The sequence below is a fragment of the Cyanistes caeruleus genome, chromosome 12 (genome assembly GCF_971803275.1).
Source record: "Cyanistes caeruleus chromosome 12, bCyaCae1.hap1.1, whole genome shotgun sequence".
NCBI lineage: Eukaryota > Metazoa > Chordata > Aves > Passeriformes > Paridae > Cyanistes > Cyanistes caeruleus.
This window is the reverse complement of record NC_141712.1, coordinates 16,557,547-16,629,635: the sequence shown is the minus strand read 5'-3', so window position 1 is coordinate 16,629,635 and position 72,089 is coordinate 16,557,547. Positions and strand designations below refer to the sequence as shown.

The window sequence follows — 72,089 nt, the reverse complement described above, 5'->3', positions numbered from 1 at the left end:
GATAGCAGCTGTGAATGCTCGTGCAGGAATGGATTTCTTCATGTCAAAGTCTGGGGTTTATGTGCATCTTTATTTCTCATCTGAATGTGGTAAAGTTGGCACTAATAAAACATAATGGCTGGTTTAATTAAAACAATTTAGTGGAGACTCCAAGATATAAAAGATACAATTTAAACAACACATAAGAAGCTGGTCATTACTATTTCAGCTTAAATTTAGAAGAGTTTGTGGATATTCAGTGGATCTAAGCTCAGCAAGTACACAGTGGAAATTTCCATTCCAAGCCTTTATTAATTTTGTTTATACAATTTACTTTCATTATCCATATTTTTGACATCAGATTCTTTCACTTATTTGTACTGTATATTTTTATTGTGGGTTGTTGGCACGGTAATTCCATATATTATCTGACTCTATAATTTTGGCTTGAATTAGCATTTTATATACTGTATTTTAATGGCAAAACTTAATCACAAATCCACAGTGGACAGAACTGGCACTCTCAGCTTGCTTCTATCTTCATCTCTGTACTTTGCATTAGGCACAGCAGCCAAAAGCTCAATGGCACAGGATTGTAGCCTGTGTGAGAGGCTGTGGTGGGATTAAGAGACCTGGTTATTAGTCCCTGTTGCTGGCCTGTGGATTTGGGAGCTGCCAAACCCAACGAGTAGGAGAACAGCAGGAAAATGGTCACTGAGGATGCAGGGATGGGGCATCCTCTGGCTGGAACCTACCACACCTACCCCTGAAAGACAGGATGGAAAACAGTGCTGGGATTTGCTGTATGGGCCCTGTAATTGTGGAGACTTCTTTGTGCACAGAACAACAAAGAGAAGAGAGAACAAAAAAATAAATTAGTCTTTTTCTTTTTCCCCTGCCCTGGGGTGAGTACACAATCAATCCCATACAAATTTGATTTTTCTCCCAGTTTGATTTGCAGTTGCTGTTTTGGTGTTGGCTTTCATAGTGCTGATTGATGTTGATGTAAAGGAAGGATTAGGTCCATGATGGGTTAAATTTAAGGGTCTGAAGGACCTGTAGGAGTTACTGATGGACAGCAGCAGTGCAGACAGTCCTGCTCCTTATTCTGACACAGCAGTTTGGACTGGGCAAGGAACTCTGCTCTGCATGCTCACCCTTTGACCTCTTGGAGAAGCCTTAATTCCTTTAGGCTTCTTAATTTGCAGTGATTAAGTTATCTCACATATTTTTGATGAAATCCTCTTTGACAGACACATCTGTTTCGGCAAAACCACTCAGATTTTCCTTGTATCATTTGGTCTGAGGGAGTCAGTACAGCTATTTGAGTAAGAAAAGGAGGCTTGGAAGCTTTGTAGTCCCCAAAGTATTTGAATAAGCAATATATTCTGGCTGAAATACTGTTCTGCAACCTGTTTAGGATGATGTATTTGCAATTAACCCCTGGTTGATAGCTCCTGATGCAAAGCAACCCTATTTTAAATAAGGCTCTGTGTAGCTTCTTTATATTAACAAAAAAATGTTTTCTTGTGGAAGCAGAGTTACTTGAATATTGGAAACAAGCTGCTGGTCCCTGATAACCCACCACCTCTCAGAATCTTAACAAAATAGTAAAAACAACTTTGTCTGGATGATTGCCCTGGCTGTACTGAGAATCCTCCCCGGAGCTTGTTGCTGCACTATCAATGTATCAGATGAATCGATGCTGTCGGTGCAATAATTTTAGGCAGAAGACAAAACCACTTCAAAGAGTATAATGACTTGAGAGTTTGTCAATAAGATGTCTTAATGTTTTTGACAACACCCATTTTGTTGACACAGTGGGTGAGGAAGCCTGACATCATTTATTGTGTCAAGTGAACAGATTTAGCTGCTGGTGAGCCACATGGTAAATTACACTTTTCCCCCCTTCCTGTTTGAGCTATCAATCCTTTTTTCCTTTTGGAAGCTGATGATTACTTTTTTTCCCCCCATCAACTAAAAGACAATGTCATTATTTCTCAGGGAAGGAAAGTAGTATAATTTCTGAATCCCTCTGGAAGGAATCTCTGAAGTGCTATTAATTCATATTTAGCAAACTAGTTGGATAAGATATCCCACCCCATTGCTAAAAGAAAAAGTGAGAAGCTTTATTTATTAAAAAAAAAAGCTTTATTTATAAACAAGGATCTTTTATAAGTGAAAATCTGTTTTACCATGCATGGCAAGTTCCCAGCTAATTTAAAACATTTAAAGTTATGCAAAACCACTTAGAGAGTTGAAAAATATGTAAAGATATGTAAAGACACTAAGTATCTTGTTCAGTACTATAATAACAGAAAAATCAAGACCTTGTTTTGACTTGGGATTTTATCTTTAGAGCTCCTTGCAGGGAGGCTTTTTTCTATACCTGTGTGTGGGTTTAGTTTCTTCTGATGCTTTCCTTTCTTGTCTACTTAATCCTTACTAACTTTGATAGTCTTTCATAAGGATGAATATTATTCATAGAGGGAAGTCCGTAAAGATTGTTGTTCATCAGTATTTGTCTCCAAACTTTGAAGTCTCCTAATTGCACAAGGATAGATACATTAAACAATTACCTAAATGCTCAAAAGGGAAAGAACAAAGGAAATAAGGAATGATGTAATCCCTGAGGGAATCATGTTTCTCTCTCCGGGAGGAAGCTGTTCTCTTAAAGTTGGCACAACTCTTGGGATGCTCAGCTGTCACTTTCTTCTCACATTTATTCTGAATGAACACAATCCATCCATCAGTGCTTAAGGAGTTTTCTAACAGTACATTGACCTTGAATGCGGCACATTGATTTTCAGTAACGCATCGCAAATAGGGTCGTTACTGAGTCATCCAGCAGTGGATGTGATTGGGAGCAGATTTCTGAAATTCCAATACTGTGCCACCTGCCTCTGGTGATGGATCATTCTGCTGCTCCCCATCAATCCTCACCTCCCGCTAAAAAATGTGACACCTGTATGAAATTTATCATTATATACAACACGAGGCACAAACAAACTGTTACAGTGGGGGCTTTTCAGCAGCCTCCTCTGGTGAGGATGGTTTGCAGTGGAATTTATTTAGAGAGGTGCCTCTTGTAAAAGGGCTGGGTGGTGATGGTGACAGATGTGAGCACTATAGGGAATTAATGCTGCAACTGGGACCCAGTGATAGATAAAAACAGTCTGGATCTTAAGCTGTTAGAGGTTAACACCAGATCAATTAGGGTGATTGTTCTGTAGATTGTAATGGACAAATATACGTATACAAAAAGGGCATTAATGAAATTGGGGAAGAAGAACAAATAGAAATTAACTGATGTTAAAGTAAAAATCAAACTGGGAAAGATTTTGTGTTCTAAAATGCCTGGCAGTCTGACTGCAGCTGGGAAACAGATCTTTCAAAATGATTCTGGAAAAGTACAATTGAAACAAAGGTATTTGTGTTTCTGTGGGAGTTTGGAAGGGTCAGGTAAATTAATGAGCCTTTTCCCCCCATTGTGCATATAAATGAAAGCGTGAAAACAAAAGCCTGGATCCTCAGAAGTTTTTAGGTCTCCAATGTCCACTGAGATCAAGGATTTGGTCACCCTTTAGATTTCAGGTTTGTGACTTCTGAAACAGTAAAGGAGGAATAATTCTTTTCTTGCAACTTCCATTGGTTTGGAGTACAATGGTTCAATAACCAAGCTAATACATTTATGTTTATTCATCAAAAATGGCCAAGAATTAACTACTGCACTGAGCCAGCTGAGAGAATAAATAAAGTGGCAAACTTTACATTCCTCCCTATTTCACTCAGCTGCAGCGGATGCTAAGAATCTTGAAAAGAACTCAATTAAGTAGCCTGTTAATTTATACTCTCTGCCTGTGGATAATTTTGCAATGGCTTCAATAAAAGTATGTATAATATGTACTCCATGAGCAGAATAAAACCTAAAAGCAGAATAGGAAATGATTAATATAGGAATGATTAGAGAGGTCCTCCTTTATCAAAGGAGGCTTTTTTGACATTGCTAAAAGTTCCAATGATTTTGAAAGGAAGTATGAATATCTAAAATCTTTGTAAGAGCATCTTTGCTTCTTCCATCCTATTTATATTGCCCTCTTCAAGCTTTCTTCTTCAAAACAAACAAAAAATAGGTAGTTATTTGGCAGACAGCTACCTACTCTAATTAAGTATAGGCAATCCCTCCAGCATCTTTAGGTGTCCTGTGACATATAGCTCTAAGGTATGTGTGCACCTTCTAAAAACTCTGCAGTCTCTTAAACTTCAGTTCTGGACCTACCAAACCTCTTGTGCAAACAGCCACGTTCTGTTGGGTGGCTGCTGGAACCTCACCTGCTTGGGTAGAGCAAGACTGCAGAGGGGGAGAGGTCACCAGCAGGATTCAGATCTAAAAGGACTCCAAAATGGAATTTTTCACAGCAAAAGGGTTCTGGATGCTTATTCCTGGTTTTGAGCCACATCTGGTTCCAGATAGGTCAAAGTGGGCATACTTCTCTGTAGCAATTACCTTTGATTTCTACCAAATACATTATTATCTAAGTCTAATTATACATTAATTGCCTGACTGAACTCACTTTGACTGATCTGAGTATTAAAATTTTTGGTTATTGAAATAAAACCCCAAAGTATGTGCTGATGTCAGGTTCAGCTGTCTGTGCATTCAGCTGGAGGATGATAACTTGGTGAGAATTAAGAAACCATCTATATCATACTGGTGAACAGGGAGAGGACAGAGCTAGATTGTGTACATTTATTTTGAACTACATATTTAATCTCTCTGTGTCTAGCTACTAGATTTTTATAATGCTTCCTATTTATCTGGGGTGCTGCTGGTTTCAGTTTTTTTGTGTTAGACTACTCTGACCTCCTTCCATAAAAGTTGCTATGAATTTTAAGGATACGGATCATCAAAATACCTGCTGTAAGATGTCTTATTTGACATGGTTTGAATATATTTCTTCATGTACTTTAGAAAGACCTGTATTTGTTTTAACTTCAGATATCAGAATTATGTGAAAGCAAATGCTGTTAATTGGACTACTAACAGTAAAATATTAAAATAATAAAAATTGTACAATACTAGTTGATGTACTTCCAGATACCTAATTTATTTTTCAGAAAGCTGTTTGTTGTTTGTATATTTTCCCTAGGTATATTTTGTATATATCTCTGGTCACTCTGAACAAACAGCAGAATTTTCTCCCAGTGAAAATAAAAACTATTAATGTTGGAACAATTAAGTTAGTATTTGAATAATGTCTTATTTTTCAGGGCTATATAAGTCAAACAGTCGAATTCCCTCAAGTCTGAAAGACTATGTCAACACATGAAAATGGAAAAGTTTTAAATTCAAATTTTATTTGATTTTGATTTTCAGTTCTGCAAGTTACCTTGTTACCTCAGTGATATCAAAGGGATGGTGCTCACAGTTTATTTTTCGGTCTCCAAGTGGGTGTTTCATGTGCTGTAAATGTGTCTTAATATTCTAATATAGTTAAATGTATATTAATACCCCAAATATTAGAGGTTGCAATGTAATTTCCTCCTTTTCCTTGGGAGTGGAAACAGAACATAATGCTGAATGTCAGTGGGCTGTGAGTGTGAAGGGGATAAATGCCCTTAGAAAGCCCTGGCCACCAACTCTCCTCTCTGGGGCAAGACAAAGTACTGTTCATTTTCACAGAAATGTCAGTGCTACTGTGGGAGCAAAGCTGTTTTTAAACATTTGTTTCCTGAGTTGGACTGTTCTAAGCCCAGTGCATCTTCCCTGCTGTGCCTCCCCACTCAGAATAAATCCTTGCTGCAATGCCACTGCTATAAATGAAGTTACTCCTCATTTATATTATTGTGAAAGGGCAACCCAGCCTGTGGTTTCTGGCCAGGAAAGGGTCTGATTTAGATTTATGTCTGCTTTGGGGAGTTAAAATTAATCCACTGTACAGGTTGCTTGTGTGCTACTCTGAGGCATCTGGAGCTGATGCTGCTGGAGACAGGAGGCTTCAGCCCCCAAGCTGCTGATGTGTCAGTGCTTGCTGTGCCCCTGCAATCACAGAGAATGGCTCTTGGGCTCTGATTCACTGCCTGGACCTGGTTTCCCCTTCCTCTCTTTGTGTGTGTATTCAATAAATGTCAGCTTGTTTGTTCCTGGAGTAAACTCTTCTTTTAAATCAAGCTCATATTTGGAAATATCAGTTAAAAGTTGTCATTTCAGTGTTAGTAAGGTGGTGCTGACTGGTGAGCAGCCAGAGATCTCACTGTATGCCTTACCTTGGCCACGTTGGCAATTAGGCCATCAATCCAGAGAATTAACTCCAGCAAGACATTAGTCATTCTTGGAAATTGCAGTGCTCATTTCTCTCTCTCTCTTTCATATTTAAATGGTAGGGTTTTCAAGCATATTTTTATGGACCTAATTAATGCGTGTGACAGGCTTCTGATGTAAGGTGGAAGAAATGACAATTAAACATCTTGGAATAAGCACATTCCAGAGTGTGCACAAGCAAGTCTTTATGCAGAGCACTGTGGGAGAAAGTGCTCAGCAACAAAGCAGTGATGTGTTTTCATTTGAAACAACAGGATTGGAGTGAAAAAAGAAAACAATTCATTAGCATTTGTGAGGGAAGTTTGCAATAACCATCGACGTTTTGTAATCCTGCGGTTTTGTAGTCTTCTACAGAGGAACTTTGTGCTATAAAAAGCCTTATTTTAAGTTCTTACTTTGGACCCTGGAGATGAGGATGAGGTTAATGGTAGTGACACTGGTTAGCCACCAGCTTTTGTTTTGTTTCTGAAGAGATGCTGCGCTGCTGACACATGAAATTCAAGATAGACTTGAGTTTTTTCACTAGTTTTTTTTCCATCTCCCACTGATACATGAGCCATGTTCTCTCTAGCTCTCATGGTGCAACCAGTGTACCTTGCTGAGTAGGACTCAAAAAGGAAAATGTAAATGAAACCAGAGCTAACATTAGTGGCAGCATTCATATCTCTGGACATGTGATCTCTGGGGGCTAAGGCTAGCAAAAACACTGTATCATGGTGCATAAGAACCTATGGCAGATTATGCCTGCTCAGACCCAGATTGTTCTCCAGCCACAAAGGAATAAATGGGAACAGTATGCAGTGTTTAAATGAAGCAGGCACCTGAGTTACAGAACTCTGGTGTTGCATATCATGTCATAAAGAAGTATCTGGGTGTTCTTTTATCTTTTTGACTATCCTGTTCAGGTATTTCAGTCTGTTCAGGGCTTTTGCTTTCTCAACTCTTGACAAGAGGATGCCGCAGTGGGGCTGCTAGGAACAAGATAACAATTTTGGTTTCATGGCCTGTGTTAGGAAAACAAGTGCAAAGGTCAGGCTCTCTTGAGGCGATGTCCTTGCTCCCCTGAAGGCAGAGGGAGCATCACCATTGACTCAGCCCAGGGGATATGCATGGTTTAACTTATTCCAGCAGAGGAGAAGGATCATCTCCAGCTGCTCTGGGCCGATAGGAGCCAAATCCAGGAAATGTGTTTGTTGTCTCCCCGTCTCACTCAGGTATTTCTGCAAACTTCCCTGTGCCTGCTGGGTGATGGAGTTAGAGCAGAGAGTGGTTAAACTGCATTATCTCCCCGTGAGCAGGCAACCACAGTGCTCTCCCACTGTTTACACTGGGAGATAATTAATGGATTTAAACACAGGGAGCTCTGTGATGCACGTGCCTGCTGGCCAGGGCCCAGCAGCAGGGCTGGCTCTTGTCTGGGCTCCACATACCCACCCTGCACAGGAGAGCAGGGCTTGGGCATCCTGTGGACATGGTCTGGGCTCCCCAGGGTGCTGGTGGGGACTGGGGAACTGCTGGTGCTCATCTCCTTCCCCCTTAGCTGGTGGCATGGGAGGAGTCTTTGGTCCTCATGCAGAGGATTCCACATCAGCCAAGGTACATCTAATTCTGCCCATAAAGAGCTCTGGCTAAGGGATTTTTGGGTTCCTGTATTTAAACTTGTATCAGCAAGCAGACTGCACAGAAAACAAAAGTAGATTTTCATGCAGCTCTAAGACAAATCTAAATCTTGGTTAATGTCTGTGTGGAGATGTAACAGTAACTTTAACCTCTGGTACATGTATATACACCAAGTTGTCACTTTCTTGGGATAAGATTGTGCCTATAAAATGATTAGTGTTCTACTGATTGTTTTAAAATAACTCAAGCAGCATCTGAATTTATTTACATACATGATACTGCCTTTCATAAACACAGCTGTACGCAGAATGCCAATTCAAGGATATTTTTGGAAGTTCATCCAACAGTTCAGCTGGGATAAGAGCAGCTCACTAGCATAATCTTGTTTTCTCCCCCAAGGGCTCTGGACCTAGCGTAGGTAGCCACCATCTCTTTGTTTCTGTGCCCTGAACTCCCAGAGATACAAAGAGGCTTGGGATGAGTGACTGAGCCTGTAGGGCTGCTGCTGCAAGGATGTTGGAGGACCTGACTGCCCCAGCTTGGAGAGGCCAATCCCCACTGAGGGATGGAGCCACCATCCAGCACCTTCACCTCTTCACTAAAGGGCAGCCACAGCAGCCATTCCAGGTGTCCAGGCTCATGGAAACAGGGTCATGCTTGTGCTCCCTGCAGGAGGCTCTGCTCCCTGCTTCCTTCACACCCTGCTCCTCTGCGGTCTCTGTGCTGTGAGACTTGGCGCTGAGTGACAGAAAAATTATGGATATAGGTCAAATTCCATTAAGACCACACCTTTAGCAGCACACATTCACCCTCTGGAATTTAATGTTGCTCTTCGTTTAGCGATTTCCTTCTCCCCAGTTGTTTGCTTTTGAATTTAGGATAATATAAGTCATTATTTGAAGTAGGCTATTTAGAAAGCCCTGCACTGTTATTATTTAGTGAGCCAGAGTTACATTATCACTGGCTTCAATCTATGTTTGATGAAAAGATTTTTCCTATTTAAGAGGCAAAAAAAAAAGAGGAAAAGTCTTTAATGGTTTTTTGTACCTATTCCAAGATCATCAACATGCAGTATAATTAGAAAGTTCTTGTCTCGTTTAAAATCTTTTTTCTGTCTCATGGGACTTTGACATTAAAAATGCAAGATTTATGTATATTATATAATTATTTATTTGTAGTACAGCAGCACTTAGAGGTATCATTCAATCTTGGGGCCCCATTTATGTGAAACTCGGTACTAGCAATACCATTATTGAGTCAGACTAAGAAATCCCAAGCTGAAAATGTGCTAAGCATTGTACAAATATATTGCAGTGGTCACAGGCTGGAAGAATTTGTATCATAAGTAGGTAAGATGGACAAATAGTTAAGACAGGAGAGAGGAAGGGTTACTCACCCAAGTGTGTCAGAGGAGGAATTGAAGCATATCACAATCCAAGACCAGACTTAGGGATGTAGAAGGTTAAATTAGAAACTTGGTCTTTGTCGAGCTGGTCCTTGTGAGGATTTACCTGCCTTGTTTGGAGCCTTGGAGCCTACAGCAGCACTTCCAACCAGAAACCCATGGATGTGGTTTTTGTTGCCTGCTTTTGTTTACTGTGAATTTTGTAGGTCTGTAGTCTGGCTCTCTAGAAAAAGACAATGAATTCCTGGCTAATCCAACCTGTATTAAACCGAGAAGGAATCCATGTCACCAGGCAGCCATCCAGACAGTTTTGAAAGCTAAATACTAACAAGATTTATTATGCCCCTGTGCTCCATTCTCTTTCTTGGAGTACTGAGTGTAGCATGCGATTTTGTTTGATTATTCAGGCTATTTGCTCTTCATATTTTACATTTCTGAGTCAGGGTAAGTCTGGAAACTCCCACCATTTTTGTAAGGGCTGCTTTTTGAATGATTGGTAGGAATTCACAGCAATAGGTAACTAGGGGGGTTTATTTTTTGGCTGATTGACAAAATTAGAAGTAGATGCTCAGGGACAGATTGCCCCAAGATGTATCTTCTTGTGATGTTCCCAAAGAGTGAGTAACTGACCCAGAGTCAAGAGACAGCTGCCTTCAGTTAAGTGCAAGATTTGGCTTGGTGGGTCCATGCACACAACTGAGCAATTTTAACTGGTTAGCTGGGAAAGGGAAACTCTCACTGGCTTGCTTGAAAATCTCTGGAGCTCCATAAAGTCTGTATCCATATGAAAGTAAGTCCTCCTTCATGAAAAAGCAACTAGAAAGGGGGACAGGGGTGGGAATCTAACCAAATGTAGCTTACAAAGCTCATTTAAGGGTTGTTGGACTGAGCTTATCGCCTGCATGCTTTATTTTAGCAAAGTTAAGTCCCAAAAGCTATCGGAGGGAATAGCAAATTGGGTCATTTTTTTTTCTGATTTGCGTAGGGTTTTTGGAATTCAGCAGCAGATGTCTAAATTAAAATACGTATATGTTCCTTGTATTAACAATCCCATTAAACTGTGCTGCCCTTCCCACCCACCCCCCTCTCCAGAAATATATCCTATCATTAGCTGCTATCTGGAATCGACAGCGGAGTAATTTGAACTCTGGCTCCCAGGGGCCTCCTCCTTTACTTCCTGCTCTAGGAATAAGGTGTGTATTGATTAGATATCAGGCTGTAATTGGGCTCCAATCTCTCTGCCTCAAGATATATGATGGAGATGACAGGAAACAGATACCCTGTTGCTACTTGTAAATAGTCTGGTTGAACAAAATGGTTTGTAACCACTTCAGTGCCATAGTCTTTTATTACCAGAATGGGGTTGCTTTATCACTTAGTTTGATGGCTTTTTGAAGGGAAATAATATCTTTCTTTCTGAAGGAGCTAAAATAATTTTAAACAAATTGAATTCCTCTTTTGAGGACCAAAAATAATTATCTAATAGTGTGCAGCTTGGTATAATTATACAGTAAGCATGTCACAGACATAAAATTAATTAAGTCCATAACCCCAATCTGGCATCCATTGACTATAAAAAAAAAAAAAGAAGAAAAAAAGAAAAAAAAAAAAGATGGTGTTGAGAATGAGGATGTCAAAAGAAGGTGTTTGTGGTAGTTGAAGATCTGGAATTATTCATGGTTTTTTTTGTTCCAAGATGTTCTCTCCTATCTATCAACAGTACCAGGCTAAATATGAGTCTATTGGAAACAAAAGTGCAGAGTAGTGCAGATGTCTTGCTTCAGTAGGTCACAAAAGCAAGTTATTAAATATTGGTTTGAGGGAAGATATACACAGTCCATCAAAACTTCAATCGAAACACAAGCTTGCAATCTTAAAAGTATATTCTTTTCATAGGGCAGTTGTCCTACAACTTGAGAAAAATGCAGCTTTTACCATTTGTACAGAGGACTTGGAAAGAAATCCAAAATGCACAGACTGAAGGTGAAAACCCATGGCCTTTTGAGATGTAACAGACTTGGGTTTGTTTTCAGAACTTATCTTTTGGGCTTTTTTAAAATCCTACAGAATAGAATCCAGAACAGACAATCAGTTTATTCTGATCAGTGATTTATCTGTGAGATTCTTAGAGCCTTGTTTCAGAGCTGTGGACCAAAGTAACTAGTGTTGCAATAATATATTTAGCACATGATAAGGCACAGAGAAAATAGAGGGAAAGGGAAAAAAAAAAGAAAAAAAAAAGAAAAAAAAAAAAGCAGACATTCCCTGGCTGAGAAGTTATTGAATGTTTAAAGCCTGGGAACAGATAGTTTAGGGAGAAGCAGATTTCAATGACTTCCACTCTGTAAATAAATTGTGAAATCTAAAGCACTAGTACTTCATTTCTCTCTTTCAAGCATATTTTGGATGGCACTTGTATCACATTTATGCCCCAAATGTTGTTTGATTTTTGCATACAAGACGTTTACATTCTGCTACTCCTCAGAGTGACCTGAATGTGATTTATTGATAAAAGGGGATATTTTTTGAGCAATAGCAGAAGGCAAAAGAAAAAAATATTTGCAGTTTTTAATAAGCTCTACCATGCATACATATATTATCTGTGCTGCAAATTGCATGCAGTTCTGTTGTTATAAGAGCTGTAATTTTGTTTCCTTTTCTGTAGCCTGATTTTCTTGTTTGCCCCAATATTGCAGCAATGTAACTCCACAAGCCTCATGACCTTATTAACTTATTCTCTTATTAACTTCAACTGTCCAGAGTGATGTGTTCTTTTTGTCCCTTCCCTCTCCTGTGTATCAAATCTTTGCTTTTGGACACCACATTACATTTAAATCACATAATATGCCTCCTAACCAAACCTCTCAAAGTCCAAATTCTTTGGCTTTCAGTCAAAAACAAAACAAAAAAAAAAGTAGCAAGAAAAAATGACTTCCACAGTGATTGATCTGTAGCAGTGTTAGCCCTGTTTATGAAAAGAGTCGGAAAGTAGTGCTGTGAGTTCAGTGCTCTGCTTTTAGATCTGAGGAGTTAGAGTAAGAAAAATCGATAGGAGCAACACTGGAGGAGGAAGAAATGAACGGAAGGAAAAGCTTTTAGCAGCCATGTGCTCGGATCCCAGAACAAGGTGTCTGACCACGGTGGGGAAGGAGTGTGCAGAGTGGGGATGGGCTGAGCAGATGCTCCCACCTCCCAGCTTTTAATGTCCCTCTGCTGTGCCTCAGGTGAACATCTCTGAGTGGAAATGCAGTGAGGGCGTGTTAGACTGTACTTTTAAAGGAGTTCAGAGTCCTGGCCCATATTTGCAGGTGAGCTGGAGATGCCTGATGGAGCTGTTCTTGCCCTCTGTGTCACTGGGTACCCTGATGCACTGCTGGGTGTCACTGCTTAAATACCTGTGACAGACCAAATCACTTCTTAGCTTCAGCCATCAGGGTTTGACTTGTGCACTTCAGCCCTGCAGCTGTGCCCCAGCCTCCCTCCCTCTGATGCTCCCTGCAATAATTCCAACAGAAATTCATCAGAAAAGGTTTGGCTGGGGCACTGCTTTAATTTCATACGTTTCTAGCACTGTCAAACAAATATGAAGCAAGACAAGACCCACTTCATCCCATAGCTGACCATAAAAGGTTAATATTTTGTGCTCACTCATGCAGGACTTGGGTGCCTGAAAGAAGCACCAGGAAGTGAGCCACTGTATGGGCTTGGTATCCATCCTCTCACCAATTTTTCAGGATTGCTTTGGGAAAATCAGGGTTTTTTTCACTGGGACCAAGTGGAAGAGTCAGTTGCAACCATGCAACACACACACATGCATGCAAACACACCCAGGCGAGCAGTGATGGCTGTATTCCTCAGAGACAGCAGAAATCAGTCACTGTGCTTCATCAAACTGCTGGTATCAGCACAGAGCCTTCAGAAATCCTGCCTGGACCACAGAAAGGGTAGGGCAGAAATCTGTGGAAAGAATATATAAGGAAACTTGGAACATGAGAGTCTATGGATGTCAAGGGTAATTTCCAGGGTTATAAATTATGGAAATCATGGCAAATGCAAGTCTGGTTTAAAAAAGAACAAGTCCTTAATTTCTGGTTTGAGTTGTGGAATTTGAGATTCTCACTTGCTCCTCTGCCTGACACCAACAGAATTTCTAGATGATAGACAACACTGCATTCCATTTTATTAATATAATTACTCTTAAAGCAATTTGTCTCTTTCCATTTCTTCCTCTCAGGGCAGTTTCAGGCAGTCAGCAGGCCAGTCAATGAGAGACCAGTAGAATACACATTTTATTATGAAGGATCCACTGAATGCTGTCAATATAGGATGTACTCACAGAATGTCTACAGAGCCTGGTGCTGTCACAGGTTATCTCCAAGCCACTGGGGCACGAGCCAGCTGTGCTCAGGAAGCTACTTAGACACATTAGGTGTGAATGTGTCTGAAGTAAAAAATTTTGTCTCTCAAGGTGGTTTTATCAGCATCTTTGTAGTCTTATGCTAACATGGCTCTGTGCCTTCAGACTGGAGCTGACTGGAGCTCTGGTGATTTGGAGTCTGGACAGTTCTTAATGTGCTCCTGTCTGTGTCTGGGTGCAGGCACAGCTGCAATTCTTCTCTTGCAAACTCAGGTCTCTGCAAGTAGGTCCCTTGGCTTGATCTCCTCTTGCCTTGCAAATCAAGCTGAAATCAGCAGAATTAGACAAATGCAGATCAGATTAATAAACCAACACTCCTCATCCATTAGGACTGCTTACTTGAGGTGAGATGGTAGATATGGGAAAGGGTTTGCAAGATATGGTGTTTAATCACAGGAAACCCACACAGAAAAATCTGCTTAATCCAAAACCAGGGAACTGGCTGAGGAGACAATGATTCTAAGTAGCTTTGATTCTTAATGGGGACGATAATTCTCTTTAATGGGAGTATCTTCAGATGATTTAATGTTGCTTTGGGCCTCTTTATGTATCTTGGTCTTATGCTGCTCTTGTTTGCTTTTCTACCAGGAGCATTTGATGGGTTTAATGCTGTGATAGATGAAGGAGGGGCATGTATTGGGGCAGCCCTCCCAGTTCCTGCCTGTTGACTTGTTCCTTCCTTATCAATCTCACATGTCAGGTTGCCTTGCTAAGTGCTGCAAAGCTGCTGTTGGCCTTGGGCTGCAGAGGGCTGTGCAGAAAGTGTCTTTACCGAGCTGCATCAGCCTAAGGAGCATCCCCAGAGCATCACTGGAGAAAGCATTGTGAAATGGGTGTTTTCTTGTCGTGGGGAGATACCCAGCCCTGTGTGAGCTGTACTCCATTCCATCAGGTGGGGTGTTGATAAATCAATGAATGGGTGGTGGCACAAAGTTTAGATGAGGACAAGTTGTGTACCCCCAGAGAAAGGGAAATAGCAAATCACAGAACAGAATGCAGAATGTTTGCCTTCTTTTTCCCTTCATACTCCCAAGTATTCCTCATGTGATGAACATTTTGTGTGTCTGTGAAAAGCCAGCTGTGCTGGAATAGAAGAAAATAAAATGGTGCAAAGAGGAGCAAACATTGCAGGTAAATAAAAAACTGAGTAGACTTACTGTCTTGGAAGAAAATCACATTGAGTGCACGTTGCCATAACTTTGTAGATGTGCTTTCTGGCTTTGAAATTTGGCTGTGAATCTGCAGAATCTACAGCTTTTCTTAAATACTGGCTAAGGCAAAAATCCCAGAGATACTTCAATTTTGCAGATGCTTCAAGCCCATCTCGAGCCCAAAGCTCAACTTCCCTCTCTGTTACCAAATTTCCTCAGTTTATCTTCTGGTGCAATGTTGGCTAATTGGCTAATGAAAACACAACATGATTAAAGGAATAAGTTTCTTGCCATTCATCCTTCCCTTGCTGTCAGTTCCTTAATTTATGAACTAATCCTTGTGTCCATTATTGTATTTTATTTCTTCAGGACTTAATGGTCGGAGGGAGGAGTCCAAAGACTAGAACACATTGATGAAGTTCCTCTTTCAGATGCCAGGTTTTGGCTGGATTCTTGGAAAATTTTGCACTTTCTATTAATTGATGTGCAATTCAGAGTAGAGAGATATTGTGTGCTGGTCTCTGACCTTTGCAAATGCTAAATCATGAAAATATCTGATTTATTGAATTTCTCCTCCCTCACCATAATCTTGCCAAAGTGGTCACGACCACAATAAGTGAACTGAAATGACTTTGGTATTTCTATCATATATATAATGTTTATTTTGGGATGTAGTTTGTGAAAATATTAATGTAAGATAGTTTTGGCCAGAATGAAGATTATAAAGAAGTAACATTTAATCATCAGAGACTGAACTGCACTCAGGCTGAACAGTGGTGTTCAAGATGACTTCTTGAATCAATTTATTCTATTTCTGGTATTAAACTTCAACCTGGCAGGGCCTAGGGTTGTCCATAATTCTGTAGCTAGTACTGTGTCAGTGTGCTCTAAAATGCTGTCTGTAGCATTCTGCACTGGATTTATTAGAAAGTTACCATCCTTAAAGCAGGATTTTTTTTTTTGTTCTTACTTGGCTTGAATAAGCACTGGCATATTTTGGGAGAATGATATAGGTCTTTCTGTTCTGCACCAGACCATTACCAAGCTTCTTTAATATCAGATAGTTTGAAAGAGGTAGAAACTTGAATTAGAGTATTATGAATTTTGAATAGGTATATTATGAATGAACATCTCCATGGGGTGAAGTCCATCTGGGTCTCCACCATATATTTTTTGATCTTGTAAGATATTAACCATTCTGGTCACAAGTAGGCCTATATATGAGATGTGCTTGGTTTTAAACACATGTACAATTCTACTTGCAGGTCTCTTGTGCCAGAGACTAGCATATAAACTGAATGCAGAAATGGAATCTTTCTCTGCAAAAGAAAGAATTTAGTGAAATTGTCATCTGTTGGTTTTGGTTTTTTTTTTCCCATCCTTTAGTCACATATTTAGAAAGACATAAAATGTACAATGTCTACACTGCTACCTGATAAATGGGGTGTTAACACCATTCAGACATTATTCTCTTCCCTTTTGCTACCAAATGAATTCCAAAGATAAATTTAGGATGGTTTGTTTGGGTTTTGACTAAATTTTAAAAGTTTTGCTTTTAAGGTTGCTGTGTTTTTGTAGTCCCTGTTAGCACCTGCATCTTCCCCAAGGCATGGTTCCGTATTTCCTTATCAGGAGCAGCACTTTTGCTGGGCAGGAGTGGACCAGAGCAGGTAATCAGTGTCTGCTGCTGCAGGCTGGCACCAGCCCTGGCAGGGACCTTGGCAGGATGTTTTGGGTTCCATGGAATAGAAATGGGAATCTTCTGGGTTTGGGGGAATGCTGGAGTTGGTAAATGGGGATTGAAACTGGAGAGGAGAGGTGGTAACTGGGTCAGGTAAGGTTATGCATTGCCTGGAGTGACTTTCCTTTGCACAAGCATTGGATCATCCCTGTTCTGAGGCTTAGCTCTTCTTTTTACCCTAAAAAACCTCCCTCCTTGGCCTTTTGGAAAATGATAATGTTAGTGAGGTCATTGTGGAATTGGATGTTAGGCAAACCACTGGATATTTTGTTAAATAAGAAGGTCCTTGCCAGTATTTTGCAATCAGTCCTTTAAGTTTAAACCACATCTTAAAGCTAAAATGTGTCTTTGTCTATGGATAGATAAACTTGTGTGTGTATACAGCATGGCCTAATCCCCTCATTAATTATAGTTCCTTTTTCATTGCAGGGATCTTTAAAATAGATAAACAGCAGTTCTGAAATCACAACATGCAGAGTGAAAACCTTAATGTGTTTTGAAGTTACTTAGAGGGAGGCCTATACAAGGGGCCAACTATTTCTTATCAAGAAAAATACTTTTGAAAATCTTTCCATAGTTCAGGTATTTTCTTCAAAACCACATCTGATAGGGGTTTAGTTTCTATGTTCAATAACATCATCATGAAACATTAACACATTACAAACAACAACCTTTTTTATCATTTTAGCATTACTTGCCAGGATTAAGTTTAAATTATGGTAAATAATGGTCCCTAAAAGCTGTGTAAGTCCTGTTATTTCTGTCTTCCTTTTTTATTTTTTTTCTAAGACAGTTGATTTACTTTCTATAAAATGAGTGTGTAATATCAGGTGAAAAGATGAATTGTAAATGGTCTTTGTTGATTTTAAGACTTGGTGGTCATGACATGGCTAGGAGAAAAAAGCTGCATGATGAAGGCACAAACAGAAAAAGATGCAGGGACTTGACAGTAATCTGAACTTAACTTCAGAGGAACTTTTACTTACTGAGGGGGGAGAAAGGGCTTTGCTTCCCAAATGCCCTGCAGGTGACAGTGGGAAGCTCTGTGTGCTGTTGTGCAGCTCTGGCTGCACATCCCCTGTGCCAGGACCCTTTCTGTGTGTGAGGTGATGCTCAGCTCCGTGGTGCCTCTCCTGGGGCAGCTGAAGGGCATTTCCATGTTTTCCATGAGGAGTGGCAGAGCTGTGCTGCTGCTGCTGGGGTGTGCAGTCAACCCTCTCTGCAGTAATACCTCCCTCTCAGTACCATGGCTCACAGTGAAAAGAAGCTCAAGAACATATCTTCCTCCTTTTCCAACAGGCAATATTAAACCTTGTGTGCAAGCAGGATGGAATGTGTACAAGTTCTGGGACTTTCTCAACTCTCAAACTTAGCAGTGAGAGCTGTAGATTGCCAGAAAATAATAAAAATAACCCCTCCTAGCTCAGCAAGAGATTTTTAAAGCACTTTTGAGAAAGTCTTGAAATGTAATTCTTTGTCTTGCTGATTTTTTTTTTTTTTCCCCAGTAATTAGAAGTTTTCAGGTAATTTTTGAGTCTGTCAGCTCAGCTGCTCCCTGTAACACAGACATCTTGTCTGACACCCCAAAGGCAGGGCTGCAGAGCCCTGAGCGTTTTCATCTCCTCCTTCTCGGGCTGTGTGTTGGTTATGTTGTGGATTGCAAAGGCCAGCACAAAACTTTGCAGTTTTCCCAGGTGTGAAACACTCTGAACTCATCTGTAGAAGGGGACATAAATGCAGAGCTGTACAGGGTGCAGCAAGGGAGGTGGGTTTGGATCCATTGCACACACAAGTTCTCAGGCAGATTTGAGATGGTTTCAAGGCTCTTGTTTTGTCTGAAAGACCTAAACATCCTTCTCTAAGTACCAGACCTTAAAACATGTTTCAAATTGATGCTTCAGAATTCATATTTCAGGCAATTCTGGTCACATATTTCTCCATTTGGAGAAAGGAAACCTTTCTGAAGAAGGTCTGAGGACCATCAAGGTCTGGGCAAGTGAGATCTTGTCAAGCATTTACAGACAAATGTTCTTAATATTGAATACCTTGTTTAGTAGCATGAACCATTATTTCCTTATCTCTGGTTGTTCCTTTCTTTCTTTACTAAGATATTGCTTTCCTGTGTCCTGTTAAATTCCTCATCCTGTTAGAATAAGGGAGGGAAAAGGGAGAGAAATATTGCACTGAGCTGCACAGACACATTGTCATTGTGGCTTCCTATTAACTTTCTGCTGATTTCTGCTCACTTATCACGTGCTTTAATGTTGTGTTACACTTTCCAGCAGCAGTGTGTCTCTAGTGCTTTGTCTCTGAAGCACTAAAACTTACTGTTCCCTACTTTGCTTTTGTTGTCTTCCTCATGGAAAATAGCCTCCTTAGGATCACAAGAACAACAGGGCCAGTTATTTTAATCAAATGATGTTTTTCAGGATCTTGAAAGGTTGCTATATCAGCCTCTGCTCTGACCTCTAAAACAAAATCACTTCCATTCATGTTATTATCTTCAGCGTGTGGGAAACAGATGGAATCTGAATATTCTATTTTTCCTCCCTCCATTTTTATTTTTTTTTGTGTTTGCTTGATTCCTTTTGAAAATGCAACCAACCTATAAGCAAACAGCCTCCTCTGTGTTCATTCCCCAGCATTCTCCAAATATTCACATTCTTAAAATACCATCATCTTCCTTATTTTCTCAATTCTGTATTTGTTTACACTCAAAAGCTTCTTTGTAGCTGCCTACACTGAGCTGGGAAAACATATAGTCTAGTCCTGCTTTATGTAAATGTACAATAGATTGTTAATGTCTTTGTTACCAGATACTAGCAAGCTTTATTGAGGACAAATCCATATGCCAGTGAAATTGTACAACATGAATGTTCCCAAATGTATGCAGTGCTCTTCAGATTAATTAGATTCTATGGAACATATTCCCATCACAATGTGCAGGGGTTTTAAACATATAACTCTCATTAATGTTAATGGGAGTCACATGCCTAAATCCCAGCACTTCTAGATAGGAATAGCATCGCTTTAAATGAAGCTGGGGTCCACCTTACTGTGAACCATTACAAGTGATGATTGCAGTTTTCTCCTATGGATGAGAAGGGAACAAGTGCTACCAAATCATCTCTCTGAAGCATTTAATATTTCTAATGTTGCTCAGAAAAAATCCCTGTGCTGAACTGAAGAAACAGCTCAGTACTGGAAGTTTTGCTGTTGTGTTAAAAAGTGAAGTATACCTGTTCAACACTCAGCCTTAAAATAACAGAAAGGAGCAGGAAATAGCTTTTGTATTTTTTAGAAGAAGGAAAGAACAATCCTCTTTCTTGGTAGCACTCATCACATTTTTGTGAATTTTAAATGATACGTAACCAAAATGTACATTAATTAATAAGAATTCTATTAATATTTCAATGTGGACTGTTTAATTACATTTTTCCTAAACCGAGCCAATAGTTTTGGTGGCAATTTTTTTTCCAAATATTATTTCATGTTAGTTCATAATACAGTTCTTTCACAGTGCTAGAAATGAAGCAGGAATGGGAATGCTGGAACCTAAGGCAATTCTTGAGCAAAGTTGGTGTTTTTGGACCGTAAATAGAGAAGTGGAGAAATTGGACTGTGAGGTGGTTAAGGAAATTTTAGATTACTTTAGGTCAGTCTACAAAACTCAATAGTTAATGTCTTTATCAGTTAATTAGCTGTCATCAGCCACAGGCATCACACTAGCCACTTGGAACAAGTGACAATCTCTTCAGAGATACTAGTGGGTAGAAATAGGTGGGCTTGTGTTTTAGGTGAACGTTTCTGTGTCATCCTGAAGCCAGTGTGAAATTGGTTTTTATGTGTCTTGTGCCCATGAGGAGCTGTGCCTCGGAAATCCTGCTCTGGAGTAAGGAGAGCAGATTTCTGACGTCCCATAGATTCCCATGGAGGCTGATTTTGCAGTCTCAGGGGTGGGATTAGGTTCTGCTTGCAATGGGATGCAGTGGCCTGGGAAGAGGACACCATTTCCATGGCAGGAGCAGATGTCATTGGCAGCATGGTTCTCTACTCCTTGCTTGCTCCTGAAGGTAGTAGTATTATGTAAACTTAGAAAGGTTTTATATTCCTAAAACAACCAGGCCACAAACAGAAGAGACAGAAAAGGACTAATTCTGTGTGGCATGATTGAATATGGCAATAGGCCAGACTGTTTTAGTCTACTGGAAAAATCCCAAATACTGTGTATGGAAGCTGACTGTGGGACGGAGAAGCTACATCATTGCTTGGTTTATGTGGCATACGTGTTGGGCAGGCTGAAGAGAAGGACACAAAATGCATCTGGTCATCTTCAAGAGGTCCTTGATATTTGTCTCAGAAGAAATGCTCTACATCAAGACTCTTTTTCAGTAAAATATGTAGGGAAAAATGGTCTATCTAATACAGCTGTGAGCTGGGGTGGTTCCTCAGCCTAAGGGAGGAAACCTTTAATCCCTAAAAATATTGTGGATGGTTGTCCAAATTTGAGTGTCTTCTGCTACCATTTCATCCTCCAACCCTGTTGTTTGGTCCATTTTTCTGTTCCTCAGAACAAAGATAAGCAGGAGATCTGGTTTGCACAATCACACCTATGGAGAAGCACGCAGAGGTTGGGAGATGGTTATCACCGACCACGTGTCAACATCTTCAAAACTCATCTCGATGTGAGTAAACTGTTGCTCAAATAAAGCTCAATTCCTTCCTGCTTATTCGGTGCTTTGCTTATTACACTAAATTGCAAGCTTTCTGTCTGTGATGTCATCTTTCTTGTGATGGCTTCTCTATAATCTTCTGATTCATTTACGACTCAAAGCAACCATCTCTGTTCCTGAGAAACTAACTGAACATCAAGTTCCAACTCTTGTGGAAACTGGAGGTACTATGTAGTCTTTGCTTTTCCCCTTTACTTCCTTTTCCACTGTCACATTTTTTACTCATTTCTGCTTCTACCATGTCCATTCTTGGAAAGGGCAGAATTTTCTTTTCTTTTCCTGCCACATCTTTCCTCACGACATCTCTGAATGATTGCTGATTGATTTGGAAGTGTGAGTCATGGCTAAAATGGAGTGCCTCATCTCCCCCACCAACCACCTCCACCCCCATTTTTGTGTCCTCTCTCAGCCCTGCCATGCGAGTGCCACTGGTGACTCATCTCTCTTTGTGTTACTTCATCTCACAAGTGGCCAGTTTTGTTGGAATGTTTATGCCAGCTCAGGATAAAGTTGGTAGATTGAGGGTTCACTGGTGCTTTCCATCATGTTGGACTGTTCCAAGAGCTAAAAAATTCCTTCCTCAGCATCTTTTTCCGTCAGATAGTCCATCTAGCTGGTGTTAAGCTGGGAAGAGATTAATTGAGGTGGTTTGGATGATTTGTCTGGTGGCCAGGAAGGACGCTGCACAGGGCCAGAATGTGACAGAGCATTGTTTGAGTGGAAGGAAAGGCACCAAATTCTTCCCTTCACTGGTTTGGCATGCAGTGACCCAGAATGAGTTTGTCCTTGTAGCCCAGCCAGATGCAGAAACTGCTTCCTCTGACCATCCTTGCACAGACTGTAAGAAAAGACATCAGGAAAAGCAGAGGTGGACTTGTAGCTGCCCAGTGTCAGTGGTGATTCCATAGATGCAGTTCTCAGCAGTGGATTTAGTGTTTCTGGGTATTTTAGGAAATGTATTAACGTAATTTCTCACCTGCATATGTAGCTGGGAGTCTGAAATGAGAGATGGGAACATTGGTTGACCTTCAGCAAGAAAAACCTGATAAAAAGACTTATTTCTTGGCCAAAGCTTGCTAAAGAATTTCATTCATATTCTGATTGGCACTGACCAACACTCCTACAATTCTAGTTTAAAAAGCATAAAAAGTGCACTTCCAGCTTAGTGGAATTCAGTAGACTGAGAGAAATGATTTCTCTCAATCAAAAGCAGAGAACTGGTTGTGTTGCAAAAGCTTTGTAAAACACTATGTTTGCTTGACTAAAGTGGGCTGGAACACTCATGCTGGGGGATGCAAAGTAGCATTTTCTTTTCTGATTTACTCAAGATAGACAAGTCAGTGAAAAGCACTTGAGAGGAGAGAGCAGGTGTATTTCCTTCCCCTGGCCTACTGTTTGCTCAAAGCCTATCCTTATTTGATACCTCTGTTGATAAAAACATTTTGAATACAACATAAATACAAAATTATCCAGGCAAGTAGTGAAACACCCATATAAGATGTTCAGCCTGGAGCAGCCCTTTGGATCATGGCAAATTCTAGCATGATGGTGGTCCAAAGATGAGAATGGATGCTATTTATTTGTCTACTTGGCACAGATCTTTAACACTTCCTTTAGACTTTCACAATCCCTTGGCTAATATTGCTGGCAAAAATTTGTGGAGAGACATCAACCATCATACTGAAGGATGCCTCATCCTTAGTATTTCTGTTTCCTGAGTGCCTTCCACTGTACCACCGCTCTCATTGCTAGGTATTATACTTGGGAAAAGTGCTTTCTTGATTAAAAAAAAAAAATAAAAGGTGGGGAAGAAAGAGAAAAGGGAGAAAAAGGGCTTGTGAGCCTATGGTGAACTTAATTAACATCGCTGGAGGGACAGCAATAAAGTCTTAACGGGGCCACAGTGATACGTCGCGAGACATGAACGACTCAAAATATTTTTGACATATTCAATTATTTGCAGTTGTGGGGGTCTTGTATTCTCTGACGACTCCTGAAAATAATAAAGCACTTAAAAGTTCCGCTCTCACTTGGCTGACCCAGCGCTCTCGCAGCAGCACAGTGTGTTACCCCGGGAGGGAGCTGAGCCGCAGCCAGCGCTGGGCGAGGAGCGCTGAGAAAGCAGTACACACAGTCCCTCTGGAGGGGAGCAGCTCACATTCATCTCTAGGGGCTCTTCCTGCCTGGCCTGTATTATTTATTTTACTATTATTAGCATTTCTGAGACACCAATCACTATGGTAACTGTGTGCCCATAATAACTTTGCATCTCTGTGATTCTCTCCACCAGCGGTTTCTCTGTGCTTCGCAGTTGCTAATTGCTTTCACCCCGCACGCGTAGCCCGATGCACTCTCTGAGTTACTGAACCTGAGGACCTGCTACAGATGGGAAAGCTGAGGTGCAGAGGGTTTAAGGTATGAGCCTTTACAGGTCTACTCACTCCTGGACCTGCCTCTCCAGGATAAATCTGCATTTCAGCTCCTTTCCTTGGCTTCCTAGAGGTGCACTGCAATAGGGACTTAAGCCATCGAGCCCTTCGAGGCTTCATCTTTCTCTTTAAATTGTTCCTATCACTTTTTCTCTGCCTGCTGAGCCCTTGAGACGTAGTGCTGGGAGCCAGGGCAGGCTCTAGCTGAATGATCTTGATGAAAATATTTCTCACAGCTCGTCGAGAGCGCATTTTGCCCCAGCCTTTCATAGACAGACAGAGTAGGCATCGTGACCCCACGGCAAGTATGAAGAAGGACTTAGAGGAGGACCTCAGTGTCTGTGCAGCTCAGCTGTGCCCCCTGCCAGCCTCAGAGACACAGCCCCATGGTATTCAGCACCAGAGATGTTCACTGGGGGACCAGTGCAGTTATCCCCACAAACCTGCTGGTTAGGAACACCTCAGAGGAGAAACCTCCCCCCACATCCAGATCACAGGGCAGCAAACTCATCCCCGCATTTCGCTCCAGTTTTCAGCAGCAGCCAGGACTCTGTGGCTGCAGTCACCCACTGGCACAATGGTGTCATTTTTAATCCTTTTAATATCTCTCTTTTTAAGAGCATCTTAGCTCGGGGGCCACATGGAGGCTGAATGGCAGGAAGCCTGTGAGCTCTGGGGTTGTGAGGGGAAAGACACAGTCTGCAGCAGTGCCAGCATGCACATCACAGGAAGAATTATGGTTGATTTTCACATATATCTATAACATCTGTGCGGCTAATAAAATTGATGGAGTTTGTCATAATCAGCCTGTACTCTCCAGTGAGAGAATTATGTCTGAGCATTTGGAAATCTCATGCACAGGCAGTTACTGAGGGAATGCTGTGAAGATTAAGTTGTTTCTGCGTGGCAATGAATGCCCACGCTGAAATGTGCTGCCTGCTTCTGTGCTGCACTGGGGTCCTCAGGAAGAGTATGCTGTTAAGTGGGACACTTGTATTAACTAGAAAAACACGTTTTTATGTGCTACCTGCTGTCACAAGTGTGCATTTACGTTCGTGCTGTAGCACTAAAATAGTGGATTTCTAAAGCAAACGAAAACTAATCCCAGAAATATTGCATGGAACAGCCCTGGTCCCTGCTCTGTGTGGAAAAGGGGAAGTCTCCCCCAGAAAAACATAAAGGCACCGCTTGGTCTCCCACAAAACCACCGCCCACCAGTGCTCCTGGCATTGCCTGTGCCTTGGGACTGGCTTTTGGAACTCCTGGGCTGGCTCTGGCACAGGGCATCATGTCCTGCCCATCACTGCCACCCGCTGCCTTGGGAGCCCAAAACCCAAAATCCATGGGGGTGGAATGGACTGAACTTAAGGCATGCTCGTCCCCCAGGGGCTGAAATGTGAGGAATGGGTGTTTTGTAAAGTTATGCTTTTCTAGAGAACATACAGTAACCTTTTGTAATAACATTACTTAGTGTGCCACATCCTGGAGTTTTTTTTCTGCTGTGCTGAAGAGCTGGTATAATCCATGTTCTTTTGCTGGATCAAATGTAATCAGCTGATAGTTGTCAGGTTCCCCAGGAAAAAAATGGACAAATAATGCTGTGATGACAAATTCTGATCACATTCGTTTTATAAGCAGAGATAGTTGCAATTTCATATGTGATTGATTGAAAAACAGTACTCAAGAGGGATTCATACATTCTGTATTTATTTACTGCATTTTGTTGGCTATGGGCTTAAACAAAATTGGTTTTGCATCCAAAATGTAATCTGAATGCCTGTGAACACAGGAAGGCAGATGAACACAAGTCATTTGGGCATCCAATTCCTTTGCATGTGCATGTAAACACTTCTTTTTGAAATATCAGAGTGGGCAACATTTAGCAGTTTGTTAAAAATACAGACTCTGATTTTTCAAGGTGGTGTCTTGATTTGCCATAAATCTGGAATATGTGTAACTCTGACTGTGGCAGTTCTGTACCTTCTGCCTCTTCATTTCCCTGTCAGCTCTGAGGCTTAGGAAAACTCCTGGAGCAGTGTGTGATACTGTTGTTTGAGATCAGAAGAAATCCAAACCAAATTAAACTCTTTGGTAACTCCTCTGTCTTTCTGGGGTGGATATAGCCATTCCTGCTCCACCTTTTTAAAGAGTTTTGAGGCCTGACCCAAAACACATAAATTTCTGAGGGTTTCAGCTCAAACCCATGTTGCTATAAGATGTTAGTACTGTACTGCCATTTAAAAGTGAGTTCAAGTCTTTTATTGTTTTAGATCCAATGATAATAAAGACAAATGCATTGGATTAATAACTCCTACCTTGAAATTTAATTTAAAATCTCTTGTAATGTAATCACATTTGGGTGTGCCATTACCCAGATGGAGAGAAATTTGTTTTGTTGAGAAATTGCTTTAGCATAAGAATGACTTGAGTTTATTAACAGGGAAAAAAACATGACTCCCCTCCCCAGCCACTCCCCATGCATTCCAAAAATAAGAAACTCATTTCAACATGGACATTACTGGTTAAAAAATAATTACACATAATGAAATGTCATATTTCACACATACTCCCTGCAAACCATGCTTCTTAGTCTTCCCCAAAACACTGCAGGGTGTAACTCTTTCTTCCTCCTTCATGAAAAGAATATTTCACAATGGAATTGTGTGATGACAAAAAGTGGTGCTGGAAAAGCATCACTACCCAGAGAGACATAAGGAATTGCCACAGGCCACTGCTTATAATCCCACACAGTATTAAGTAGTCATTGTATCTTTTTCCAGGGCCTCATTCTTCTTTTGTGACCTACAGCCTCAACGAGAGTTTTTACAGAAATGGAACACCACGGAACAGCAAATTTGGGACCCCTGTCACTTGACAAAAGAAATGTTTGGCTCAGAATGCTATTTTTCTTAAATGTATCTTTCAGCCACTGTCATTAAAATTGTTGAATAGCTTTAGGAACCTGTTTTGTCAACTACCTTGGGGACAAGTATGAAATACTGGGCTGTTAAACGTGCGCCACAGAAAATGAACTGCGCCGTGCATGAGCCGCGGGAGGAACACACCTCGGCTCCTCGTGGACCCTCCCCACTGCTGCAGCAGCTCTAATTAGCTGGGATTAGGTATTCCCAACTCAGGGAGATGCTCTTCATAAATATTTGTTTGCACTTAAAAGCAGATTTCTGCAAAGGTTCTGGTGCTGGCAGTTTCCCTGCAGGAGCCAAAGTGGGGATGCAATGCCCAGAGGTGCACGATGTGCGCAGCCCATGTTGTGCACTGAGGACACTTCATCAGCCAAGTTTTGGGTTATTTCTTCAAGTAGGGCATTGGTGGGGCTGATTCTTACATTTTTAGATATATTTAGTATGTAAAAAAATGTGTACACCACTGTGCATTAAACTGAACTGCACAAATGAATTTTGTGCCTGAGAGCAAGAATATTCATTGTATACATTAATGCTTCCTCATTTCTAATTATTTATTTCTAAATATGGGTGAAGCTGCCTGTCTCTGGAGGGGGGTATTGCAATTGTGTGAGGTTATGTTTGGATGGATAGAAGTGTTTTACTCCCACAATATTCCTTTTTAAATAAATATGTAGTGATAAGCCAGTGACATTGCTAAAAAAAGACACTGCTAGAAATTATGATTATCATAACTGTAGTGGACTGGGGTAATGGTGCTGAGTTAAAGTTCCTGTGGTAAAGTTTTTGCACATTCCAGGGACTTTTTGAGAGAGTAAGAGGGAAGCCAAAGATGTTTGTGGGTTTTTTACTCCTTAAAACTCCCTCCAGAAACAAAATAGGTAAAAATGAAAGGAACAAGCAATGCTGGAAAGGAACAAAATAGGAAGGTAAGTAACTGATTGGAAATCCCAGGAACAGAATAGAAAGACAAGGAAGGCTGACAAAATATTTTAATTATTCTCCTTGAACGAAAGAGTTATGTGGGGGGAAAAGAATGCTCATTTTAATTTTATGAAATTGAATTTTATAAATTCTCTCTGTTTAATGCAACTGTCTACTCTTGCTTGTAATTAAAAGTATTCAATGGTAGCACTTATTAACCTCAGTAACACTTTGTTTAAAACAATATTTTGCAAAATTGCAGTCTGTTTTTCACTGCTGTGCATTGCTGCATGTCTGGGAGAGGTTCTACAGCCACCCATAACCCACTTCATCCTCAAATCCAGGCATACTTTGCATTCAGAGCTTTGAAAACCAGCTAAATTTACACCCAGCTTGCTCTGGAAATAAATCTGCTCATTTAGATGAGGTCTCATTTAAAATGGCTTAGCCCAATAATTAATCATTTCATTCTCTTTATATATTTGTGGGTATTTGAAAGAAGTTTGATTAGTTACCAGTGATTACACTTCCCAACACCCTGCAAAGGAAATAATAAAATAAAACCCGTCAGGCTTTTGTAAGGATTGCTTGGGCTGAATTTGGGCCGAATTTAATAGTGACTTACTAACTGGCAATTATTTGTCTGCCTTTAACAGGAACTCCATAATGAAAGAGGTTATCATCCAGGAGTTATACCCAGCTTGTTTTTAAACCTGCAAAGGGAAGATAATGTGAACAAAGCAGTGATGGCTCTCAGGTTCCTCCCCAGGTACCAGGAGAGCAGTGGGGCTGTTTTGGATCACCTGAGCACAGGTACCACCCTTTGGCACCCCCTGGGACACTCCTGCTCCTCCTGCCCATCATTCAGGCTCCTCCACTAAGTGCAAACAGACAGAAAAGCTTCCAGTCACTGATCTTTTGTTTCTAAATGCCCTATATTATTTTAAGGAGTCCTGAGGTTCAAGATATTTTTCTAATCTGAGGTTTTTGGCTTGTAAGGAGATGGAGAGGGTAAAAGATCGTGTTGGTCTGAGTAGATATTACACCTCTAAAGCTGCCCGTGGTTTCTTATCTGTATTGTGGGCAAAGTGGATGGATGTCAGAGTTCAACACACCCATGCTGTTTAACCTGGCGCTATTATCACAATGACCTTAACCAGCTAGGCAGTTCACAGAGCAGGCACTAAACAGAGCATGAGATGAATTTAATGGATTACTAGGGAGTATGTTATTGCAAGGAGAAGCACCTGTGGAGCAACATATTTACCTCAGTTCCACTGAATGAGCATGTTGAAAGTGAATTGGCACAGCCTTCTGCTTTATGAAAGGAAGTATTTTGTCATTCTTCATGCTTTCATTAAGAGGATTTAAGGCAGAGGATGCTGAAATGGTTCTGTGTTAGCACCAAAAAAAAATCACAGATTAATAGTGGAGCTTGAAAATAGTAAAGCATCTGATTTTTGCTTTTTCATCAACAAGCCTAATAAACCAGGATGAAACTATTAACATACAAATAGACAACCTTCTGATTAAAACAGCAGCAGCCAGCCCAGCCTGAAAAAGACCTCTTCACATAGAAAGCAATTATGATGGCGAGTGTTGTCCGATTCACTTCTATTTGCAACAAACCTAGAAAATCAGAATGTAACCAATCATAATTTTGCAGAAAACCTGGTGTTATTTAAAAAAAAAGATGCTCTTGATTTTTCTTATAATGATTAACATTTCAGAAGCCCCCAAATGTACTGCAAGGTTGTACTCCTTTGAATTTCTACTCTAGGCATATACTGTAAATAAGAAGTAAGCCCTGAGGATAAGGTATTGTGGGAAACTTCCCCAGAGGAGGGATGGATATTATCCTAGATTGTACTGCTGTAGTATACTTAACTTCATTTCCTGTATGTCCCCTAAGATGGTCATCCATGTTAAAAAATATACTTAATTACTATCCCATCATTTAACCATCTACCTCCTGGTGGTGGCGACCGTAGCGGAAAGAATTTTCCTGATTTTAGTCAGGCCATGACAGCTGATACCACTCAGATGTCCCAGCCTGGAAATTTTGTTTTGTCATGGAAGGAGTGACTGGCAGGGAAGAGTTTTCCCTCATGACAAAGCAGACCTGGTTTCCTGTTTACGCGGACCGGGCGCTCTGTGCGCGAGCTGTCGCGGAAGCGCGTCCGTAGCGTGGTCACCCCTTGGAGCAGAGAGGCTTTTTAGGAACTCTCTGCTGGCTAATTCCCATTTATGCAAGTGGAGCATAAGTGGTACCAAGCCCTAAACAGTTTCCTCTTTTTCCCTATTCAGAAAGGGTGTAAATACATGCCAAAATCCCTCCTCATTCAGTGATGTGCAGAGGCTCATCTGTAATTTAAAGCACGTGTTGTAGGACTGGTTGTTTTCTGAGAAGAACATGAGTATGTTGAGATTTTTAATATTTTTCCTATGTCTTGAACATTGATACACACTGTTCATTTTAGAGGAAGGAGTCAAGATACACTTTTCCAGATAGGTGTAGGAATGCCTGTAGAATTATCTGAAGGAGTCCACTTCATTTTATGTGAGAGACAGAGTTCTCTTGGATATTTTGAAAATATGTCTTAACATGCTAACTGAAATGTTGAGACGTTTTGGTATTTATCTTAATTTTGATATTGAGGCAGGTGTGCATTTACTGTGCCAGTGAGCTCATCATCCCATTACATTTTCCTTTAATTAAAATTATTTTCAATATTCCTTTCCTAGCAGAACATAAAACTGGTAGTTTCTTACTTCTTTAGGTGGTCCAAAATTGATCATTATATATTATGAAAGAATCTGGAGATGGAGCATGCTGGAAGATGTTTTCTGCATCACACAGAGTTAAAAGCCTAATTAGACAGCTAAAGTAGCCTCCAAATATGCAGACGCTCTTTTGCACTCCAAAATAGTTGCATCAGCTATCAATCAAGTGGATAAATGATGCAGACAGGCAACTGAGGGTTTTCATTTGTGAGTAATATTAATTGTGGGTGTAAAATGAAAGATATAATAAGTGATGAAGGTACCACTCAATACTCGGATGAAACATTTTCTGAAGTTTGCTCCAGATGGGGAGTTCCAAGTAGGATAATTGTATAAACAAATAAAACTTCAGCTCGGCACTGACCACTGTATGTTCTTGAAAAAAAAAACATATAGTGTCCATTGATTATTGTTCTCCTTGATTTTGGTTTTCCAGCCCTGTATTCTGGCTTGCTGTTCATTAGTCTGGAGTAATTGGGCTGGGAGAGCAGCATTCAGACCTCAGTTCAATATGCAAGGCAAATGAAATATGCAATTATCTGATACAGAGTCACAGAATTCCATCAAATGGAAACAAATAGTGCCAAATCAAGACCACATGTCTCTAAGAGGATTATGAATTTTAGTGATATGTAGCTAAATGTCATCTATTTGCAAATAATTGAGGAATTTGAAAAAAAATCCTTTTGAAGATTTTTTTTGACTATAGTAATTGTAAGAGTGCTTGCCAGGATTTTTCTGAGGACAGTGTGCAGAAGTCTGAAATTCAGACAGAAATGACTCTGTTCCTGATAATCCTTTCTGAATGGGACTCCTGATTGTCCTTCAATGGGGCCTGATCATTTCCCCATTGAAGACTGGACATCTGAACCAATGCTTTCAAGCACTAATTAACCCCATGAGTTTTCTGATAAACTTTTAATGCATTTTTTATAAATCATGTTCAAATGAACCATTCTTTACCTAAAATCTGAAAAATCTCAGAGATGCTTTCTGCTTTGTCTTTTAAAAGATTTTTAACAGTGCATTTAGGCATTTCCCATCCTGTGTCTGCAGTAGCTTGACAAAGAACCTTTATATTTTCCTTTATTTAGATACTGGAGTGCTCTTCACCTCATGTCTGTCACTGAGAGCTACATGTGGTTGCTAAGCCTCCCCTATCACATGGAAGGGTGGAGACAGGGCAGCAGTTTTCTCTGGAAAAGAGACAGATGATCATGCCAAGTTGTGGAGAAGTACTGGCAATGGCTTTCTTGGGAAGAGATTGAGACACTCTTTTGACAGGAGCCAACACCCATTTTGAGATGGAAAATGTTCATCCCACCATCTAACTCTGCAGTGTCTTCTCCAGCAGGAGCTTCTCTGGGAAAACACCCACTGCTGTGTGATGCTGAAGATCCTGTGGCTTGTTCTGTCACCAGTACCAACCCTGCCTGTGCTCATGCTCTCTTTTTATTGCATTTTTGCCTGCACAAAATGCTGTGAACAGCCAACTGGCCACAGTTAAACGTGAGAATGGGAGTGAAACAGGTTTCCCCTGCCTGCTTCCTTTGTTTCCAGAGACTTTGCGGTGGTATCTTGTCTTGTTTGTCTCTGCATCAGTCTGGTCATCATCTATTGTCTGTCAGTTTGGGGCTCAGTGTCCCATGCTCAGGCAGCAGGAGTCTAACAGGGCTCACCTCTCCCCAGGCTGCTGTGGCAGGGTTCACAGGGAGCCTGCTGTCAGTATGTGCACTGCTGGTTCAGGCAAAATGAGCTCAGCATTCACAAATAATACAACTTTGGCTAAATTCAAGCCCAAAGGAATCACTACCTTGTGCTTTTCTCTCACGTGTGTATTTTTAGACTAGCTACAGTTTGGATACTAGCTGGCATAAATCCCATTTTTTTGATGGTTTGGGTTTTGGTGCCTGGGACAGGGTTGTGTAAATCTGTTCATTCAGTTAAACCAGAGTAACAGCTGAATTCAGATAGGTCTGCTACAGAGACCTGCAACACATACCCAAGGTAAAGCAATTCCCACATCTCACTGGCAGACACAAACAAATAAATAGTCAGTCTTAAAGCTTTTGTACAGAAGACATTTTATCCATTTAAAATACATTTTAAGAGTGCAAAAGGGTGAGTGAGTATTTCCAAATGCACAGCACAAAACAAGGCCTTACAGATTGCCAGAAAATGGTGGAAATTGAGGAGATAGCAGTATCTCCTATTTGGATAACCAGGCAGAAAACAAGTGTTGTGAGCTTTGGGCCTGTGGAGCACAGGGATGGGATCAGAAGGCAGAGGTAAGGGAAGGGCACTTGGTGGGCTTTATTGTGTTCCAAGACTGCATCCTATTTCCTACACTAAAGGAACACATCGTGTTGGGTTTTCTCCAACAAGCAGGATATTGTTTAAGTCCTTTTTCAACAAAGTATTATCAAGTTTATTTGGGTTTTTTTGTTTTGCTTTTAATTGGGAGCAGCAGCAAAGTTCAGAGTACCATGGGCAGATGTTACAGGGACACGAAAGTACAAGATAAGGTGCTTCCTAACACAGGAAGGCTATTTTAATAGTTGGTTTTTAAGCTGATATTTACAAAGGAAGGAAAGTCAAAGGCAACAATAATTAATGTCATCATTATGGTGCTGATTTGCAGAGAAACACAGTAGGATTAGGAACTCAATCATTTCAGCTTTTTAGAAGACTTCAACACCAGATCAGGCAGCAATTGAAAGACAATAAGCATCAAAATCTAGGTGTTGCTCTCTAAATTTTATGTAAGGAACCTATATTTATATAAGTGTATAGATTGCAGATGGAAAAGAGTGTTAACAAAAGGGAAGGTAAAGTTACAGGTCTCACCATCTTCCCTCATTAATGGTTCTCAGCAAAACCTGCTGAGCTTTGTGACTTTTTATTTATCATTAAAACACAATTTTTGTTATTTGCTGAATGGTTAAAATTTATTTTCCTGGTAATTTGGGGAGGTAGCTGTTTATCATATGGAATGATAAACAAAAGCTGCAAAAGTCTTTTCAAATGGGTTACTTTGCAGCCCTATAGAGCAGAGCTTCATGAGTTTTTTTGCATTGTCAGGAAAATCTAAACTAATTTAATTCATGGCAGGGAGCATATGTTAATGACTTCTCTGGGTGGAGGAAGGTAGTGCACACCTCCCTTCTAACTCAGTGGTCCTGATCTACAAGCAGGCCAATAGATCAAAACCACATGCTATCTCATGGTAAGAATTGGATTCATGTTCTCTTTAGATGCTTTTGTGCATCACAAAAACCATTGGTGAGTTTGCTACCGCTTCAAGCTGTCCAAAGGTTGAATTAGGTCCAGGTGGGATGGATCCCTGAGCAGCCTGGGCTGCTGGGTGGCACCTCTGCCCCTGGATGATCTCCCCTCCACCCCAAACCATTCTGTGATCTCCCTGCCCAGCAGAACCAGGTGCTGCTGGCCAGCAGGAGAGGAAGGGAGGGAGCTCTGCTGTGAGCTGATACAGCATTTCTGCTTTGCCAGCTTCCTCCCTTGCAGGCTTGTTCTGACTTAACAGCTCTGTTGAAAAACTGTATAAAGGAACCAAAAGAAAAGGTATTTCAAGGAATGAAATTAAGAATTGTAAGGATCTTTGAATAACTAGTGTTTTCAAACTGGGTTAAAGCAGACTTAGAGTAATCTGACATGATGTAATCCTAGTGAAGTTGCAGGAAAGCAGAAATTAAGTATTTATTTGGTATTACAGTGTCTAGTATAAGATATTGTTAAGTACTGTCAGTAACTCATTATATATTTATTTAAAAAAATAAGAACTTAAAAGAAAAAAAGAAATTTGAGATTAGAATGTGGTTGCTGTACATGCATTATACATGCTTCTCCTTCTGTTCCACTAATGGATCCTGACTGCCAGAACAGCGAAACGAACCATTGAAATTAGCGGAACTAAGACCCAGATCTATTAGAAATTTTCATTTGCCTCCAGTGTAGAATTTCAGACAGATCCCTGATTTCTGCAAAGCATTTCCAAAGTATCACAGCTATTCTGAAAAATGAGTTTTCTGTCAAGGGAAACAAACGTGGTGGTAGAAGCCATTGAAACTTCTGCTTCCTAATGGCCACACTGAAAAGACATGAAAAGGATGAAGCATCTCTAGTGGCACATCATTAATGCTGGTGGCAAGCTGAGGAACTGCTGGGGAAAGAAACAGCAGCAGCAGAAAGAGCATGAGATGAATGAAGCTGGAGTCATCAGCATGGAAGTGCCACGTTAATTATACCATGTTCTGAAAAGAACTAAAGGCAGAAACAAAGCTGAAACCAAGAGGCACAAGCCACCCATGGAGGCTTCACTACCTGATCTCACCAGGGTTTTATTACAAGTCACTGCTGGAAAACAGAGCTTCTAACCTCTCAGTCCTGGTGATCTCCCACTGCTGGAAGAGTGGCTAATCCCAAAATTTTCACGTCCTGAGCAAAAATCAGAGGTAAAATGCTATTACAGTTGGAAATGTAGTTGTTGGTTATCAAACAAATAAAATATGGAATGGAACTTATGGGCCACAGTAGTTACCCTTGTAAGGGGAAAAATTCTAGCAAAAATCATGGTAAAATATACTGCAGAAGTGTCAAAAATCTGGTCTTCAGTACAAAATGCTCTTCTGAAACCCTCCAGCATAAAGTTATGCTTCATTATTAATGCTGCCCAAGCATGCTCTGCTTTTGCCAAAATAATGGAACTCTGAACCTTTGCTGGGACTTTCCATATGACTGTGGCTTTAAGTTATATCCTTCAATTTTTTACTTTTTCTCTGTTTTGGTAATGGGAATGTTTAGTGCCTGGAAAATTTGAGACACTGAAAGAACCTAAAAAAATGTATATGCAGGAGAGGATTTGGGTTTCTTCTGAATCCTGGTCAGACTCTGGAAAACAGAACCAAACCTCAGAACCAAAAATTCCTTCATGAGTTTTCAACATTTCTGCTAGTGCTGAGTTCCAGGGTCTGGCTTACATTGGGAAACCTTGACTCCTGGCTCCAAAGGGTTCAATTAGTCAAAATGGTTGGCAGATGGAAAAAATAATTAAGTTCCATCCAGTGTTTTGTACAATAAAAATAGACTCAAGACACAATGGCCTTACCTTGAACTTTGCAGGCCAGCGTCACATAAAGATAAAGAGGGAGTCAGCTTTTAGGAGCTGGATTATCTACCAGCACATGAAAAGTGTGAAGCTGGGCTGCAAGGGCCAGAGGTATCAGAATGTGCAGGCTGAGCACGTGATTATTACCTTAATGATTGTTTTTTAGCCCAGATTGAAGATGCAAATTCTGGCAATGAGAAATAACTTGACATGGATATTATGAGATTACCAAAACCTCATGATAGCAGTAATAACAATAATCATCTGTTATTTGAAGAGCTGCTGAAATGCATGGAAATTTTAAAATATTATTCTTAGAAATCTTTCTCCTAAATGCTTTGTCTTTCCTGAAAATGACAGAAAAGTAGATAGGTAACACTTTTCTCAAATTTTCTTGTGCTCAAATACAGCCTTAGATGCCCAACTTCAAGAACTTGAGTACTTGAATATACAATAATGGACAAGAAACATAACCTGTGCCATAACATGACATCAAAATTATTTTTACTTCAACTATCCTGTAAGCTATGTAGGCCAAAGAATTAGATCTCACATTATGCACCCGATCATTCTGAATAATGAATATATTCACAAAAAACATATAGGCATATAGGGTAGATTTTCAAATTGGGAAGTGTGACTTACTCCACAAATGATTTATTATAAAATAGGTTGTAGAGAAATTTTTATGGACGAAGCAATGTTTTGGATAATAAATTACATATTACAGACAATAAAAAGTGGACAGATTCCCTACCACTGTCAACCTGGCAGTAGAGGACACGTGGGCTCTGGAGATTTATCTCTAAGTATAGAATGAAATCTCCAGATTATTAGGGTGGAACAGAGTTCTAGGTTGCAATATTAATAAAGTTTTCCAGAAAGTGTAAGAGTTCCACGTATCTGCACTTGGACATCTACGTTTTTACATCTGCTCTTGGCTGTCACTCAGGGCTGGATGCAACTGGGTGCTCAACATCTAAAAGGGATGGTGAAATAAATTACACAGATCTCCCTGCAAGTCTGATCAAGCTCTGAAAGGTGAGGTAAGTCTGCTTCCTATTGCTCACCTCCTTCCTTTTCTTCCCTAAAATTCTACCAGGGACGATATCCATCTCTTTCCCGCTCCTGCATCCCTGCTCCCAGGCCGCCCTGCCCCACTGGGGCTGCACCCACCATTGCCACCCCACGCTTTTCCATGGCAGTAGGGTTTTGTTCCATGTGTGAGCAGCGCTGGGGATCCAGGGTGAGGACAGGAGTACACAGGGAGGCTCCTGATGGGATATCATGGAGTGTTTTGGCAGCACTGGTGTGGTTGAATTATACGACTGGTGCTGCACTGCCAGCGCTTTAAAGAAGTGATGTCTGTGTGTTTGTGATTGCTCTGATGCTCTGGGCTCCTCTGAGGGTGCAGATGGCCCCTACCCTTATCTTCATGGAGTGTCTCATGTTTATTTGTGGTGGTAGTCCAGAAAAACCACAGAATCTATCCCAAATCATATGGTGTTTAGAGGGATAAAGATGTTCAGCTGAGCCTGGGAATCATTAGGTGGCTGCCTTGAAGCCAAGCTGTTTGGATGGGGCTCAGTTTCACAGCTGGCAGAAGAAGGAGAATCTTTTTCTCCTCCAGTTGCTGAGACTGTCAGCAGCAAACTTGCAGAGCCACCTCCCAGTTCTTGGGGATTCATGGGATGGTGGAGTGGTGGATGTCCTGTTTGGTGAACTCTAAAGCCATTTTGTTGGGGCATGTGTCTGAGGGGGTATCTTTAAATCTGGAGCCCGTTCTTTATTGTTTTGTGGTTGGAGTCCAAGTATTGGATCTGTCTAACAGTCTCCTTGGGATAATAGTGGAGGATCTTGATATTTAAAGTAGGATGTGGCAAAGGTGAAGGGTCTCGAGAGGCAGAATTTTTCCTTTGAGTCATAACAGTAGTTCACACCACCTGAACCTCCAAGTGAGCATTCAAAGCCCTGATTTCTCTTATGTCTCAAGGGCCAAGCTTCCTGGGTTCAGCCTGTCCCAAAGCACATACTTCTGACTTGACACAGCTCTCCTTAGAGGCCAGGAAAAATCAATGTATACTGTTGTGTTAAACCCGGTGAGGATTAACAGAAGGGATGTGCTAATGAATTCCACGTGAATATGCTGCAGCAGACCAGTCCACAAAGCACAGAAATAATTTGGTAGAAAACCTGCCTGATTTCTATTCCAGCTTGGACTGATGGCTGAGCCTTTTCCTACCTGGAACTAGGGCTATTTCCTGGGATGCCACTGGCATCACTGGGGTGGTGTGAGGTGTGGTACCCTGCCCAGCGTGGGCAGAGCTGCTGCTGCACAGATCAGAGCAGGCAGCACATCTTGATGTCTGCTGCGACTCATAAGGTGAAGGCTTTGATGTAGGTCCAGGACCTGGCCCTGTGATGCAAGATGCACTGCAAAACCTGCTTTTCAGGGAGCACATCCGTAGCCATGGGATCTTCAGAAACAAAATCTTGTCCATCAGGAAGCCTGTAACAGTAATCAATCCTCAGGACTCCCTCAAGAAGAGTTCCTTGTCCTAGATTTGACATTAGTATCCTCCAGCTCTGGGGAATATCTGGGGAAGCCCAGGCCTGTCTCATGATGTTACATGAATTACTAAAGCAAAGGCAGGTTTAGTTTTTGCTTCCAGCTCAAAAGCTCTTCAGTTCCAGCATCAGTGCTCCCATTGAAAATGCTGAAATACCTATTTGTGTGATGTTCTGTAATTGAGTTTAGTTGTATTACCTCAGAAATACACTGCACTGAAATCCTCTAAGTTTTCACTAGCAGAGCAGCTATGCCAGCTGGCCAAGAGAAACTGGTGTGATAATTTTTCTACTTTTACACCCACTTCCCTGTGCCTTCTTCACTTTTACTTCTTTTCACTAGCCTGGCTCTAGCTCTTCTCCTTGGCAGTGCTCCTGTGCCCACGTGCCTGCACGCACACACACAGGCTCGGGCAGGTATTCGGAACCTGACTTCACACTTCATCCTTCTCCCTTGTTAATTGTAAGAAAAAAGGGAAGGAAGAATGAAAACAAAAGTGTTACACAGAGAAATGAGGCAAAAATAGAAATCCAAGGGTATGGTGGTTGCAAGGGATGCCCAGAAATTTCCTTCTGGAGTCTCTTTTAATCATCTCTTGTACTTTGCTCCACTGCTCTTCTTTCAGCTGCTCAGGCCAGGTTTCTTGGTAGACTTTTACTGCCAAGTGCTATTATAACCAAACTGCTCTGATCTTTAGCCAAATCTTAGGATAGAAGTGGGTGTGCTGAAGCATTGGTGAGCCAGTGAGGGAACTCTTTACCAGGGCTGGAATGGCAAACATGACTGTACAGATGAGAGCTGCGTGAGCAGGACTGCAGTGCTGCCATGGGGTCTGGTTTCAGCTGCTGCATGCAGGGAAGAGCAGTCCTGGATGTCTAGGGTATACAACCCTTTGAGCTACAACCACACAGATTCTAGCACACAACACAGATAACAAGAACCATTTTAGACTACTGGGTACCTGAGACAACATCTGGGTTTTGCTGACGTGTCCCCAGGCTGTGCTGACAAAGTGCAGATCCCAGCAGGAATAACTGAGGCTGCACTGAATCTTGTGCCCAGGCCATCCTGGAGAGGAACCACCAAGGAGGCAGAAGGGTTCCCATTGGGCTGTCAAGGCTGCCTCCCCTCCTCATGGCTCAGTGTGGGCTCCACAGCTCTGCCTGGCTGGCTCTGGGCAAGGACCAAAGTGTGGCTGGAGCATGAGGAGAGGCAGAGCTGGGAACACAGAGCCTTTACATGTTCATCCTCTGAAGGGCTGAAACACCATTTAAACACACTAATTTCTCTTAAAGACCTTGGTCCATATTAATTATTAAAAAGAATGCCTGAGTGAAATACCAAAAAACCTCCAAAATTCTATGCACAAATGCACTGAGCTTGCAGGTTCCCAGAGCTTACACCGACTTTGTGCCATACATCTGCAATAAAAGATTTTCTATTTGCTTAGCAGATGTGCTGAAGTCAGGTAGAGTTCAAATTTACCATACCCATCAAGATGCAAATCCCAAATTTCGTTTAGCATTGTCCCGTTGGTAAGGATGTTATGCGCAGGTCAGGATTCTATCTCCCCGCAAGCCCTTTAAATGTGTTTATTCATTCTGTTTATTTTCATTTCCCAGTTTCCACATGTTGCTCAGTCAGATTTTCTGTTAGCAAGACTGAGAGACGAATAACATATGTTACCCCACAACTGACCTTGAAGGGGAACTGAAGAAACCATCTTCCCTAGGGCTGGGATGTAATTCAGCCATGAGCCTGCTCCGTAGAGGTCCTTTTCTGGAAAGACACTGCCAACTGCGTCGTAAGCCCTGGAAACGTTCCTGCCTGCATCGACAGCAGAGCATGAAGTATGTACCAGGGGGATGTAGAGGATTTAGCCTTCTGTGCCATCCCTCCCTCGGCTCTCATAAGCAAAGCAAACCAATTCTTTGTGTCTTATGACACAAAGTCTTGTGAATCGGATAATTCAGCCAGCTTGAGTCGTTTCCTCGCCGGCCTGGCTTTTCACCTGAGGGACTAGGTTTGCTGATCCTGCCCAGGTTAAAATGACTGAAAATCAATGTGGTTTGATAGCTGTGGGAAAAAAATAAATAAATGGATGTACAGACTGTTGAGCAACAAAGGCTCTTCAAGTGGATACGAAGTGAGGCACAAAAAGAAACTGTTGTCTCTGATCTTCCTTACAGGTTCTTGATTCATGGCCAGTCACAGCCCTGTCTGATAGGGTTGGCCTGACTCTTCCATGGTGTTTTCCATCTCCTCGCATATTCTGCTCAGGAAGAAGTCACAGGAGGGCTGCTCAACTCCCCTGTCCTTGGCTGGCTGAGCTGGGCACAAACAGGAGGTGGGTATGTCTGTATTGCCTGAGCCTGATGTTGCAGGCTGGTGTGGCAGTGCCCACTGCCCCACTGCTGAGCTCTGTTTGCCTTTGAAACAGCAAAATGTGGAAGCCCTCATAATGGAGCCCAGCTCCTGAGGACATCTGGGTGGGGGTGGCACTGTGGGATGAAGGTGCCTGTGCAGAATGGGGCAGTAATCCCAAGCTGCTGGTTAGACCCACTTGCATTGGTCTCCTGGGTGAGTGCTCCAGAACAAGGTCTGAAAAGTCTGGGTTTAACTCAGTCAGTTATCAGCTCCCACAGGCCACCTGGATGCTCAGAAGCTGCTGAATGTAGACACCTCCATGCCAGAGGCTCCTTCTCTGCCTGTCACCCCCCCACCCCAGACATCAGATTTCCTGGTCCTTCCAACTGGCATTGGCCTCAGGAGTTCATATAACCTCCCCCCTTTTCCCCCCAGTATCACTTCTTTCTCTGGGGAATGTGATCACTCTGTTTCCTACAGCAATTCAGAACTGAATTACATCTTCAAAGCATTTGGACAACATTCTCAGTCACAAGGTGTGATTCCTGGGGCTGTCCTGTGCAGGGCCAGGAGCTGAAGATCTTTGTGGGTACATTCCAACTCAGGATATTCTATGATTTTTTGATTTTCCCCAAAGGTTGAGGAGTTTGGGAAGGGGCAGTCTGTGTGAGCACGTATCAGAGTCTGCCTCATTAGCTTGGTGTCACCCTCTGGTGAAATCTCAGATCAACACGGAACTGCAGCACAGAGAGGAGATAAATGTTACATTCAGCATGACTTGCCAGTTCTGACACACAGGAACACTAAACACATATCCTGACAAAATCCTAAAGTCATGCCAGTTTGAATCCAAAAACCTGCCTCCTCAGTTAGCGCTTAGTAACAATTTCATATCATTTTCCCCATGTAATTAAAATGTCTTTCCTGAGCCAAAAAATGAAATTTTCTTTACAGTAGGCAATTGTTATGTAAAACTACTATTCCCTTTAGTTCCTGTCAGTTTAATGTAAGTTTTCAGTTGTGTTTGGAGACATCCATTTTGGGACTTATGACATTTCCTATTCTGGTACTGTGGTTGTGGGAAAGGAGGAAAGTGAACTGTGTACTTGGATTTCAGCTGGACTCAGTATCAGCTCAAATTCTAGATTCAGAAAATGTTTCCACAGGTCTATGGATACTACCTATGGCTGGCAATGGATATAGGTAAAGTGTCACTAGTGAAGCTTTTAGGAAGGTTTATTAATGCCCATGGCAGCCCAGTAGTACCTCCCATCATGACATCTCTGTTAAGGAGAGGTGAACAGGGTCATGTACACATTTTCTTAACATTTTCATACTGTGGGTTTGATTTTGACTGCTTTTATTTTTTTCAGCTCACCCATGACTGTTGCTCTCCAGCAGTGCTCAGCAGCTCCTGGGAGACGTGGAACTCTCCATGGCCACAGATGATGCCAAGGGTTTAGGATCTTCCCCTTGCTCCTTTCTCCCTTCATGTCTTCTCCAAGGAGCTGCATTTCAGTTTAGTGCCACGTTTGGAAATGTGGGTTCCCATGATCTCTCAGATGTGCCAACGGGCTCACTGGCATCACAGGTCAGGGTTTCTGTCACCACCCGAAAAATGGACTTATTGGCAAAGGAACAAAGCTCAGAAAATAACATTTTAAACCTGTCAAGTCTGATTTACAGAAAGCTTCCATGATCTAGAAAAGAAACAAGCAGTGATTGCATTCTACTCCACCCTAATTTTAATTATAAAAAATGCTAGTATGGTTTTCCAGTTGACTTCCCTGTATAGGAAATAAGTAGAGTTGGAGTAAATCTTCCAAATAAACATGTTTCTCAGACATAAACATGATAAATCTTTTCTTTTGAGAAAGATATAAAGAATGGTTAACTTAAAATATGCATATAATAACATATTACCCACAGCTTCTCATGTTTAAAAGGATTCCATATGCTGGGAAAACCCATAAAATAAAACCCAAGAAATGCTGCATCCTCTTTCTATTAATTTGAAACAGTCACTTAATGGGAAAAAGGAAAAGAGAGAAAAAAATAAAGAAAACTGGTAGAACAGAATTATTTTATTTTTTCTTAGAAAATCCCAAGCAAATCAGTAACTCCAACATTCCAATCTCTTCATCCTGTTTTTAGTGGGGTATTAATATGTAAACTCAATACTTCTGTTGAAAAATAGCTTTGGGTAAGGAAAAAATGGTAGCAAATTCCAGGGTGGCCTTACTAGCATTTTTGATTGAAAAAACTTGGAAAAATGTTGTTGTTTTAGGATGATGAGAAGTGCTGCCATCTCTTGTGGTTTACCCAGGATTGTCCCAAGTTTGACTGTTGTCTCTGGTTAGGTTTGAAACCAAAAAAGGGGCCAGTAACAGTGGCTCCCTGTCTTCCCCATTCTTGCCCCATATTTAATGAGTAATTGATTTTAAAATAGTCCCACTGAAGAAGATTTCTGTTAAAGTACCATGGGTAAAACAGTCTACTTTTCCTATTTATTTTTTGGGTTTTTTTAAGAGGAGTTTTATATCTCCAAAAAGGTGTATTCCATATGACTGTGGGCTGTGGAGCTGGGGTGGTGGGAGCTGGGGAACAGACTGGGGCTAGGAGGACTTAAGCTCTGGGCTGATTACTCTTTTGATTGGGTTTACAAACTGGAGAAAATAATCTGTATTTCACTTCACTTCATTTGTGATTCCCCCTATTTTGTCAGATATTTTAGATGGAGAACACTTGATGGACAGATGCTGGCCACTCCCTGGCAGGGACACCCAGAGCTGCTCCTCCAAGGAACTGAGCAGAGTTCAAGACTTTCAAGACCTTTCAAGACACCAAGATGGGGATGGGGACTGTCCTGTTTAATAATCACAGCCCAGTGGTCAGAGCCCTTCCTTGCAGACCTGTTTTTAACTGTCTGCCTTCAGCTTGGGTTATTTCCACTTCTCATACATCGCTGTCCTGTGAAACTTTTGATCTTGATCAGTTGTGGATGCCCCATCCCTGGAAGTGTTTAAAGCCAGACTGGATGGGGCCCTGAGCAGGAGGCAGCAGGAGGTGTCCCTGCCATGGCAGGAGGTGGAACTGGATGAGCATTAAGGCCCCTTCCAACCCAACCATTCTATGGTTCTATCTATTTGGGATTTTGGCTTTCCAAGGGATCAAGGCTCCCACCCAGCTTCAAACTTAGAACTCCTCATGCCCCAGAGAGGCCACAAGTCTGAGCAGAGCTGGGGACACACCAGGCAGGGAACGTGGAGCTGCACAACCCCATGCCCTGTGCCAAGCACCTGCAATTAGAGAGGGTTTAACCAGTCCAGTGACAGCCAGACAGTGCTTCCCCAGTGTGGGAACCCCCATTCCCTGCCTGTGCCCACTGAGGGGCTCACCTGTGGCTGTGGTGAAGGGGTTAAAGAGGGCTGGGCCAGGCTCCAGCTGTGTGTGGGGACTGGGCTGGCCAGCTGTGAGTTCAGCTATCCCCCAGACAGCTGGAAAAGGGCTGTGTCTCCTGCACTGCGATTAGAATGAGGGGAGGTAGGTTTTTGTCGTAGGGAAGGAGGTGGAAAAAAACTGTGCTTGACTGATTCCTTGCTGTGTCTGGGGAGGGTCTGGGCTGTGCTAAGCTGTCCTGAGAGGTGCTCTCTTGGCAGAGGGGTTAAGATAAGCCTGACCCGCTGACTTCTTCACTTAACATCCAGGCTGGGGAGATGCTTGTTTAGCCCAAAATCTTGGGTGAGGCAGTCAGCTGGAGTTCAAGATCCAGGGACTTAATGTCCCATGACTGAGTGTAGCTTGTTTGACCTGTAGTGCAGATCTTGAGAGGAGAGAGCAGGAGTGTTTTTATGGTATGTGCTGAGCCTGCTCTCCCTGACTCAAACACCTCCTGGAAAATGAATAATTGAACATACATGTGACTATGTATAGACCCTTCTTCAAACAGAACCTGAAATGGGCAAGAATATCTTCCAACTTCATAGACTTTTTCTCCTGCTAACTGCACAGGACTGGCCATAAAATCCATAGGGACATGGCTGTACAGCAGGGAGCAGGCTTTTCAGCCTACACTTTTCAGTCTGAGAAGTGGCCTTCAACTCTGAATTCTTTAAGCTAAGCAGTGTGGTGAATTCCTGCCTTCAAACTGAGCTGGAGTAGAAGGAGAAAACAAATTAATTCGGATTAGATTTTTCAAAAATATTATTTGCCAAGCCACACTGCTCCCTGCTAAAATCAAGTGATGCTACTATTGGCACAGTGCGTTTAAACTCACTACTGGGTTTTGCATGTTTTAGTAAAGGATGAAACTGATTGAATGAGATTGTCTATTAGTTGCAGTAGATCAGCAGTTTCTTCTTTGTAGTGATGCAACTGATTGTTTGCTGAATAATACAGTGAGAATAGACTCAGCATGCAAGCCCTGTAAACTGTCTGAAGAAAAAGCAATGTCCTTTTTTTCCCCCAATTGCTTCCAAGCCAGTAGCTGCTTCTAATATTCCTGTATCCAGTGCAAGCCCAGTGCTGTTCAAAACACACATCTACTATTTGTCAAGAGCTGTAATTGTTAGAAGAAAAGGATGTTGAGGAAAGCAGAGTGGAAACAGTATAGGAGGGCTGGCTGTGGAACTCCTTGGGCTGAATTTTGGGGCAGCTTGGTTCAATTCCTGGCTCTGCTGCATCCTTGTCCTGTGACCTTGGAAATGTCTCTCAGTCTGCTCAGTCTCAGCCCCACACAGGTGCTAAAAGAGGTAAAAAGAGGCATCATTTTATGCAGTACATACTGAATGAATGTCTACACTAAGTATTAAATCCATTCCTGTATTAAGTGGTAAAGTGAGAACCAATTCTGCAGACTTGTGTGATGCCCAGGACAGGGGGTCCTGATTTCACAGTGCAGCAATGGCAGTGCAAACCCCAGAATAATTCTGTCCTTCTAATTCTTGACAATGTTCATTATCTGCAGGCTGAGTTTCAGTAGATGCCTTTTTTTAGCCTGTACATTGGTGGGCGAGGGAATGAAAGGGGAGGATCTCCCACACCAAGCAGTTTTTTGTCAATGTAAATACATGTGGCATAACATTATGGACAAATAAAGGGCTCTTACCACTCATAAGGTGCTATGGTAATCCTTCACAGAGTCCTTTTAATGAATAAACCAGGGATGCTTCATGAGTCGTTTATTAAGGGTTAATGATGTATCTTCTCTCCTTGGCATCATTCCCAGCCTAAATCAAGCCTGCTTCATCTCATATGGATATGAAAGACAAACTGTACAGATTGAAAACATCTGTATACTGAGTGAATGAACCACATGGCAGCAGTGTCATGCAGAGATTTACTTAAAACTGTCCCCTTTTGTTTGACTTTAGAGGAACAGCACAAATAAATACAGTAGGTTCTGTTTAAACAAAGAGGACTCTGATCAATAGAGGTTTGTATAGCTTACGACCTTCAACTATAAACAAAAAATTGGGGTAAACCCCACAAGTCTCAGGTCAATTGCCATCGTATTTACTTTATTACGCCACTAATGTTCTAATCTCTCTTGCATATAAAATGCTTTATACAAGCCATCTTCCTTTGTTTTTCCATTTTCACCAGAGAGAAAAGAGAAGGTTGTGTTTGATTCAGAGCAACCTGTGAGTGTGGGTATGAGTGGGCAGTGGATTTAGAGTATTGTGAACTTACAGCGGACACAAAGAACACAGACAAACCAGTTTGGGCAAATTTCACATTCAAGTAAATTTTGGTTGAGGTTCTTAATAGTTTTTGGTGCTTTTTGAGAGAGTCCAGGCATCCACAAAGAAAAGCAAAATGGTTTGTGGCTCACCATAGCCAGTCCTGGGCACAAGAAACATGACAGAGTCATTGCCATATCGAAAGTAGCTGATCTGTTCTGGCTGTGAGCAGGGGTTATCCCTTGGAAACACTTGAAAACATTTGCAAGTATCTGCTAGGGACTCACCCTCGCTGCAAGCCTTTATTATTATTATTTTTGTTGCTGTCTCCCAGCAAGATTAAGTAATTCCAAATACTGAGGGGATGACACTCCTGCATGAGTTCTGCCCTCATATCTCCAAATAGCTAACTTGAATTATAATTACTTTTTTTTTTCTGGCACATTTTCACATTTTTTAAAGGAGAGAGACTATTATCTTAATCTGTTTCTGTCCATTTTTATCTTCCCTGGATAACTTTTAATCCTTTTGGTCAATTTTAACAGAAGACTAAAATAGGGGGAAAATGTGCCTATACCAGTTTGTGAATATAGACAGCAAGGTAGAGGAGAAATATTCCAGTCATGCCTTTCCCAGTGGTTGAATCTACAGCAGGAGCCTTCATGAGGCATCAGAGGGGCCAGTCAAGACACACAAAGCCAGGAGAACCCAGATTTATTAGCCTTGATTCTCAGTTATTCAGATGTTTTTCTTTGCTGAGGACATTCCTATTCCCATTGGCTCCAATGTTTTCAGCTTCAGTGTTATCTGCTCTAATCTGGGAAATAGTTCACTGCTGCTTCAAGTGCATTTTCTTGCGGAATTCAAATCCTTTGGGGGTAATGTAGGGTTAAGTCCCACTGGGCATATGACTTTCCTCAGAGATTTGAGAGATTTGGAGAGATATTTCTGGATGTTTTCTGGTTTTGAATTTATGTTGGGGATTTTTTAGTTAAAATGCAAACAGCCAGGCACTTCTTGCCTCCTTATGTCCTTGTTCCACGAGCCAGGTGACTTTTGTTCCACGGAGCTGTGTCTCAGCCTCAAACCTCACTGGGAGAACATCTTCCAGACCTCTCAGTTTTGCAACTGAGTGCCCTTGTGCTTCCAGCATTTCCTCACAGCCGCACTTAGGCCCAGGAACGAGAGCAGCAAGTCCCAGTCTCAGCAGTAATGTCTTCCCCATCATTAAATAATTGAGCTAGTCCTGCAATCTGGAGCCCAGCAGCCGGAGACACTACCTCATAGCTGGTGGGTCTCTGGCAGCAGGTTTGACAAAACCCTTCAGGGATGGCTACTGGAGGCTCTTTCCTGGCAGGTCCCAGCTTGGTTTGTTGGGTCAGTGGGGAGACAGACTGGGCTCGCCACGCCAGGCCTGTGCCAAGCCACACTGGCCAAGATTGGCTGAGTTCTGGCTGTACCTTCCAGCACAGCCTTAGAAATACTAAGAAGAAGGGGTTGTGGCCCTTTGTTGAAGAAAGGAAGGAAATTTAGGTATCAGAGTCCTTGGGAGATGCTGTTTTGCTGCCCTCTAGGCAAAGATTAAAGCTTAAAATGTGGAAACTACAGAAAATGCTGTCCTGAGCACACCAAAGCAAAGCAAAGCAAAGGGTTGGAAAGGTTGAAAGGCTTTTAGTGGGACTTCATTAAGGTGTGAGTATAAAATCCATAAAAAGATCTCTGGGCTCAGATAAGGAAGATTCAGAGGTGTACAACAAAGAATTATCAGTAAAGACATCATAATTACAAAGTTCTTTTATATTAAAATGATGTCATGTAATAGGTTGAAGAACAAGAATAAATAAGCTGTGCAGATCTCCTTTATCTAAATAATTGTTTGCTTATGTGTTAGGCTAAAACTTCTCACATAATTCCAGTCCTTTAATGGTAAAAATGTGTTCAATAAAGACAATGAAACTATTTTAAAATTTCAGTAGTGTGCCTCATTTAGAGAATCCCAGAGTGTATCACTGAAATGCAAATTTGAGAGAACCATGGAAATGGAGAACAGGATATAGAACGAGGGCTTAATGGGGAGTGTGTCACCACAGGGCTCTATGGTGAATATATAACCTCGTTTTAAAGTGTAAGAACTATTGTATGGAGATTTAGATATTTTTAAACTAAAATATATAATTGTATGACTTCAAGTGTTGAGTATTCTCCTACAGAACTGTTCCTTGAGGATAAATCTTCATTCCTCTCATGTGAAGAACTATGCTGAGATCTGCCCATGGAAAACTACTTTCTAGGAGCAAGAATCACAAATAACTTTTGCTTTCAGGCTTTTGTCTGAGGTCCACAGCATAATGAGCAAAATGGAATGAAGGGTATTAACCTTTGGAAGATGAAAGGTAATCAGGACTGAACCAGTGCTCCCCGTGGTTAGACCACAAGCTCTTATGAAAGCTTTATGATTGTTCTGTTTGTGTATCTCAACAGTTCCTAGGGAGACATTTCCATATGTCATATGCTATTGGATAAAATATATATATGATAGTTGATATTGAAGTGTTAAAGTCTCATCTGTTAAACCAAAACAGATACAGTGACCTTAGGAACAAGTGGCTTTTGACTGCTACCCACACGATGCTGAAAATATTAAGGAGGTGGAAAATGAGCTCAAGTTTCTAGTTTCTATTATTTGTGAAATAACACATTATTGTGCTGCGAATGTTTGCTTCTCTTTTGTCTTTTTAGGCGAAAGATCAAATTATTTTCTCAGTTTATCAGGACAGAAGGGATGCTTTGGAGGTAATTTGGAGAATACCCCAGGCAATAACCTTGCCAACAGGGCTTCAGTGTTTTTTGTGCTGGTCTAGGGCACGGAGGCAGCTCTGCTGTGAGCTGCAGGAGATCTGTGAGCTGTGTGACCTTCCCCTGTTTGCTCAGTGGGAGCATGTCTCCCTGCTGCTGTTGGATCTTTTTATCTGCTTATGCCACTGCTGACCATGACCCCCTTCTTTCTCATCTGGGCTCGACACTGACCTGCCTGACTCTGGGCTGCATTAGGGCTCGTTTGAGTCACTGTATTTCCCTGGCTGCCAGGGCTGGGATTCCCTTTCATTCAGCTGTGCTTACCTCAGGCCACAGCCGGTGAGCAGCTGTCCCCTCTCTCCTCCTGTTATCTGCACAAGAGCCATCCACGTCACTTGTAGCATTTGCAAGTTTTTCTAAGCTTTCAGTTTGTGCACAGTCTTGGAATGTATTTATCATTCCCTGCATTTTTCTGAAAACAGGACATTAAAAAGTGCTCTTTGTAGGTATCTGCTATATAATGAATAGATTTGTGTGTATCTACGTTTTAATTTGTCCTGTGGCTTGGTCACATTGTTTCAGTGGGTAGCATGGATGTTTGACTGGTCTGGTGAACCAGAAGTGTGCTGTGAGAGCAGGAACAGGTTGGGAATACGTCTGGTTTTCACTGAAGAGAAGATGGATATTTAATGAATGCACATAGGTAAAAGGATTTGCATAGCAAGAATGAGATTAACTTGCACTTTTGGAGTGTCTGGGATGAAGTAGGAGTCTCCTTGGGGGAGAATATGGGATACACCTCTGAGAGACTGAATTGAAATCACATTTATCCAGAGGTTCTTCTCAGCCTAAGCTTTCCCAAGAACTGGAATTTGGAGTTAATTCCCAAGAGAAGTGTTGGATCAGGGTGAGGAAGGAAAGCATTCAGGAAGAGCTGCTGGAAATGCAGAAGAGTAAATAGTCACCCAGTCTTCTCACAACTCCATAGTCTGCAGTCAAAAAAGGTCCCCCTTAGCAAAAAGCCTGTGTTTTAATAGATGTGCTACCAGAAAACAAGCAGTTTGTGAGCCCAAACTCACAACCACAGTTTTTTAATGAGGAGCATCTCTGCACAGATATATAGGAGGCTTCCTGGGGGCACAAGTGTTGGGACTGTACCCTCAGAGACTGAATTCTCTTCATCTGCAGAGGCTGACAGTCCCCAGACACACAGGGGCAGCCCTACAGCTTCTTCAGATATCTTTAGACTTTTCCTCAAGCCCTTGCTGGGGTCTATATCAACATTTGGGATATTTCCATCAGCACCAGATTTAAGGTGTGAGAGTATTTCCTCCCTTATGCTTACACCCGACTCTCATGGGCTGGTCTCATTGCTAATGATCCCAGAATGGCAAGTCTTTGACTGCTGGGAAGGATGAGTTTAAGGAAAGAAAAAAATTAAAAAAGAAACAGAAAATTTGGTATGTCTCAGGAGTGGTGGAGGCCTTGCTGCTGGCAAGTAAAGGCAATGGCACACAGTGTTTGCTTTTTTGGCTCCTCTACTTGGTTTAAAATTTCAGCAAGGGGTTATTGCAATGATGAGACAGTTCAGTCCAAATTGTTTTTACCCTGACAAAGAACTGTTTATCTCTTTGGAAGAGGAGGACTCATCAGTGCTGGAGAGATTTCATATACCTGGTCTCAGGATCTCGTTCCCCTCAGCTGCTGGAACATGAAACCTTCCAGCTGCCTCTCAACACACTTTGCTTAGAGAAGAGAGAAAATATTACGACTGAACGTTTCTAAATCCCTCATTCAGTGTACTGAGGGCCAGAGCCTGAAGTAAGACTCCTGATAAATATGGGGATCCAAATCTGGCCCTCTGAGAGCTATCATCCATTACACATGAGCGAAGGAGATGCCTGATGTTAAGATCTGACTGCTCATTGCAAAGCTTATTTTGTTACATCAGCAGGCCACAAGGTTCAATAAACTATGTGGCCTTTATCCGTTCCATATGTACTGGCTGCCTCCTGTAGTTTCTATGTATGTCCCCTGTATGTGAGCTTTAAGGGAATCTGATGCCTTTAGACAGTAGAAATGCAGATAATTCTCCAGTTTGTAAAACCCCATTTAAATTTGATTCTGCATCAGAAAATAATGCCAGTAATTGCAATTTTTGTTTTTTGAGATACAGGCTTCCAGAGGGGCTTGTGACTCAGAGGATTTTATAGGCACTGAAATTTGATGGATTAATTGTTAATAAAAGTTAGATTGGGTAAGTGAATACAAACATCATACTGAGTTTAGTGTTTACATTGGCTCCCAAACACTTTTAAAGGGCAGTTTTGGACTGAGATGCCTGACAGAATTTTTGAGTTTTGTACCTAGAAAGTTATTTAACTAGAGAACAATCCCTGCTGACAACACCAGAATTTTCTTCTAGTTTTTGTGTTGGGCTTTTTTTTTTTTTTCATCATGTTTTCACTATCTCCTGTCAGGATCTCACTGTACAATAGTGACCTCTGATGTAAAGGAATCAGGAGTGCCACTTGCAAGCCCAACCATACAGCCTTGCTGAGCAATTATCAGCCTATTCAGCAGCAGCTTAAAGGGAAGGGATGTGTGTGCACACCCACACGTACACACACAGGCAACTGGAAAGCTGGTGATAAAATAAAATTGAGGACCACAACACTGAAGGATCTGGAGCTGTTAATTTTTATAGCTGATACAGATACTAATATTTTATGAGGGTTGGAACTATCAGTATAAAAAAAGTAATATCTAGCCTTACCCTTTTTGTTTTAATACAAAGATAAAACTATCACTCGAATAGAGCAGCATTATGGTTAATAGACCTCCTCTTTATGGACAGACCTATCTTCCTGCTTCCTTTTGTCAATATTTATAAAAGCAGGAAGATATTTGTGCCTAATCCTATCCAAAATCCATGGGTTGGTTTCTTTAAAGAAGCATCTCCTCCCCTCACTTATATCTCAAGGCATATTTCAGCTAAATAGCAGAGCTGGACTGATCCTAGCCAGATTTTATGTGTTGTAGTTTGTGAAATGGCTCCCTTTGCATCAGTGCAAATGCTGAAGTGACACTGGGAAATTGGGTAAGAGACTTTCCCCTGCAGAAATTACATGACTGCAAAAACCTGAACTCCTCCAAAGTGCTGTGTCCTTGCTCTAGGGACACACCAGGGTGTCTCCTTTGAGTGCTCTCCATCATCTCATCTGAGGTTCACAGCCACCCCAAAGGCCTGCTGGGTGTCTTTGCAGAGGCTACAAGGAACTCCTTGAGATCAGGGGAATGAGGTGCAACAGGAAGGAAGAGAAATTGGGGAGAACGCTGGTCCCAAGTTGTGTGAGAAATCTATGTCCATGACCCTTTAAAATAAATGATAAATATTATACCTTCGGAGTAATAACACAAATATTTCTTTCCATCTTACTTGACAGAGGATGCTGAAGATATAATACTTTGAAGAAATGTGATATTATATTGGATGCAGCTTTAAGAAATGTGTTGATATACTGTCACATTACATGCAGAGCATAATTTTATGTGTAGAACAAGGGCAATTTCAGAGGCAGGATGCAGAACAGGTATTCAGGTGATCCACACAACCTCAGACTTCCCCTGTGACTTTATTTACCCCTTGTGACTGTTTGATAGACTTTATAAATTTGAAAAAAAAGGAAAATTGTGCTCCACTGGAAAGTTATGCTTCAAGGCACAGCAATTTGAAAAGTTTTCAAGTATTCATGTGGTGGAGGCCATGCAAATGTATGGTTCAGATTCCTGGAAAATGCTACTAGTTCTGAGTTGGTTTCAGGACATTAGTCATTGCCTAAAACTTGCCATAAGCAAGAGGACACAGAGCAATCTGAACTCTAGACTGTCCTCATGAGATCTTGTTCTTTATATTTTCTTATGGGATTTTATCAAAACTGTTAAAAGCTTGAGAAAAAAAAAAAAAAATTAAGAAACAACTAATGGCTTTAAAACTTCCAAATGATTAATCTCTGTTTTCCAGTTTCTGAAAAAAGGAATACCAGAGTTTTCCAGAGTCTTTGCAAGCCCAGCACTAACATTTTGGAAAAACACATATGTTTAGGAAGTACTTGGATGATCTGTAAAGTTGAGTGACTTCTTCAATATATTGAAAGAAAGATGTGTGTGCTTTGTAATCTGAGTCCTGGCTGGGCATCAAGCTTCCCATAAGGCATTCTGTCCTAGCAGCAGCCAAGAGACCTGATACTAATAACGCTCCAAGAATTCAAGGTGTTCGTTAATATTCAGCCCTAATGAATGCAGCATGTGTTTTGGAATCAGCTACATGCTTGAATGAGGACCTCTCATTCAAGAAGGTGAGGTGCATAGTAGAGTGATTAGACTTGGCAAAAAGCAGTTGTTTTGTGGGAATGACACCAGCCAGGTAATTGTCAATGCTCAGCACGCGGTGCCTCCGTCACTCACAGATGCGAGAGGCTGAGCTGCTTGGATGTCCCAAACCACGCTCCACTGGTGATTCCCAAGGGGCTGCCACGACTGAGAAGTCCATGCAGGCTGGCAGAAACCTGCTTTGCATTACAGCACAGTTGTTTCAGTCTTGATACACGTTTGGCTGAATGCTCGGCCCTTTTCACTCTGATTTGCTAAAATTCTACTCGTTTCCAGTAAGCTGAAAGAGGCTCAGCTTTTTGGAGGCCATCTGTTAGAGCTTCAGCTACACCAGGTCAGCCCAGTAACCCACAATGGCAATGCAAAACTTTGAATTTCTCACAGCAGGCAGGGGAAGTGGAATAGGACCTAAAAATTTCTCCTTGTGAGACCTAAAAATCCACCAACCTCAAAAAAGGTCTTCAGTCTTCAAAGCAAGCAGGATCTGTTCTGCAGTAATCACTTAGGTCCAGCTGCCTATTTCCAGTGGTGAACATGTAATGGAAGTGTTTCCATCCTGATATGTGCACGTTTTGGGCCAAAATGTCTTCAGTTGCTTCATGGGATATTTGGGTGGAGGCCCTCATTTCCATACATTTGGAGAGAGGAGATGATCTTCATACAGGGAAGTGAGATGTTCTAACACCCTTATCTTACCTTACATAACTCCAGATGTTAATCATCAAAAAAAAAAAAAAGAAGAAAAAAAGATCCAACCCTTTTTAATATTAGGGGGTGAAATGATAAGGCTTGACTTAATTTTTCAGTTTTCCTTTGATAAACCTTAACTTTGAGATCCTGCAGGAGGTGGATTCACTAGACTTCTTGGTAACCTTCAAATGTTATTACATCAGCCTAAGCATACATATTCATCCTTTCTCCTTATAAACCACCTTTGCATTAAATTTAGAGTGGAAATTCTTAAAGAATTAATTGGAAGAAAGTTTTTGGTGCTCTATTTTAAAGGAAGAAGGCAATGTTTTTAAGAAATAGTAGACTGGAAGAATAATCAAAATATATTCATAGCATTTAGCAACAGTTTAATGAGTTTTCAGCTTTTCCATTTCCTGTCAACCAACTTCATCAGCCACCAATACTCCTAAAAAGTGATTTGAAGTGATAATTTGCTTTGGTGCTGTTAAGAGTAGAGCAAATGCTTCTGAAATCACTGTGAAGGGGATTTTCAAAGTGAAACCATTTTCTTTTTAAAGCATGACTGCATATCTCTTTAAAGTTTCTTACAGTTCTACTTTCCACACCCTATAAATTAGTAATAGTAATAGTAATAGTAATAGTAATAGTAATAGTAATAGTAATAGTAGGAAGAGGAAGAAGAAGAAGAAGAAGAAGAAGAAGAAGAAGAAGAAGAAGAAGAAGAAGAAGAAGAAGAAGAAGAAGAAGAAGAAGAAGAAGAAGAAGAAGAAGAAGAAGAAGAAGAAGAAGAAGAAGAAGAAGAAGAAGAAGAAGAAGAAGAAGAAGAGAGGAAGGAGAAAGACTGAAAATGACAAAAGCTTCCCCCTCAGACCAATTTACTTCAATTTTCTTTTCATGGTATTATTCAGTTTCTTTAATCTTTACACTATCTCTGACTTGCCTCTGGATTTCAGACACATGTATGCAGATAATTAGCATGGATGCAGATATTGTGCAAGATGGTCAGGCTTATCAGATACAGGCATGTCTAATCTGTCAGCAATTTACTGTTTCTTTTTAAATTTCCACTTTCTAACAGTAGAAATTTTTAGGGGATGTAGTCCTGGTCTCCTCTCTGCAACTGGGGCAAGAAAATCTCACGAGATGGGACCTAAGTGCAGAATGAGCACTTAGGGAAAGGCTCCGATCTGCGTGCCACACCTCTGCCCTCTCTTGTATACAATGAAAGGCCCGTCAATGTTATTGTAAATCACGATGTCTCAGTCCAGAAAAAACATATTTTGCACCTCATCTGGTCTAAATATTGAGTTTACGAGTGAATGTTGCTTTGCATTATGTGTTATAGATGCTTTATGTTTATTTAAGAACTCAGTTTGCAGGAATGTTTTCCAGACATGCGGTTTACCGCAATAGACAGTTGTTGATATTCTGATCCCAAGAGCATTAGAATATGTTTAGAAATTGCGACACTTTTAAAACCAGATGTTCTACATAAGCTACACAAAAAATGGGGGTGGGGGAACAAATAGAACTGCAATTTGGCATGAAAACAGCCTGTGTTAAAGCAAGGGCAAACACATACCAAGTGAAATAAACGTGGTGAACTGCCCTCAACCCTTTCCTCCTTTTGTAAGTAACTATTTTAACAAAAGATGGAAAATCCCATCTCCCAGATGGTGTGGAAAGGGGAAAGGAAGGCTTTCAGATCCAGGTTTGCATCTGAAGGAAGCTGCTGCATCTTGTTCCTGGTATGGATCAAACCACAATGACAGAGCTAGGCAACTTCAGGCGAGGAAAGAATGCAAATCTGGATTCAACACCCAGCCCAGAAATTCATTTCTGTGTGTTTCTAAAGGTAAATAAATGATCTTCACTGAGGAAAGAAAGATTTGCCCTGCATAGTGAATTGCCACAGAAAGGCTCCTCCAGCAGCCAGAGACTGGTGGCACATTCTGTCCTGTCCTCCAGTATGATTTGACAGAGATATTTATTTGGGTGAACAGGTGGGAGACCACCCTGCACCAGGCCCTGTCTCAGGGACTGAAGTATCTCAGACTACCTCTGCCCTGGGTTCTGCTGGGAAAGCATGGCTGGGCAGCTGAACAATCTGGACTCACAGCCGTCATCAGCTGATGATAAACTGCCTCTTTCCATTCAATCTGTTGCTGTTTTTCCTTCTGACTTTGAACTCTTTCCCTTGTTTATTACAAAGCAGAAAGCACAAGAGTTTCACATACACCAACCTTAAACAAGTTGACTTGAGTCACATTACACTGAATTATTTTTCCCCTCGTATCAAAAGTTAACATGCACTGGCTAATCAGTGATAACACTATAGAATGGGACCTATAAAAAAAATAAGACAAACAGACAACCAAAAAAGAAAAGGTAACTAAGGCATCTCTGCTTCTCTTTACAACAGATTTGCACCGTGATAGAAATGTTATCAGCAAGTCTGAAGGAATTTGCACAAATCATGTTGGTTTAGGTAAATAAAAAATGCATGTTTGCCCAAAGGCTTAAAATATTATATTTGTGATATAAAAGTAATGCAATGTCTGACAAACCTCCTAGTTCAAAAGTGGTTAAAGGAATGCTGCGAAGAAAACTGATGGGAAAACAAAGTTTTGCCATTAGATTTCCTGAGCATTGATAATCAGAGTTGTTTGGACTTTCCTGTATCTCCTCCAAGAAGCAGCAAAGCTACTCTGCACGTGGATGCTGCATTTGCTCTGCTGCATAGGAAAAAGCTCATTTATGAGTCCATGGTTCATGGGAAGGCAATTTAGCTACGTTAGTAAAAGACCAAACTGCCCTCCCAGCTTAGTCACCCTGCCTTCCTTCACTGAACAGAGGGCTCCTGCTGCCTTCAGTGGATGCTGGACCAGTTCCTTAGTCCAGCTTCAAAGAATTAATTCAGCAGTAGGATCTGCCCACTGATTCATTCTGCTCCTCATGAGTACCTGAAAAGCCAGCTCTGAAGCTCTTCCTAGGCCTGCCTCACCAAAGACAATTTATGGCGGAAGCTCATGTGCATATTTATTTTGTTGCTAAAGAGTTTGCTGGCATACTTCAAAGTGTGGGCTATTACCTGTTCAGGTTTATTGCCTGCTCAAGTGAATTATTGCCTACCTGAACAGGCCTGCTGAGCAATGGTTCAAATTAAAACGTGTCATTTATCATGTTCACACCAATCCAAAATGACCACAAAACCCAAGGTGTAATTATTGCCAGGCTCTGACTGCAGAGCTATCATAGTCAACACTCAACCTGTGGGGAATACTGGTTCCTGTCTTCGAAGGAAATCTGCTTCCTTATTCATAATGAACAAATCTGACCCTATCATTAACAGCAATATTGTTTCAAATGCTGATATGCACCACGGAAACTAACTTTGAAATATGGGAAAAGAATGTGATATGGATTCCATCCAGGATAAGCTTTTCAGCAAAGTGCAGTTTTAGACTCAACACTTTTCATTAAAATTTATTCTAAAAGCAAGTCTTGCACTTATTAACAGTATCCAGAAAGGAGGTTGTCACACAGCCTGGAATGGTGGGGCTATTTTCATTAGTGTCATTATTATTATTGCTCCCATTATTATTGTTTACCACAATTCAGAAAAAAAAATGTCAGCAGCATCTCAGTACCGGCGTGGGCTGTGGATGCTTCAATTTGCCTACAGCTGTAGCAAGCCAAGCCTCTACATCCACCTTCTGTTCCATCCTCTGCTCTCCCTGTTGCTTGCTGTGTCATCTTTTCACATTCTTTAATATATTCCAGGGTTTGTGTTCCATTTTAACCTAAAACTTGGAGGGCTGCTGCTGCCAGATTTGTATATGACAGCAGTGAAGACCAGCAATACATATATATATATAAACAATATATACATATATATGTTCCCTCACATCCCTTCCCAACCCTTCCTGGATCATCTGGGGCTTTGAGCTTTTTATGGGTAATGTAAAGCTCCTAAAGTAGGAGAAAAATAACACTTTTTGTCTGTCTTTGCTGAAGCATTATAAATGTATCATGTAAATATTTTGTTTTCTTTTATTATTGTAGGATGTGAAACAATGGGGAAGAATCAGACAAGACCAAATGGAAAGCAAAAATCAGAATATCTGTTTTAATGAAAGCATGTAATATGTAAGCCTTTCTGTTTGTGCAAACTTGTAGGTGTGCATCCAGGGAAAGGAGGGGGAATAAACCCCCAAAAGTGACTTCAGGCTGATCAGAAAACTCCTCTGGGATGCAACTGCTTGTGCACTGGGATTGAAGATGGACCAGGAGTGCAACATGTGGTCAGGCTGGCCATAATTCATATGCAGACTTGGTTCTGAGCATCCTGATTCCTGCTTCACTTCTCCATGAACCATTCCAGGTCTCTGCAACTAAACACTTCCCAAATTATGGAGTTTGCATCCTAATCTGAATTTTGCAACTCAAGCCTACCTGTGGTTATACAGTCAGACAGAAAAGCCAACAGCCAAGAGCAACGCCTAGTCACTGACTTTGATCTAGAAATGGTTATTATCCGGCTATCTCCATTACAAAACATCCAGTTTGCTAAACCTGGGTTATCTACTGATTTGGCTTCATTTGATAGGCGAGAGCAGGTCTAGCATGGGAGAGCTTCACATCCCCAAACGCTGCATCTTTCACAAAACTGATAAGGGATGAACCTTGCAAAACCCGTGAGCAGGAAATGACGTTCCTGTCCACCTCCCAGCTGTGTCTAATCCTAAACAGCACCACTGGCAGCCCTTGCAGATGGGATGGAAGAGTGAGCAAGTTATTGCTTCACCCTACAGAGCTGAGAGTATCCAGTGGGCAGCGAGAGGGAACGTGCTGCTGATGGCAGCTACAGCAGTGTGGTTCTGCAGAGGAGTTCAGTTCTCAAGATATGAGATTACGCAGATTTTTCATGAGGGTAAATGACTGTAAATGACTTGTTTTCACACAATTTCTTTGAATTTCTTTTTTCCTGGAAGCACAGTAGGAAGTTACTTAGAAAGGAAGTCGCTTTGAAATCTCTTCAGATTAGAAAAAGACTCTTTATCTGAGGAGTGAATTTGGGTCAGGATGTAGTAGCAGGGTCCTCATGCTGAATAACTTGCTGAACATGTGGAAGTGTTTTGTGACATGGTCTGTGGAGTGGGAAGTAGGCTGAGCTCACCCAACCCATCTCATTTATGGCTTTACACAAGTAAATAAGTATGTTTTCAGCCACTCAACACAAGAATGGCTTGCAAATTGCAACCACCATTGCCTGGCAGGTCAAAGGTTAAGCTTTTCAACAGGTCAGACTACAGTGCTAATTCACCTCAGCAGTGAGTCCCAGGCAGCCTGTAATGCATATTTGTGGTGGTTGTGTTTGTATAGCATACACATAAAATGAAAACCGTATGACAGAGGTTAGTCCTCTTAAATGGTTGTCACATTGGCTTGGGTTGCTTTTGTACAGTTATCCATACGCTAGCCAAGATTCTGGTGGTATTTTCGTATGAATTTTATTGACGTGGTGAGCTAACTTGGGTAATTTCATAGCTATTATAATCAGCCAGTGGCCCAAGAAATGCACTGCTTTATTTATCTCGAAAATGTTGCTAACTGGTCTGGCCAGATTCAGCTTCCAAGTGGTGGCCTTCTTCCAGATGTGGAAAACCCCTTTTTCTGACATAGAGGGTTCAGACAATCCTCGTGTGCCTGGTCCGCAAGAGCACAGATGCTGCGGGCCGAGGGCTCAGCCCCTGTTTCCAGATGTATTTCCTGAATTTTACACAAAGAAGGAGCTTGTAAGTTTCTTCAGTTCAGTTCACAGCTGCCAAAGCTTTGACTAAGGTCTGGATTAAATGAAATGTGTAAGTTAGGAGCCTAAATTATGCATTTAAACTCCCTTATATTTCCAGTTGGGAGAGACACTCCCAGGGACACGCTGGGGAGCTCATTTGTCCTTCGTGTGTGCATGTCCACTTTACAGGGAGCCCGAGGTAACAAATATCCTAACACAGGGATCTTAGCTGGGCACATGTGGTGCTGGACAGCTACAGCATGTCAAAAACTACCTCAAACTGCTTCTTCAAAGGGCTTAGGTTTTCATACAACCTTGTGTGCTACTCCATGGATATAGCATGCAGACATAAACCTGTGGATGGTAGTGCAGAGGTGAGCCCAGCAGTCCAAAGACCTCTGTCTGAATGACCAAATGAAGTCATTTACTGTCTTTTGTTGGCACAGAAATATTAAAATTTCCTCCTCCACAAAGCAGGAAAAGCAGACACAGCCCTGGACTTCCTGCCCCAGATCCTTCCTGACCAAGATGCCCTGCTCCAAGGGAGGAGCCGTGACCTTCCAAGGCTGTGTCTTGGCACATCAGGACATGCTCATGTCCACACCACACGTTCCTTGCTCTGTTGCAAAACAGGTGGAATAAAAAACTTGTCACATAGGCCAATTTTAAGAGATTTTTGCTGAAAAGGGAAATAGCAAATGGAAGAGAAATGCATGAGTGCACATGGCAGGAGACAAGTGAGATGTTTTGGGAAGCTCCCATTTCCATCTCTCAGAGCTCCTCTACATCCTTAAGAAAAGGAGTGCTCCCCATCTTTGGTGAAATGCTTGATGGAGCTGGAAATAGCACTCCAGTTTAACACTGACTATAAATGATGCTTTTCATTTCAACAACATTTTTTAATAATATTTTTCATAAGTATAAGCTAAAGGAGTTACTTTCCACCAGGGTCACTGAGAGTTCACTAAATGCTGATAGACTGTATTTTGTATTAATGATGCTAAGCTAACTGCCTCACAGAACTGCCAAACCCCTTTATTTAAAGCAATATCACTGTATTTCACAAGACAATATTTTAAAGCTTTTCTTACTGATAATTTGTCTAGAGACAAATATATATAGACAAATGAAGGGTCCAGTATGGGGTGTGTTCAGTAACATAGATGCTTTATTTTAACATACATTTAAAGCACTGTGCTACACAGATCATTAAAATATTTTGCTTTTTTTTTTTTTATTTAACAGAATATCAGCAATTAGCTTCTGCAGATAATTATTGGATTTTATAATCCAATTTTATAATAATTTTCTGACTCTTTAGGAACAACTACAAGGATTTGGTTGAGTCTTGGTACTGAGCTCTGGGTAAGGGTTTCCACACAGCAAGAGGAGAATTGCTGTACAGGTCCCAGTTTCTTCACTTCATAAGGGAAGGGATTTGCAGCTCATCTGTTTCAGTTCACCCACAGCAGCAAGGTGGGTGACAGAGCTGGGATTTGTCCCTTTGTATGGGACAGTTTTTTATTAGGCCAGAAAGTGGAGATTTCTACCTGGCTGTAGATAGAATTCTCCCTTGCATGGGTAATGAGTCAAAAACCATCCCGGCTGGTAGCTGTGGAAATTCCACAGTGGTGATGGCTTGAAATGTGGGCTCAAGTTAAAAACCAGTTCTTGTTACAGTCACAAATGTGAAGTAGCCTTAAAGCAAATTACTGGGAAAGTAGTGTAGGTTAGATAGGGCAAGAATCTCTAGGAAGAGGTTCTTCCTTGTCAGCCCAGTACAATACACTGAAGCCCACATGGCTGCGCTGAGAATTAATGCCTTGACTCCTCCATGGAGAATGAATCTGTAAAGATCAGTCTGCTCACACTTCTAGCCTGCTATGCCACATTTGAAATCTATATAATTGTAGAGGTGTTATTTCTAAGCAGAAACCCAAAGACAATACCAAAGAGCCTCTCTCTGCTTCCTGCAAGTCTTCTGTCTACTCATCATGGATCAATTTACAAAGCTGACAAAATTTGCCATTAAAGTATGAAGACCACAAAAGTGCAATGTACAGTACCAAGGTAAGCACAATGACTCTTTTAGCTCTCTTTGGTTTAGCGACTGTAGCAAGAGTGTAAACAAATTTTCAGAAATACATTTACTCTATATCCCTCTCCATTAAGGGCTGGTACTGTGGCCACACCCTGGCAGAACTGATATGGCATCCAGAACCAGCATGCTCAGCTTCTCAGGTGATGTAGTGATATGTATTAAGGGCCATATTTAATGGGAAAACAATTCTTAGGACACTTACCTGTTTGCTTTCCAGTGTGTGAAGACTGGTTCCAGCATATTGCTTTATTGTCTGTGCCCTTGCCTATCATCCAGTGACCCCAAACAAACTTGAGCTGAAGTACACAGGGAGAGGATTAATCAGTCAGGCACTTAAGCATAAGCCTAATGTTAAGCATGCAACATGATGTTGTTGAAGTGAAGTCAGTGGTATTATTTGTATGTTCAAAGTTAACCACTGAACTTATCTGTTGTACTATATCAGTGCCTAATGGCTTGTACACTTACTTGCAAATTTAAGATACTTAATGTGTTTATTCTGGACTCTTCCTGTTGTTGTGCATCAAAAATTGTTGCCCTCAACCAAGCAGGGTAGTCCAGGCCTTGAGCAGCAGTGCAGCCTAGCTCTTCCTCAGGCAGGGACAGAGCGATGGGATGGGGCTGAATATGGGCAGGGAAATGCACAAAGCAGGTCTGCCCCAGCCCCAGCAGCAGATCAGGTTTTCCAGAGCCCTCAAGCAAGTGTCACTAGTTCTGGCTTTAGCCTCCAGGGCAGCAGAGTTAGGCCACTGCTGAAGGTTTTGCAAGTTTTTTGCTGGTTGGGCTGGGAATAGTAAGAGGAACATTGTGGTTTCCCTGTGGCTGTGGCAGACAGAAGAGCTGAGCTCTGGTCTTTGTTCACTCGTGGATGTTCTACATTTGTGCAAATCCTCTCACTGCACCACTGCTCTGGGGATGGCTGTATTTTGCCGTCCCAGCTCCAATTTGTGCATGCACAGGTGACAGGCCCCAAGGCCTAGAGACGTGAAACCTCTGTGTCACAGTGCCATGTGAGCTGGACCATCCCACCTGACACCTCCTTGATTGTATGGAATGACAGTCTGGGGAGATTTAGGCAATAAACCAATATTCCCACCCACTAATAACCAAAAAAAAAAAAGGTTCTTGAGTGATGTGCTCAGCACCTTCTATTCTCACTGAAGTAGCTCCTTTGGGACTACTTTCATGTGTCTTTAGGGAATGTAACCAAATTATACCACATGAGAGCTGGTAATTTTAATGTTATGCTGTAAGGGGAAAACTATAAACATAACAGGAAAGACTGGATGTTTTCCATTCATATTTTTAGAAAGGTTGCTTCTCATCTGTGCATATTTGCTTTTCAACATCTCTGGCAAGATCTAAATGAATTACTTAACTGGAATTGAAAAGCAAGTCTTACTTTTAAATTAAGGTGATAAAAGCTGTTGTATTTTTTTATTTTTTGGAGTATTACTATAGAAGATAAAGATCAAAATCAGACCCAGGAGGAGATAAGACTAACAAAATACCCAACCTCTAACCTCATGGCAGGAGATGGATTATTTTAGAGGATGGCTGGCTATGATCTGAAGCATGGTGGATCCATTTGGTTTTAATCAGGAGCATTTCCACGTGGGGTCAGTGTTTTGTGACAGCGTGTGCAGAGCTGGGAGTGGTGCAAGGCCATGTGAACGAGCTTCTGCTGCAAGAACCACGCCAAGTTTTGTGCAAAACATGGAGAAAAGCTGAGAATGGGCCTCATGTTGAAAGATTGAAATTGGAATTTCAGTTTCTTCTCCCTGTCAGTGAGAAATGTGTAAAATATGGTGAGCCAAAACACAGCAGGAGATTTTTTGGTTCAGAAACCAAAACGGGCCTGGGAAAAGCACTCAGAAGTTGGGTGACCTCTTCTCATTCCATCAGGATTTGGCCAGTTTGAAAATGGGGATGTTTTTACAAGCTAAACTGACCCCTCTGAGCACAGCAAACATGCTCTGTGTTGTGTGAGAGGTGGTAGCACCCACTCCTTGCTCCAAACAGATGAAAGCCCCTGTTTACTTGGATGAGGCACTAGGTGAGATCTGTTTTCTGAGAAAATCAGTCATCTGAATTGTAGGGCAGGGGAGTTTCTATGCCCACACCCACCCCAGTATTTCCATGCTTCTCTTTTTGCCATTAAGACAAGATTTTCTTCTGCAACTGAGCAGTAAGTGCTTCATAAACAGTTCCTCCGTCTGCAAGTGGACCTTGAAAATTGATTATTTTTTGTTTGTTTCTTTTAGTCTCCAAATGTTTCTGCCATTATGAGGCAGGCAGTTATTTTTCTAGGAAGGAATGTGAAGAATTACAAAAGTTGAAAGCGATTAGGACTCTGTCTTTTAAGACAGAACCTTTCACAAAGCCTGGCATTCAGCCTGCTCAGAGTGAGCATCATAAGACACCCTGAAGCCCTGAAATCCCTCAGTTTTAAGCCCCATGGGGTGGCTTTCACATTATCAGGAAAGAGATGATATTGCAGAGACTATTTGCTTCATTTTTTAAAGGCCTCTGAATTAATATTTATCCTAAGTATATGTTTATTTTTGGATAGTTTTATTGTTTATAGGAAGGCCACAAAGAGTTCAGTGTTATGGAGAAATGGTTACTTTGTATTTATGGTTAACGAAAAATAAGAAAAAAGGAAAGTTCCAAACAATCCTGCCCCAGTTCTTTATTTCAGGAGACAATGTACTTTCCACCCATGCACAGGCAGTGCTTTACAGGCTGTATAATAAAACGCTGTTCCAGATATTGTCTAAATAGAAACAGATTTAACCCTGCTGTTGTGACTTGCATTGCTGGGTAATGAAAGTTTTCAATCTGGTTTTACTTTGTTTTATGCTCGCTGGAGAGCTGCACATCCACAAAATCCTGCCTTATGCACAGAGACCTGTTGTTGCAATGCCATCTGTTTGGAAATAAAAGGTGAACATCCCCAGAAACAAGCAAACAAACAGCCCCAGGATTTGGCCTTTTCTGATATGCAATGAAATGTATTCAGCCCTCAAAGTGAAATTTCCTGCAAAGACTGCAATATTGGGAAAGAACCCAGCGGTTTCAAATGAGACTTGAAGGTACTTATGACAAGGAGGTGGTGGTTCCTAACACCTTCCTAACATGCCTTCCTGACAAAAGGTGAGAAATCCATAAAATTTCTAACCCTAAATCTCTTTGAGAGTGAGTCAAATCATTTACCTATGCTGTCATTCACTAATAGCTCACTCAAAACTGCTGAAAAGACTTTTTAATTTAAGTTGGCTTTGAAAATTACCCATTGCTGCGTTACCTAAAGCAACCTCCAAGTGTTTCTCCACAGGGGAAAAGCCCTGTGATAAGAGATAGTCCCTGAAGATCTGAGAACAAAAGATGGGCTGCAGCATCTGCATATCAGGAAACGGTCCATTACTCATTAATTGCTCCATTTCCGTGCACCAACGGGGGTCACCCTGTTACTGAGGACCAGAAAGATTATAACAATAATATAAATACCGCTTTATTTACAATTTTGCAAGAAAACAACTTTCCACGTTTGTTATTATATAGAGACTGGGTTTTTTTTTAAAGTTTCCACAAATAAAACACTCTTGGAGAACAGTAGGAAGTTTGTAATTTGAAGCATTTTGCTGTGGGACTAAAGGCATATTTCCATGTGTCACAGAGCCACGTCCAGCTGTTGGGGCATGAACTGAGGACTAGGAGGAACCAGATTGTCCTCTTTGCTCCCCTTCCCATTTCCTCTATGACCTTGAACAAGTTACTGAGTTTCACTGCCTCTGCGTACAGGCAGTACCCTGTTATTCTTCCTTTTGTAATCTGTGATACTCCCTTTTATACTCCTAAGTATTTTAAATTCAGAAATGTGACTCTGTTTTGGGTTTCTGCAGCTTCTGGACCTACTGTCTGGGGCCTGTGTAATTCCCTGCTCCAAAGCAGTGTCAGGTAACAGCATGAGAAGCTGGGTGGGGGTAAATACAAGTGACACTGAGGGCAGGCATTATTATCATAATGTGTGTCTTACAAGTGCTGGAGGTAGTCACTGCAACAACATCCCCTAGAATTTGTGTCCACTTGAACTGCTCTGTCTGTGTAATCACAGAGCAAGAATGGGCAGGTATGACTCTGATTCTTATCATTGAGGATTAAAACATGGCAATCACCCCAGCCCACCTCTTAGTATTCATTTTACTTATTAAAGCTTCCCAACAAGTCTCTGCAGTGATGTTATCTGCTAAATTGTGTGAGGTTTCTGATCATTAAGTGGATGGGTCTTCAAAGAGCTAAATGAAAATGAGCAATAAATATCAGCGTTACTTAGGTCATATAGTGCAAAATGACAAGGAGACCGAAAGACCTTCTGGCAACTGCAGAACAAACAAATATGAAACAGATTCACAGCAGCTTTTGTGGGTTTTTATAAAGTTTCTCAATTTTTTAATTATTTTTTTAAAAAACAAGTTAAAGCAGATGTTGTCTAAAAGAGCAGGAGCTCCTGAACTCCCCTGTCTGTTTTGTTCCATTGTTGTGATCTGGAGTGATGTATTTCTACTCCTGCACTAACTTTCTTCTCTGCAGAAGGGACATTGTAATATTTATGTATGCTCTGGGGAAGGTATCATTATTATGGCAATTTCTCCAGTGCTTTGCACATAGACAGATGCATTTAAGAAGGTGAGCCTCCCGCTGGTGGGTGTAAACAGGAGCTTGGAGTTCTGCACCTGCAATTGTGTTTCCTGTATAAAACTGAGCACTTGTACCAGTAGCAACCTGACTGCAGAGATAAATGAGGCAGCAGTAGTTGCAGTAACTCCTGCTTGTGTCTGTGTTTTCATTCATTTGGAAAAATAACCAGCCACAACTATTGCCAGGGCAGATTGTATCCTCAACCAAACACTGTGGAAATCTTTCACTGCAGTATTAAACATTGCATGATTTCTTAGATAATATTTTAAGAACTTATATTTATTCAGTGAAAATACAATGGAAAAGAAAAAATCCTTGCTGCAACTTTTTATGTCTTGATTACTCTTTTTTAGTCCCTTCCTCTAGTCTAAAATTATGGCAGCAGCTAAGGTGAAGGGTAAGTTTCTCCTTGATAAGCAGCCTAACTCTGTGAATACTGCTCTGGTGAAGCCACATGCTCCTCCTTTATAACGTGGCAAGAGCTCTGGGAACCTGATGTGTCCATGAACACTCCAGCAAACCATGGACAAACTCATCTCCCCACTATGAACCCACTCATCCAGTTCTCAAAGGCCAGAGTTTTGCTCTAGCCAGATTTTCCCTGTCCCTTCACCAGGGTTTCTTCTCCTGAAGAAGCAATATTTGAGAGGGGGAATTTATCTTGTAGTAAAAATAACAAAATTTAACTGTACTCATTTATTTGTCTCATTCACTGGCATCTCTTCTGTGGTGATTGAAGCACTCTTGAGTTAGAAGTGGGATCAAAAAGAAAGAGATTCAATTCAAATAAGGTTGAAAGACTGAGGCACAGAGAAATGGAAGGAAGAGTCAATTTTTGAAGCAAAGGAGAAAGAAGGCTATAACCCAAAAACCCAGTCTGAAGATAACAGTAATTTCCTTTTTCTGTGAAGCCTGTTGGGGTTTCTCTAAAGGAAATGGGGGTGGGGAGAGAGGACAGTTCCTGGTATTTTCCTCAGCTTAGAAAGCAGACAAAAGTCACCAGGCTTCCCACGTGACTGAGAAGAAGTGTTACGGAAAGTGTGAACTCTGCACCGCATGTTGCAGGGTTGGGTGCCCCAGTGAGGGCTGTCAGGACTAGAAATCTTTACTCATGTTTCATCCCACGGTGCTGCTCCCTGAATGTAAGGAGAAAAGTCTAGTTGGATGCTTGAGTGATTCAGGTAAGGGCTGGAAGGTCCTTAACTCCACTCATCCTGCTGCTCAGTGCTCTGTGAATCCTGCACACTGGAGTGTGCTGTCCTCTGCACCTTCTGAACACATCTGGGCCTCCTCTGCTCTGTGGGGACCCAAATACGCCCAAACACAACCCTTTCTCCCCCTTGTTGAAATGGTTATTCCCAAAAAGTGCCAGCAACAAGAGTCAACTGAGATGGCTGGAGAACACAGGTTAATTGGTTTCAGGAGATCTTCAAACAGGGCTCAGAAACAAATCAAAGCCATGCAAGGTGACTGTAAAATTTATTGTTCAAAATTAAATTATGGGATACTCGTTAAACATGATATTTTAAACTTCTGTGGAAGCATCATAGGGCTTCTAAATTATAACTGTGATCAAGGTGTGATGTGAAATGGTCTGGTTCCCGTTCTGCAGATAAGTAAATCAGGCACAATGCAGAGGAATGAAGGCTTGGATGTGTTTCCTGGGGATGGGTGTAAGGACACACATCACCTGGGCTCTCATCTGATTGATGTCTGTCTCCTGCCTCCCTTTTCCTGGTGAATATAGAGATCATCCATCTGCACAGCAAAGGGAGGGGGGGCCAGCTACAGAGGCTTTGGTTGCTCTTGTGGGTTCAGATCTCTGGTGACTTGGACAAGGACACAGAACCAAGTGGCAGCATTAGGACGAATGCCAATGGATTCTGCTCCCATTTTTCAGCTAATAGGTATTCAGCTGAGGAGGGCAGTTTTGTGCAGGGAAAAATTCATTACATAAATAGGTACTGAGGTGAAGCAAACAAGAATGAAGATTAGAAGGAAGAAAATTCTGGTCTTGGTTCTCAGGTCCTAAAGTATGAAATTCTGAAGCTGGAATGGTTTGCCTTGTGCTGGAGCCTGGTGTGAGGGCCTCATGTTTTCAAGGATGCCATTTTGCATTTCTTGCATCAGTTAGGATTTACATAGCCTTCTATGAAATTGGGGCCATAAATGTTGATTTTAAACAAAGACATTTCCATAGGATCTTTATTGTCTGTGTAGTGGTAAAGTGCTATGAATAATTTTTCCCAGGTGCTTAAACAGGTGGTGTCTTCAAGGGAAGCAGGGCTTCTTTCATGTTCCCTATAATTTGTGCTGTCTTAAGCCTTCATTGTCAATGTCTTGGGTGAACATTTATGGCTGCCTGAAATGTTCCTTCTCCACAAAGATGCTGGATACCCAGCTCCACGATTGGAGTAGAAGTGTTACAGTTATTTATTTACAGGGAAGGAAATAACACAGTGGCTCTATTTGCTATTCCTAAATTTATTTTCTCTTCTTTTGTGCAGCATAAAAATGTTAGTCATCTCCAATGGCCCTTGGATATAAGCTTTCCAAATATATTCTCATACTCTATATAGATGCACTGATGACACTCCAGCAGTTCAGCAACAGGAAATCTGAAATAGTGGCACTAAATGACAAGGAAAAAAATCACCAGGGAGAAAACTCTCCATAAAAGTCTGAGGATTATTATGGAGCATTGGGAAATGTTGCCAGTGCTGGACTGAATGCTCGTTGAGCCTTCATTTCTCAGACATCATTGATTAAAGGTGGATGGAAAAATGCCATACAAAAGAGCAGACTCACAAGCTTCAGCTTCGCCTGTTTCCATCTGCTTTGGGGCTGTAAGTGCAAATCCGTGTAGCAAAATTGGGATTTTTAATCTTGTGTTTAGGGCCCAAGCAAAAGTGGCTGGACTGAGGAGGGGCTGTGTCACCACCATTACCACATGATGCTCATGAAGCTGTGCCCCCTTCATTAGGAATTTCATTCAGAAATGGGAAGCAAACTGCAGCAGCCAGGTTTGAAAATGGGGATTGATGTGGCTGCAAGTTTCCATCTCCTCATTCAGTTTTTTAAAAAGCCATAATACTTGCTTCCCTAAGAAACATGTGTCATGGACTTGGATTTATCAGCGTTTTTAAAAGCAATGGATGTGTCTGCTTGCTGGGATCCATCAATTATGAGGGCATATATAAGCTGCTTAAACATTTCCATGTGGTTTTGGGGTCTCCCTCAGTGATGTCCAATGTCCATCCTGTCCATGCTCATTTATTCTGATTCACAGAGAATCCACCATGACTGATGATGCTGCAAAAGTGAGTGATTGACCTCTCCCTGGTGGATATGTGCAGAGATTACCCATCTGCACACAGAGGGAGGGAAAAGGCACATAGGTTTTAGTGTGGGGTACCTGAAAGAGTTTGTACTGGGATGATTCAAGACATGGGCTGTTCAGCTAAAGAGCTCAAAGAAATTTAAAGCAGGAAAGAAATACGGTAGTATATGAATATATCACCTGTGCTTCTTCAGCCAGATGTAGATCATACCAAGGATAACACTACTTATATATATTTATTTATATAGAGTCATATTTATGCGTGTGTATATAAGTGAATATAAACTTTTTTCCATTAAAGAAAGAGCTGTGATTAGGGCATGCAAGCTGAAGCAAACTACTGCCTATCTATTTTGTTCAAGAACTCTGAAATATTTTTTTTTTCCTTTTTCTCCTCGTCATTTTTCCAGCCATATGGATTTGCCAGTTCACTGCATCATTGCATGTTTATAACACAGCATTACTTCAGCAGCTGTCACTATCTCATCATGCCATAGCACATCTTGTGTACCGAGTTGCAGGCCACAGTGCGATAGAAAACAGCTTACACTTAAAGAAAGAAAAAAAAACCAGCGAACCTTGACATCCATTTGGATGATGGTTGTGGATATAGAAAAGGCAGGGAAAGTGCTAAGAACTCTCTCAGTTATGTCCATTGTTCCAGCTTTGTGTCAGGCTGCTCATTCACCACCAGGGCTTAACATTTAGCATGATAGAGTTTAGGGTAAATAAACCAGAGACGGGCTCCTCTCTCTCCTTGGCTGTCCTGTGTCATACAGCCTGGGAGCCTGACTTGCTAACTACTGCTAAGCTGTGTTTTTGACTGGGGAAAAGATGGGTGAAAATAGAGTAGGTGCATGCCCACACAAAAGCTGTGTGCAAATTTTGGAGATTTCAATGAAGTGGATAAAAACTGCCACCAGTCTTGGCCACAGGGATGCATTCAGGTAACAGCTGAGATACCGAAATGTTGATTGATGTTTGGTCTTCTTCCCTGTCCAAAAGATAAAGGATCTGCAAGAACTGAGTTAGAATGATGTTGTCTGGAGAAGTACTGACAGAAGTACTATTGTCTGCCACTGCTGTTCTCTTCCTTGCCCAGCACCCTCAGACACAGCCGAGGGCTGGAGCAGTTTCTGCCTGGACTCTCCCGTCCATCACCCGCGCTGGGCCAAACACAGGATCTGCTGAGCACTTGGGAAATGTTCCTCTGGCTGTGTGAGAGCAAGTGTGGGTTTTGGGTCACAGGGAAGGGAGTCTTCTGCCCTATTTCTCGTGCAATCACAGAGAACTTGAGATTCGTTGTGTTGGGGCTACCCCAGCTGAAAAGTTGCCCACACAGGCTGCATGTACAGCAAAAGTTCAGGCTGCTCAAACTTTTTCAGAGGTTTGGTGTGTGTGACTTTCAGTTCCTGCTTATCATTTGACCATCACCAGAACAGGAAGAAAGGTTTGGCTTTTTATTTTTGTTGTTGTTTTTCTTATTCTTTCTAATGAATGTTGTGACACGATACCTTGAATTATCAGAGTATTATACAGTGTGCTGCAGATAGTGGTTTAATGATGTAACATCCCTTCACAAAAAGTAACCCAAATACCTAGTAGCAAGACTGAATGTGGTCAGACAGCACTAGGTCACAAATTGGCCTTTCTGGCTCATCTCAGGTGAGCCTGTGCATAGAAATTTTCAAAACCCAAACTCAACAGGGAAACATTTCTTCCTGTATTCAGTCATTAGCAGAGAAAGAGCAATTGTACAGTACTAAGATTATCCAGCAGTAGAAAGAACATCCTAATCCCAGACATGAGAGACAGGATGTCCATTAGGAATGGTAGCTGCTGATCAATAGTCTAATTTAGCATAGAGAGGTTTTATTGCTTTGGGAGCTGGAAGGAGAAGAGGGAGGTATTGCAGTGTCTTCAGTTCTAGTTCTGCCTCTGTCGCTGATGCACCCCAAAGCAGCACTGGCTGACTCCACTGCTTTTCCACAGCCATAGGATCAAGCAATAATTTTAAACCAGCAGACCATTATGTATTTTGAATGTGTATTTGATTGCATATGGGGTGGCATAAAGCAAGAAAATCCATTTTTGACAATGT

General features: G+C 41.5%; 2 long non-coding RNA genes across 2 annotated transcripts; both read left to right on the top strand.

Moving 5' to 3' along the window:
• Nucleotides 1-21,206: 21,206 nt before the first annotated feature.
• LOC147650885 (uncharacterized) lies at nt 21,207-26,754 on the top strand. The gene is made up of 3 exons (XR_015275322.1): nt 21,207-21,320; nt 23,659-23,783; nt 26,578-26,754. It is a non-coding gene; the product is annotated as an uncharacterized LOC147650885 (long non-coding RNA).
• A 7,089-nt stretch (nt 26,755-33,843) lies between these two features.
• On the top strand, nt 33,844-42,486 carry LOC111934467 (uncharacterized). Its single transcript, XR_002867232.2, has 5 exons — nt 33,844-34,901; nt 36,507-36,600; nt 39,746-39,973; nt 40,313-40,470; nt 41,864-42,486. It is a non-coding gene; the product is annotated as an uncharacterized LOC111934467 (long non-coding RNA).
• Nucleotides 42,487-72,089: the final 29,603 nt, after the last annotated feature.